At 41.2% G+C, this 72,089-nt stretch overlaps 1 protein-coding gene across 2 annotated transcripts; it reads right to left on the bottom strand.

Annotated features, from left to right (window-relative positions):
• Nucleotides 1-18,506: 18,506 nt before the first annotated feature.
• LOC130849609 (placenta-specific gene 8 protein-like) lies at nt 18,507-45,452 on the bottom strand. 2 transcript variants are annotated; one of them, XM_057728606.1, is made up of 5 exons: nt 45,398-45,452; nt 27,576-27,704; nt 25,718-25,842; nt 20,383-20,497; nt 18,507-18,704 (listed from the first exon to the last, which is right to left on the bottom strand). In XM_057728606.1, the coding sequence occupies exons 2-4, from the start codon at nt 27,673-27,675 to the stop codon at nt 20,393-20,395; spliced, it is 330 nt and encodes a 109-aa protein (XP_057584589.1). In that variant the 5' UTR covers nt 27,676-27,704; nt 45,398-45,452; the 3' UTR covers nt 18,507-18,704; nt 20,383-20,392. The 2 variants fall into 2 exon arrangements, with proteins under 2 accessions (XP_057584589.1, XP_057584588.1); XM_057728605.1 differs by lacking the exon at nt 45,398-45,452 and adding an exon at nt 31,766-31,822.
• Between the last annotated feature and the right edge of the window lie 26,637 nt (nt 45,453-72,089).

The following is a 72,089-nucleotide window of genomic DNA, read 5'->3' on the forward strand; positions in this document are numbered from 1 at the left end:
AATGTAAGATCTATTCAGAAAAGGGTTGCTCCCTCTTCATCTCTGCTGTCCTATTACCATCCCCTCACCCCCCTTTCCTACACCTCCCCTCTCTCTTTAGTTTCTGGCTTATCTTCCTTTATGTCTTTTGTGCTTATGTGGAGAGGAACCGAGACCCAACCCAAAGCCCCAACTTTGCACAACTTTGTGAATATACTAAAACCCACTGAACTGTACTTTAAAAGGGTGAATTTTATGGTATGTGAATCATATGTCAAATTTAAAAAAGCTGGGAGTTAGAAATCCTTTTCATTCTTAAAAAGAAAACAGCAGGAGCTAAGCTCAATATTCAATGCTATTTTCTAATCAGTATCTGGAATAACTGGAGTTATTCATATTGAACAGAAGGCCAATTTCTTGTGAAATTATAATTAATATTCTTCTAGCCAGAAAACTGGCCATGATATAACAATTTTCATAGAAAATTGAGCATTTCCAGATGCGAATGAGGGCAAAACATGCCTATTTGTCAGGCTTTTACCAGGTCATGTGTAAATGAATCTTGATTTCCTTTGCTTGTACGCTGGGCCCATTGCTGCAAACATTGTTAGAAATCATGGCAGCTCTCCAGAAGAAGTCATATCCTGTCCTCAAAGGCCAGATGCCAGAGGTCATTTCAGTTTACGAGCTCTTGTTTTTCAGTGAACATATACAAATCATGAGACTTCCTGTGGAGAAAGAGTCTGTGACCTCTAAATGGGGAGGAGCTGGCTTGCACAGTAAGTGCAGCACAGTGAAGGGGTCCAGCTCACGTAGTGATTTCTCTAACCAGACATTCTCTCCCAGGGAAGGAAAATGAATGAATAAAGACCAGATGATTTACAACACACTTGGTAACGGAGAAGATCCATATTACAAAACTAGTTTCTGTGGAAATCTATTTCTGTGCTTAGATGCTCATTCACCCCTAGCTCATGCCAGCAAGTCGTCAGTTTACATTTGGTGGAAATACATTTCCAGGTTGCAATTGAGAACTCGGTTTTATGATAACGAGGTGCTATGGAAGAGGCTGTGACTTTTGTTTCCCTACATCTTATTGCGGGGCTCCTAACTGCAGATTAAATTCCTGTCCTTCTGTAGCTAGATGGAAGATTCTCCATTTCCTGGGGGAGCCCTGTCTCCATACTCAACAGCTACAGATTTGTAGATAGGTCCAGCTTTCTTCATGAAATGTAGTAACTCTCATTAGAAAGAGGCCATGGATAGGCTGCAGGTAACAGAACCCACTTACTTGCCCCCTTTTCCCAAACAAAACATAAAAGTAAGAAACAAGAGCCTGAGGGCAGGGATATAAACAGCCCTTCAAAATGACTGGAACCAGGGACCTGGATACGGTTGTGATCTGTTTCTGTCTCATCTTTGTTCTTTTTTTTAAAAAATAAATTTATTTATTTATTTATTTACTTGATTTATTGGCTGCGTTGGGTCTTCGTTGTTGCACATGAGCTTTCTCTAGTTGCTGTGAGTGGGGGCTACTCTTCATTGTGGTGCACAGGCTCCTCATTTTAGTGGCTTCTCTTGTTGTGGAGCATGGGCTCTAGGCGCGTGGGCTTCAATAGTTGTGGCGTAGGGGCTCAGTTGCTCCGTGGCATGTGGGATCTTCCCAGAGCAGGGCTTGAACCCGTGTCCCCTGCATTGGTAGGCAGATTCTTAACCACTGCACCACCTAGGAAGTCCTCATCTTTGTTGTTTTTTATTGCAGACTGGACTTGTTTGAAATAGGGAGGGCGTGCGTGGCTCAGGGTAGACGAAATCATATAAAATGATGGGACTCCTCTTGACAGGCTGGAGCGGAAACTGTGAAGAGTCAACCTGTGGTAGCACAGTGTCAATGAAAATAATCAATAAACAGTCTCTAATAAGAAAAGAGTTTTATTTGAGCCAAACTAAGGATTCGCCTGGAAGCCAGCTTCCTAGATTACTCTGAGAAGCTGCTCCAGAGAAGCATGGTTTCCAGCACAGTTTTATATCTTGTCAGAACAAAGAGCATTAAACAAGTTAAGGGGACTTCCCTGGTGGTGCAGTGGTTAAGAGTCCGCCTGCCAATGTAGAGGACATGGGTTTGAGCCTTGGTCCGGGAAGATCCCACATGCCGGGAAGCAACTAAGTCCACGCGCCATAACTACTGAGCCTGCGTTCTAGAGCCCAAGATCCACAACTACTGAAGCCTGCATGCCTAAAGCCCATGATCTGCAACAAGAGAAGCCACCACGAGAAGCCTGCACACCACAATGAAGAGTAGCCCCTGCTTGCCACACCTAGAGAAAGCCCGCACAAAGCAACAAAAATTCAATGTAGCAAAAAAAAAAAAAATAATAATTAAATAATAAAAAAAAAGGATACATATCTTCAAGGTTTCAAAACAAAACAAAACTCATAGATCAGCACGTATAAAACACACACACATACACACACAGATCAACACAAGTCAGCGTGGCCTTGGCACCTGGGAAGGGAATTTTATCATCAAAGGAGTACCAGCATTGGTGTCCCAGAAAGAGAGGCATTTATTCTTTATTTTTCACATTGACATTCTTTACTACTGGTCAATGTGCCCTTTTCTAGAGTAATTAAAGCAAATGTACAATGCATGTTTGATAGGTACAAACAGGCTGTTTTACTTAGCATAAAATTCAAGTTAACTCATGCATAAGCCAGAATGACTTTTTACTATATTTCTCTATGTGAAAATTTCTTTTATCACAGGCTTGCCTGGCACTTGGGAGAAGCACACTGAAGAGGAGGGCACAATTGCCCCAATGTGTCTTTTGGTCCCTGTGTGACAGCTCGGTAGGAACCTGGGAACTGAGCTGTGCGTCTCTGGTTTCACTGGCATCCCACTGCACTCAGATGTTCTAAGACCTAGCTCTGTTATTGAGCCCAAGGACCCTCGAGAGATCTTGAACCTCCTTCCCAATATCAAGGAAGCCTCCTGATTCCTCTTAACTTCCTCCGCATCCCAACCAAGAAAGAAAACCAAAGTGTATGTGAGAAATTACAGCTATGATGGAAGCTTCTGGAGGCTTTAGAAAGCTTTAATTTTTGTGCAAACCTGCCAATTCTTGACCAAGGGATAGAAGGAATGTGTAATTAAAACAGAGAGACCAAAGCTTGAGGACTCCCTAGAAAAGCTAGTCATTTGTACCCCTTCAAACTTAGAAATATTTGTTCAACATCAGAACCTCCTCCCTGCATCAGAGAGAAATTTAATCTTTTTTTAAGGAGTTGAAAAACAAAAACAAAAAACAGGAAATCAGAACCATATTGAAAAAAAAAAAGAAAGGAAGCAAGGAAGGCTATCTCCTGGGTTATAATCCTCAGCTTGGCTTGAATAAAACTCTCTATTTCTTTCTTAAAAAAAAAAAGAGAGAGAAGTTGAAAACAATTTAAGATGCAGTGATGGCAAATTATAGTAACCACTTAAGAATGTGACAATTGGAAAATTGTCTTAAGAAAAACTGTAAATGTATATTTTCAAAAACATTTTCATTTTTCTTCAAAATGAACATGCAAATGATTGAATACTTTCAAATAATACAGGTTTTATAATCAGGTTTTATAACCAGAGAAGCAGCAGTTTGCTGCTTCACCCTTCAGTTAATGCAATCCTGTTTCGCAGAGGGAAGTCATGTTAACTCAGTTATGTGTTTCTGTTTTTAGTTTTCCTGGGATTTATCTTCATATCTTTCAAAAATGTACTGTTCTTTCTTGCTGAATAATTTTAGATATTATCTCTGGCTTGCTGCATGATAGAGGATTACTCATTTCCCATTTCCCTTTCCTCCTCACTCTCCATATAGGCACGGGGACTATTTTAAATTTCTGCTTTAATTCCTTCATAACTTTAAATGCTATACGGAGACCTTTGTTTTTGGTTCTCTCTACTTGAGACAGTGTCCCCCGATTTTCCCTTTTGTGAGATGAGAAGAGCCATGTCCTTACCATGCCCTCCTGCCTTCTTCCCTATTTCTGCCTCCCATCTTCTGACCTGTTTTTACTTTTCTGTTTTTGAAATTGATAAAACTCAATCCTGTTCTGTATCCATAATTAAGAAATGTGTACGTTGCCCAATCATTGAATCTAAATAGTTAAAAAAAAGAGCAATATTAATATTATTGTGACTGTGACTATTTTTAAGGGCAGAGCCAAGCTTCATTTTTTTTTTAATCCATTCAGTATACCCTTACTAATTGTTGGGCACTTTTCTAACAGCTCTGCGATTATTAACTTAGTCTCCGTGACAGCCCTATGAGGAAGAGCTGTTATTAACCTTATTTTATGAGTGATGAAACTGCCAGGCAGAAAAGTTAAGCAACTAGCAAAAGGTCAGAGAGTTAGTTAACTGAAGAGTCAGGATGTTTTTTCTCTGAATTTTCAATTCACTTATTTTTTTAAGTGCTTTAATCATCTTCTCAATGCCAGTTTCAAATCTTGGGAATCCTGTTCTCCCTGGATTGCTCCTTCCTAAAAATCTCTATCTACTTGCTCCAATTTGGGCCGATTGTTCGCTAGACATGCTGTCTTGTCTTGTCTTGTCTTTTTCTTTTCTTTTCTTTTTTCTCTTCTCTTCTATTTTCTCTTCTTTTCTTTCCTTTTAAAATTTTTATTAGAGTAAGATTGCTTGACAATGTTGTGTTAGCCCCCAGTGCACAACAAAATGGATCAGCCACACACATACAGATGTCCCCTCCCTTTTGGACTTCCCTCCCGTTCAGGTCACCACAGTGCATCAGGCAGAGTTCCCTGTGCTATAGAGTATGTTCCCATCAGTTGTCTACTTTATACATCGTATCAATAATGTATATGTGTCAATCCCAGTCTCCCAATTCCACCCACCCTTTTCCCCCTTGGAATCCATACATTTGTTCTCTACGTCTGTGTCTTTATTTCTGCTTTGCAAATAAGATCATCTATACCATTTTTCTAGATTCCACATATATGTGTTAATATGTATTTGCTTTTCTCTTTCTGACTCACTTCACTCTGTATGACAGTCTCTAGGTCCATCCATGTCTCCACAAATGACCCAGTTTCATTCCTTTTTTATGGCTGAGTAATATTCCATCGTATATATGTGCCACATCTTCTTTATCCATTCCTCTGTCAATGGACAATTAGGTTGCTTCCATGTCCTGGCTATTGTAAATAGTGCTGCTATGAACATTAGGGTACATGTGTTTTTTTGAATTACGGTTTTCTCTGGGTATGTGCCCAATAGTGGGATCGCTGGGTCATATGGTAGTTCTATTTTTAGTTTTTTAAGGAAACTCCATACTGTTTTCTATAGTGGTTGTATCAGTTTACATTTCCACCAACAGTGCAGGAGGGTTCCCTTTTCTCCACACCCTCTCCAGCCTTAATTGTTTCTAGATTTTTTGATGATGGTCATTCTGACCAGTGTGAGGTGATACCTCATTGACCTGCTATATTTCTATCCACCCGAATTTTATCTTTATTTCTCCCCAGGATTTTTCAGATTCTAAGTCATCCTTCTTCACGGTTCACGCTCTCATTTAGCTTGATTGCATTGAATGTGACTTCCTAAGACATGATGTATGAGAGGTGCATTTTTTGAGCCTTTCCTTGTCTGAAATTTTTTTTATTCTTCCCTCATGCTTCATAGTTCAATTAGACTTATAATTCTATGTTTAGGGACTTCCCTGGTGGTGCAGTGGTTGAGAATCTGCCTGCCAATGCAGGGGACTTGGGTTCCATCCCTGGTCTGGGAAGACCCCACATGCCACAGAACAACTAAGCCCACGCGCCACAACTATTGAGCCTGCGCTCCAGAGCCCATGAGGCACAACTACTGAGCCCATGTGCCTAGAGCCCATGAGGCACAACTACTGAGCCCGCGCGCCTAGAGCCCATGCTCTGCAGCAAGAGAAGCCACCACAGTGAGCAGCCGGTGCACCACAACAGAGTAGCCCCTGCTCACCGCAACTAGAGAAAGCTGTGCACAGCAATGAAGACTCAAAGCAGCCAATAAATAAATAAATAAATAATTTATTAAAAAAATAATAATTCTGTTTAAAATAAATTCCCCTATGGGAAGAAGGAATAAGATGGAAGGGGAGACTGAAGCCAAAAAGAAGGCAAGAAAGAAAAGGGAAAAGAGAGGGAGAGAAAAAGAGAAATAGCAGAAAATTAAGATGGCGCTTTCTGCACCAGCGCCTCCTCCCCCACCCTGTGTATTACTCACTTTAAATACCTCAGTTAAAACACAAAGTTCTCAGAACAGATTTTTAAAATAAACAAATCTGGCCACACATTCTAAGAGGGAGAGGATTTGCAGGAACATAATACACAGAAACTTTAAAAATCAAGGGATAGGTAAAAGTCTACCAGGCAATTCACCAAAAGCAAGCTAGTGTCACTGTTTTCCTATGAGACAAATAATATTATAATACAGTGAACATGCATGAAACTCAGCAGTCTATATTCACATGGGTGAGCTCAAAAACATGGAAAAATCAAGTCAGAATACATGTGGTAGGAAGATTTATAGAAATTTCACATAATGAATATATGTTTTATGATACATATTTCCAAACCAAAATTATATTGGTCAGCAAGACATGCATATGTGGTGAAACTATAATGGAAATCAAGGAAATAATGAGTGCAAAATTCAGATTACCTCTGGTGGGGAAAGAGGGTGCAGGATCAGGGACAGGTACTGGTGATATTAAGTATCTTAAGTGGAGTGAAAGGTTCATGGGTGTTCATTTATTGTTATTTTTAAGCCATTTTTGTATGTTATGTGCCCTCTTGTCTACCGATTTCCTTTGGAATTTTGAAGGCATTGCTCCATGGTCTTCTACTATCTGATGTGACTGAGGAGAAGTCAATCTAAATGTTATAGCTTTGGAAGCAGTATATTTTTAAATACATCTTTATTAGAGTATAACTGCTTTACAATGTTGTGTTAGTTTCTGCTGTACAACAAAGTGGATCAGCTATATGTATACATATATCCCCATGTCCCCTCCCTCTTGAGTTTCCCTCCCACCCTCCCTATCCCACCCCTCTAGGTTGTCACAAAACACTGAGCTGATCTCCCTGTGCTATGCAGTGGCTTCCCACTAGCTATCTATTTTACATTTGGTAGTATATATATATCAACGCTACTCTCTCACTACGTCCCAGCCTCCCCTTCCCCCACCATGTCCTCAAGTCTGTTCTCTATGCCTGTGTCTTTATTCTTGGCGTGCCACTAGGTTCATCAGTGCCATTTTTCTAGATTCCATATATATGTGTTAGCATATGGTGTTTGTTTTTCTCTTTCTGACTCACTTCACTCTGTATGACAGACTCTAGGGGTATTCACGTCACTACAAATGACCCAATTTCATTCATTTTCATGGCTGGGTAATATTCCATTGTAGATATGTGCCACATCTTCTTTATCCATTCATCTGCTGATGGACATTTGTGTTGCTTCCATATCCTGGTTATTGTAAATAGTGCTGCAATGAATATTGTGGTACATATATCTTTAAAAAAATACATTTATTTATTTATTTATTTATTGGCTGTGTTGGGTCTTTGTTGCTGTGTGCGGGCTTTCTCTAGTTGCGGAGAGCAGGGGCTACTCTTCGTTGTGTTGCTTGGGCTTCTCATTGCAGTGTCTTCTCTTGTTGTGGAGCATGGGCTCTAGGTGTGCAGGCTTCAGTAGTTGTGGCTTATGGGCTTAGTTGCTTCGCAGCATGTGGGATCTTCCCAGACCAGGGATTGGACCACTGTCCCCTACATAGGCAGGTGGATTCTTAACCACTGTGCCACCAGGGAAGTCCCCATATATCTTTTTGAATTATGGTGTTCTCAGGGTATATGCCCAAGAGTGGGATTGCTGGGTCATATGGTGATTCTATTTTTAGTTTTTTAAGGAAGCTCCATGCTGTTCTCCATGGTGGCTGTATCTATTGACATTCCCACCAACAGTGCAGGAGAGTCCCCTTTTCTCCACGCCCTCTCTCGCATTTATTGCTTCTAGATTTTTTGACAATGGCCATTCTGACTGGTGTGAGGTAATACCTTATTGTGGTTTTAATTTGCATTTCTCTAATGCTTAGTGATGTTGAGCAGCTTTTCATGTGTTTGTTGGCCATCTGTATGTCTTCTTTGGAGAAATGTCTATTTAGGTCTTTCACCCATTTTTTTGATTGGGTTGTTTGTTTTTTTGATATTGAGCTGCATGAGCTGCTTGTATATTTTAGAGATTAATCCTATGTCAGTTGTGGAAGCAATATATTTTTGGAAGCTTTTAGAATTTTGTTTTTTTGCTTGTGTTTCTGGAATTTTATGATAAGGTATCTAGTTGTAGATTTTCCCCCTTTCATTGTGCTGGATCCTTTGTGGGTCCTTTCACTCCAAAAACTCATATCCTTCAGCATTGGGAAAATCTCATGTTATTTCTCAGCTATTACTTCTGATGCCAATTCATGTCTTAATTCCATCTTCCATTGTTTTCAGTATTTCTGAAACAGTCTCCAGGATTTTATAGGAAAGAGCGTCTCCCACTACTTTTTAGCCTCCTCTATAAGTACTCTAGAATATAACTTGCTCTAGTTCTTCTTTAACTACCATTTCTCCACCTCGTTTATATCTAGAAATTCATTGAACTCTCTCTTTTCTGCTGATGACCCTCTTCCCAGTCTCTTGGTTTTAACTTCACGTCTCCAAGAATATTATTTAAGTGCTTGTTTGTTGGCTTTTCGGCAGAAAGCTTCTCCATCAGTTTTCCTGAGGTGCAGAGAGAAAACCAATGGGGGAGGACTGAGTAGAGCCAAGGGAATGGGAGCCAGAGCCTGGATGAAACCATACTTGAATCTGCACCCAAAAAAAATACCCTTTACTCACTTAACTTTGTAATCTTAGACAGACAAGGTAATTTTCTTATCTGTGCTTTAGTTTCAGATGGAGGTAATAATATTAGATATACCAGTGAACAAATAGAGAAAATCCCAGGCTTCATGCAATGTATATCAAATATCTTCCCCCTCATACACAGACTGGCACCACCTCCCCACCACAGTTTAGCTCTATGGAGGACAGTTTCTTTTGGACAGGGGGAAGGTGGAACATTCTGATTGCTAAATTGGGATAAACTGGTGGCAGTGGGTAGCCATGTGTGTGGGCACTGGGGGTGAACTGAGTCTGTGCCATCCCCCCACAGTGCCTTTGCACATGCTTTTTCTCTCACTGCCTGCACTGCCCTTCCTGTCCCTCTTGGCTAGTTGATTCCTAATCATCTTCTAGCTCATCTCAGCTCAGTTGTCAGTTTCCTTGAGAAGCTTTCCCAGACCTTGATGACACATCAGTCCTGCCACTGTCAGCTCTCCATACTGTGTATTTCTGTTAATAGAACATTCCCCCGCTAGACCACCTCCCTCATGTGGTTTCATTGTATGACCTTTGCACAGATTCCTCCTAAATCTGCCCCTCCCACTCCCAGGCCTTCCGTCTAGCTTCTCATCTCAAGAATGTCAATCTGTCCAGGATTTCCTCTTTGTCTTGTTGACCAGGGCACTATTTTATTGCTGACAAAGTCTTGTTTGTTTGGTTCTACTGATAAAGTGAATTCTATTTCTCTTCCACTATTATTTACTGACTCCTTTCATTAATTTTCTTTCTAAATATTGTGGCATTTACTTGGAAATGATAATATACAAAGGTGAGTCAAAAATTATCTGCGCTCCAGTTAGATGAAAACTTCTGTTGGCCTCACTGTCTCATCAGCGCTTTGTGTTCAAGGCTACTGTCTCCCCAGTCACTGCTGTGCAGGTGTGAACATGTTACATCAGTTCATTTGTAACTGCAATGCGAGCAAAAATGGATGCCCCACTTGTGATTTGCACAAAAGAGCAGCGTGCAGTAATTTGTTTTTTGTGGTCTGAGGGTGTACCTGTTGCTGTTATTTATCGAAGACTTTGTGTGCAGTATGGAGAAAGTGTTATGTTGCGAAAAAGTGTGTATGAATGAATAGAGAAGTTCAAGGAAGGTCGCACAAGTGTTAGTCATCAAGAAAGAGCAAGACACCCACCCATGTTCATTGCTGATGCCAACACTGAGTGTACATGTGAAATGAGTCTGTGGAATAGATGAGTGACAGTGGATTATGTGGCAAATCATTTGCAAATCAGCCATGGCTCTGCCTATGAAATAATCCATGACAGACTTAGGTTTCAGAAAGTTTGTACTGAAGCCTAAACTTTGGATTAAATGCAGAGGACTGCTATCCAAGGGCATTGTGATCTTGCATGACAATGCACATCTGCACACTTGTGCCCACACTGTCGACACTCTGCAAAAACTTCGTTTTGAGGTGTTAAAGCGTCCTCCCTATAGTCCTGATCTTGTTCCATCGGATTTTCACTTGTTTGGTCTCCCTGAAAGCAGCCCTACCAGGATGAAGATTCACATCTAATGACGTGCATTTGTGGCTCACGCAGCTCAGCCTTAAACATTTTTTAATGAAGGAATACGAAAGCTTGTTGACCAACGCAAAAAGTTTATTGAAAACTTTGAAAAGCAAAGAGATTAATTAAACTCTCATATTTATCTTTTCTAAAAGTTAATTAATAAAAGATAATTTTTGACTCACCCTCATAGGTAAATGGTACAAAATTCAAAAGCTATAAAAGAGCGCATCATGAAAAGCAAGTCTCCTTTCCTCTCTGGTCCACCAGTAACACTGTCCCCCTGTATGAAGATGTTCACTGATGCCAGTTTCTTTTGTATCCTTCAAAGGTAGTAGATGTGCTACAAGGATGTCCACCTAGATCTTGTTTTTTTCTTATACACAGTAACTTTACACTCCTCTTGGCCTTGTTTTTTCTTTCATTTTATCAATTTACCTTGAAGATTTTTGTTTCCAACAAAATCTAATGGACAAAGTAAACCCAAATATGCACAACCTCTACTTTTTCTTTCAAAGTATTTTATATTCTGTTTTATAGATTTTATATACACATTTTAATCATTTTTGTTTTCCTCCCTGTCCATTGTAATTCCTTGAGGTAGCTGCCAATGTTTTAGAAAAGCATAATAGGGACTTCCTGAGAATCTGCCTGCCAATGCAGGGAACAGGGGTTCAAGCCCTGCTCCAGGAAGATCCCACGTGCTGCAGAGCAGCTAAGCCTGTGAGCCACAACTATTGAGCCCATGTGCCCGAGCTATTGAAGCCCACACGCCTAGAGCCCGTGCTCTGCAACAAGAAAAGCCATCACAAGGAGGAACCTGCACACTACAATGAAGAGTAGCCCCCGCTTGCAACAACTAGAGAAAGCCCGTGTGCAGCAACAAAGACCCAACACAGCCAATAAATAAATTAAATAAATAAATTTATTTAAAAAAAGGAAAGAATAGCATAATACATCCATAACACTGTATCTGTGACGGTAGAAGGGATTAAAGGGATGGAGCAGTGCCAAGAACAGCATCCCCTCCACAGCATCTCACCTGTGGGGATGCACAGGTGTGGAGGTAACCGCACCATAGTGAAGAGTCCACAGCAGAAAAGGAGTTGCAGGCAGCATCTTGCAAGCTCTTGAGCCCTGGGAAGATCACGGTTTCCCTGTCCTATCATTTCTAGTTCAAAATAAATGTTCATTTTTTGCAATGACATAGCATTTATATGTGCTGAATTTCAAATGCATTTTTAATTTAAAAATTTTAATTTTAATTGACAAAAACAATTTAATCTTAGATAAGTGATTAGAAGCACCTTCTCTCTCTTCTCTCTCTTTCTGTGTCCGTGCTTCGCTGGGTCCCTGGGTGCGTGCTTGGTTAGCTTCTTGGGTCACCCAGCACTGGCAGGATGATCAGCACGTGGCACATAGGTGGGCATCACAGAGCACTGAGAACCCAGATGTGAACAAGACACAGTTCCTGACTGTAGGTCACTCTCTCAGGGGAGACAGACAGCAGGGCAATTTTCGTTCCATGTGGTAAGTGCAAATAGGATGCTCTGATATCACACTGGGAGGGTCTTAACCTAGGTGGGATCTAAGTTAGTCTCAGTCATATATTTCTAGATCACTAACCTCATTAGTTATGTGTCAACGCTCAAGGATAAGTTTATCAATGTGGGCTGGGAGTATCTTATCAGTTCCTATTACCAATTACATGCATAGAGCAGATTGCATTTTTCAAAGATGGCCATCCTCATGCTTATCTCCCCTCCCCGCTACTCTTCTTACACTGTGACTGCGTGACTGATATTCTCACATGTAAGGGTCTATGTTCCCTCTCTTTGAATCTGAGTGGAAGCTTGTGACTGTCCGACCAATGGAGCAGCAATGGAAGTGATGCCATGTGACTTCTGAGCTCAGGTATATAAGGGATCGCCCACCCTCCATGCTTGTCCTTGGAACCCACCACCATATTCTGATGAAGACCAAGCTATACGCAGAGGCCACATGTAGGTGCTCTGGCCAACAGTCGCAGCAAGGCCCTCAGCAAACAGGCCAGCATCAACCACCAGACATGTGGATGAATGAACTTCGGATGGTCCCAAATCCTGGCCTTTGAGGCTTTCAGCTGAGAATCAGACATGATGGAGCAAAGACAAACTATTCCCATTGATTCTGTCTGAATTCCTGACTCATAGAAGCCACAAATACAATACACGATTGTTGTTGTTTCAAGCCACAAAGTATAGGCAAGTTTGTTAGGCATGGGTAGGTAACTGATGTAATGCACAAAGCTATTTACGAGCAATTTTTTTTCTTTTTGTAGGAAGAGGTGAGAGATTGGAATGATGGTGAACATATTCATCTTCATCGCTTGCAGAAAGGAAAGCACAGCACTTTTATTCGGATGGTGATGAAGCCACATTTAAAAATTATCATCTAGTAAGATGCTTTGAAAAGCGAAAAGCAGAGTAGTTGGTATAAACATAACTAACACTCAAGTAATTCATACAAGGCTTGAGAGCTCAGAAACTGGAGTAAACTCAGGATGTTAAAGCGTGCGGGTAATACGAGACGGACCACAGAACAGAGGCCAGCTTCCGCAAACCCAATAAGCAGCAATATTCAAACTCTGGTGTGTCCTGGAGTCACTAGTAATTCATATTCCCACCCTCTCCCTCCTCCCTCCCCGCCTCTGCGGCCACCCCTCCCCACGCCCCCACCCCCCCCAACAAGAGTATCTTCACACAGGGTGGGGTTTGGGAATCAGTGTTTCTGTGATCTGCTTGCAAGTTGACAACAGGCAGGGCACCTTCATCCTGTATTAGAAAACATGTGTGAATTCTGGTAGTGCAGACAGCTTAGGCCGTGGCAGAGATGACGAGGCTGGGCTCCCCTCTGAGCTCTTGAGAGCAGATGCCACACCCTGGTGTCCATCCTCGTGTCCCAGGGCCAGGCTGCCCACAGAGTGCACTCCGGGTTGGCTGAGATGAGGCCATCCCTGTGGGTGCTCCTAGAGCCTGGCGCTCGTTTGAATTTCATAGAGTGGGCGGCCCCTTGACCCAGCTCCTCAAGCAAACGCTTCCACTCCAGGGAAATCACTCACGTGAGAGTCTCATAAGAAATTTCTGCCTCTTAGTTTTTTTTGTTTGTTTTTGTTTTTTTTAATTAGCGGAGATGAGGGAACTTGTAGGCAGTTAGTAGAGAAGACAGATCTAGAGAAGTTACAAAGGGAAACGTTCCTTTACAGAAATTGTTGGTAAAAGTTATTTATTCATTCTACAACAGCTTTTGAATTTAAGCTCCATGACAATAGAGTCTTGTTTGTTTTTTTTTTTTCCACTGCCGTGTTCCCAGAGCTTCAAATAATGCTTGGCAAAAGACAGGAATGATAACAAAGGTAATTAACTTTTGCTGAGCACTTACTATGTGTTAGGTACTCTTCTAAGCAGTCTATATATATTATTTCATTGTATCTTTACATCAGCCCTGGTGGAAGGTTCTAATAGTATCCCCTTTTTATAAGTTCATAGACTGCGGCACAGAGAGACACACAGTGGCACTCAGTAAATATTTATTGAATGAGCTATTTGTGGAGTGCTTCCTATGTGCAAAGCTATCCGCTAAACTCTGAAAAAGGTAAAGAAATGAGGAAGACATGACCTGTCTCAAGGAGTTTCCAGTCTTATGTGCACGCCTGTTTGTGGGATTCCTGATCACCCTGCCGGGAAGAGTGGACGGAGCCTGCTTCCTTCCTTCTCCAGTCTCCCACCCCGCCATGAACTGATATTCTTGGCTGAAACTGCGAGAAAGCAATGCACGTCAGCCTGTCTTAAACAAAATGACCCGAGGATGAGATGACTGCCTTTTTCTGTAGAATGCTGAAATGACCGTGATTATTCCGTAGAGGGAGCCTTTGCGACTTGACTGTCAGTGAGCCACACCAAGAAAGCGGAGGTCCCTTTGGGGCTCAGAGGGACACAAGGGACGTTTTCTTGTGCCTAGCCCTCTCCTTCTCCCCCCTCCTCCCCGTTCCCCTGCCCCGTGCGTTCTTCCGGCCTTTATCACCCTCCAAATGTGGAAAAGAATGATCCAACAGTTTCATTTCCCCAAGAGAGTTATGCTTTGGTAGGCATCTGCAGGAGAAATCATTTGCTGCCCTTCCCCACACCCCTGCAAATGAGAGACGTTCTCCAAAAAATCTCCTATTCCATTCGAGTGGCCCAATTTAAGTGTCTGCATATTACTTGGTCTCTCACTTTTGAAACACTCACCTCTTCTATCTTCCTTGGTTCCACGCTCGCTTCACACAAACTGCTCCTTCTGAGTTTTGCCAAACTTTCCTTTTCTAACAGATGTCCACATCTTAGAGTTCTTCAGTGCTGGCCTCTAGCCCTTCTTCTTCTCTCTCTGCTCTTTCTTGCGGGTCTCATTCCATGCCATGGAGTCAAGCACGGGTTTAGTGCCATCGAAATCCGAAATTTGTATTTCTACCCTGCGTCTCTCCTTTGACTGACAAACCCTTGACACGCTGTCTTGACTTGTTCCCTTGGATGCCTTATAGGCACCTCAAACGTCACACGTCCCCAAAGAGCTTTCAATGTTCTTGAAACCTCTTCTCCCATCCCAATCCTGTCTTCCCCGTTTTGCTTTAGTGGCTCTCTCCTCCACCGGGCTGCTCAAGCTGGAAACAAATTATCCTGAATTTCTTCCTTTTCTTCTTATTCCTCAGTTAAATTCACTGGTGTTTAGCTTTTCTTGATTGTGCCCCCCAGAGTTTAGACCTACATGCTTTTGAAAGCTGGAAACCTTAAAAAATGACTGTCTTTTAGCTGCCAGAAATTTGTATCTTTGCTCTCAGTGAAAATTGCAAATTCATGGGGAAGATTCTTCTTTTGTTTTGGGAGAAGTAATTTCGTTTTCAGTTTTAGGGGGGAAAAGTCGTTCCCTGGTTTGAACGAATCATCAGATGTTTTAAAAGTATATCTTCAGGGACTTCCCTGGTGGTCCGGTGGTTAAGACTCTGTGCTCCCAAGGCAGGGGGCTCGGGTTCAGTCCTTGGTTGGGGAACTAGATCCCACATTATATATATATATATATATATATAGATATATATATATATATAAAAGTATATCTTCATCAAGCAGGTCTAGTGGGATGAGAAGCAGATAACCGTAGCAACTCATCACTCTGCTGCAACTCTCCAAGAGGAGCTTTATGGAGAACAGATGGACTATAGCTCTGATCCCCATGAGACACAGCACAGAGCGCCTCACAGCATCTGTGGCAGATTCTATTTTCCAAAGATGACTGCAACCATATCCCCATGTCTCTTATGTTCTTCCAGCCCCTTGCCACACTCCATTAAGAGTTAAAGTCTGTGTCCCCTCCCTCTTGAAACTGGGTGGACCTTTGCCACTGCCTCAACCAAGAGAGTTCAGAAGAAAGGAAGCTATGTGACTTCTGAAGCTAGATCATAAAAATGACACACACATGTCCATATCCTTCTCTTGAGATGCTTGCCCTGGACTCCCAGCAACCAAACCGTGAGGCAGTCCAAGCAGCCTGGGGTGCGGCGCATGTGGAGAGGAGCCCAGGCCCTCAGGCTCAAGCCCTGGCTGAAACCACAGCCAAGAGGCAGCATCATCGATCTTCCAACCTGGGCTGAGCTACCCCAGTTCACATTGCCTCAGCAGAGACAGAGCATCCTGTCCAAATTATAGACTCTTGAGTAGAAGCAATGGTTGTTTCTGTTTAAGCCACTAAGCAGCAGCAGCTAACGCTGAGACAGCATCCGTGTGAGGTAGGACATATGAACCAGCATCACATACCCTGGAAAAGTGAGATGAATTCTCTTCTTTTTGCTTTGTCAATTTGTAAATCTTCTACGTGTCTCCTCCCCCAACCTTAACCTCCTCTGAGGAGCTGCTGCTTCTTGGCTCTAGCAATTTACTTCTAGCATGCAGTAGCGTTTAAGGAGGTTTTGATTGAATTAAGGGAAGTGGCCTGGTACGAGGGAGCCTTAGGCATTTGGAATGTACAGGATAAAGCATGATATCAAAGTGGGAGAATGAGACTAATAAGAGCTATTCTCATCGACATCAAAGGTTTTTAAAAACCCTTTTTATTTATCATAACTTTTAAGTAATTTTAAAGTAAGCTACATGGAAAACACATTATTTTGCTTAATAGCAGAATTCCACGCCCATCCTGCATCTTTGGGGCTATGGTTCCTAGGACTAGAAGGCTGAGATGGAGCTAAATTGCTCTACATATGAAAGGTATGTGGGCTGCACCCCCATGTTCATTGTAGCTTTATTTACAACTGCCAAGACATGGAAACAACCTAAGTGTCCACTGACAGGTGAATGGATAAAGAAAATGTGAATATTGGTGGAATATTGTTCATTCATAAAAAGTATAAAGTCCAGCCATTTGCCACAACGTGGATGGACCTTGAGGACATTATGCTTAGTGAAATAAGTCAGACAGAGAAAGACACATGCTATGTGATCGCATATGTGGAATCTAACAAAACCAAACCAAACCCAAAACCCCAAACACCCAAACTCATATAGATACAGAGAATAGATGGGTGGTTGCCAGTGGTGGGAGGTGGGCAAATGAGTGAATGTGGTCATAAGGTACATACTTCTAGTGAGTAAGTCCTGGGGATATAATGTACAGCATGGTGACTATAGTTAATAACACTGTACTGCATATGTTTTGATATTTATTAATATGGGAACCCATTCATAATTTGTGGCTAAGCCATAAAGCAAAACAAGCAATTTATAAAACAGTGTGCACAGCGTCATCATGTAGTTTCATAGGGAAAATGACCAGAAAAAAAATACCGCCAAATAGTTTCATTTTGCACATATGTCTTATCTGATGACTATTTTTACCACTTTTTATACCTTTGAACCTAACCTACTGACTCCTTGACCACAATATTTTCCATGTGCTGGGGGAGTAAAAAGGAAATTAGAACAAATATGATCTGTCCCTGCTTTCATGGTGCTTATCAAGTACTACCAATGCAGGTGTTAAACCAACCGAAAAACAGAAAAATGAAGACTGCTAAGAAGGGCAAAAGGCTAGATATTCTATAAGTTTATGATAGCAATCCTTGGAAGACTAAACCCTAGGGTTAATTTTTATAAGAAAATAACGAAATAAAAAACACTTCTGTGTACTGTCATGAATAATGAAATTGGACTTGCTTTCTAGATCCAGCACTAGCATTCTGTATACATTGGTGACCTTGTAATGCAGTTTAAGTTTTCTGTATTGCATATCTGAAAGCTGCTGAGAGAGTAAGTCTTAAAGGTTCTCATAAGAAGAAAAAGCAATCTTGTAACTGTGCGGTGATGGATGTGAACTAGAATTATTGTGGTGGTGATTTTGCAATATATACATATACCAAATCATTATGTTGTACACCTAAAACTAATGCAATATTATATGTCGATTATATATCAATTAAAAATGAAATAAAACGCCAAGTTAACCTGGAAAAAAAGGAAAAATAAATGCATGTGGAGTCCCTGTGACTGGCTTGCTGCTGGGGATGACTTTGGGAAGGACATAGATGTGCAATGGGAATGTTAATTAGGTGGTTTGCTGTGTGGCTTATGACAGAAATCCTCCCTTTGTGTATGAAACTTACAGTAAACCCTGCATTGCTAGGCAATTAATTCTTGGCATAGATTTACTTTATGGGGCTGTGAAGACATGCCAAAAGCCATTCAGTCTCCCTGAGGGAGGAAACCACACTTTCCTGGGGTGAGGAGCCATGCAGGGTAACACCTGGTCTCCCAGGGCAGGGAAAATCCAAAATAGCAAAAGCCTTTTACTTGACAACGTTTAAAAAACTTCTTGTTCTGGACATTTTCAAACTTCTGTAAGGGTAGAAAAGTAGAATGAAGAATGTCTACGTGCCCATCATTCAACTTTGACATTTTGACAAACTTGGGCTCATTTTTAAAAGAAGCATACTGTAATTTTCCACAAAGCAGTATTTAAAGACACAGAATCATTGAGGAAATTAATTTTTTAATGGCAGTCATCTGAGAGAGCGGCACTGGAAACATATTTCTTTCAAAATAAGCCAAAAATTAAAAATGTTTTGAAGTCATTTGAAACTGTATGATTAGCTGAGTTAGTTTCTAAGCTTGAGGTGAGACAGCGCTGAATAGATGCAGTATTTCATTCCAGCATTTTCTTTCACTACTCTGTGAATCTGACCTGTAAAAATCAGGCAAAGAAAAAGAAAGAAAAGAAAGACTAAATCAATGAATGGATTAGGACTTATCAATTCCATCTTTATGTTATTTTGTTCCAACTATCAAAAATTTCATTCCACTGCTATCCTACTGCCAAATTACTATATATTTAAAGTCTATATCAAATAATGGCCCCTGGTTCAGTACAATCTATTTGAAAGAGTCACAACCACCTGTTAAGATTCAGCTGAGTCTCCTAGGTTAGAGTCTCATTATGCTTCCTTGCTTCAAAGTTGCATTTATTTATTCATCCACAATAGTGATTAAGTGCCTACTGTGTGTTAGGCATCATTGCTAGGTGGTTGGGTAAACCAACAGAATGCTCTATAGATTGCCAGGGCTACCTCTCTTACCAAATGTCAACGAATCATCAAACATGCTAAGGTAAGAGACTCCAAAAGACAGAGACCCCAAAACAATTTTTTTTCATTAAATGAATGTCTAGGCCACATTCTAAGTAGGGGACCAAGGCTGCTTTGGCAAAATTCTGAGTCACACTGGCAAAAAAGGGCTTTAAAGAAACAACACTGCTAGGCAAGGGAAACAACAGCTGACTCTCAGGAGGTAGGGTACAAGGAGGAAAAAGAATACGAAAACTTACCATCTCGACTCTGTAAGTGGGTAAAGCATATCAATCATTTAGGAAAGCACTCAGAAGACAAATACTAGGATACTAAAATGGTACTAAAAGGCAGTATGAAGTGAGCTAAAATGTTCATGAAGAGGACATCATCTTGGGCTGCATGTGGCAAAATAACTAAGAGAGAGACAGACTGTGCCAGTGTCAACTGGTCATACAAATGAATGCACCGTCCTGATCAAACCTCTCAGAGACCTCTTGGGAGGTAGGACTTTTATAGAGCATAGCTATTTCCAGGTGAAAATAAAACTTTGATAGCAAATTCCATGGGATTGGCAGTAAGAGATGGAAAGACAAAACTGAGTAAGCCATTGCCCTCTGGCCTGAGAAAAATAGGAAGAACGGAAAAGATTAAAAACGTGGCCAGGAGAGCTTAGGAAACTAGGTAAATGAGTAGCTGTCCAAGTTTGACAATACTGCCACCACCAAGTCAGTACTCGTCTTCCTAAACGGGAACTTTGGACAGTTTGGATAACTGGGTGAATTGTCCACACTTAATTTATAGCGACTAAGATAGCTTTCTACCACTTTGAAGAATGACTTATTATTCGAATATTGTGGTGTTGACGAGAACATATAACTAGATACATTACACAGTCACACTTAGTGTAACATCTCAGTGGGAGTTTACTGCTGTGGACCAGAGAGCTAGGTTTAGGGAAATGAATGTTCTGTCGTACACGTGTCTCTACTACCTTAAATCATGATGTCGTTAAGATAGGCATGGATGATGTTTGGTATGGTCATTAGGTACATCACATGACCACTCCAACTGTGTCAGACATCTTAATAAATCACAGAATTTTTTCCCATCCAATCGGGGTTAGCGCTCTCTATCCAGGCTCTGGGAAGCTGACTCCCAACTGATTGGTGTAGGCTGGCCATTGAAAGCCAGTTGCCCTCCATTTGTTAAGGGATATCTCCTGTATCCGTGAGACAGAATACCAAAGAAATCAAAGATGTCTTTGAGCATAAATCAAAGAACTTCCCACCAACTTACCAAGCATCTTTTACAACGCATTCATTGCTTTTCTTTTTTCAATATCACGCTTGAGTTGACAAAGGGTGCAATGAGGGAAACACATAACCCACAGGAAGTCGTTGCAAATAGACCCCTGTTAAAAAACAAACGAACGGATCAACATGTTGTCTTTAAATACAGTCATACAATTCCTTGCATTTGTTTAGCTTTTCAAACCTCTTTAAAACATACATTTTATGTCACTTGTTTATTATGAGAATTCTGTGATGTTATCTCTATTTTTCTGATGAGCAAGTGAAGTTAACTGACGTGCTAAGATCACACAAATTGGTGGCAGTGATTGGTCTTTCTCTTCTCAAGCCAGTGCCCTTTTCAAATGATCTGCAGGTTACAATTATAGCCCGGGTTCTCTATCGTCTGTTGTGGAATGGTTCTCTCTTTTTTCCTTTTTAAAAAAACTTTTGATTTATTTATTACTTTTATTGACGTAGAATGGTTCACTTTAAAGCCGGTTGTGTAATGCACCAATTTTTCCAGTTGGTTGTGAGTATAGTGCCAGACTAGGCCTCACCTTGTATCTTTCTAGCCATTTTCATTGACTTCCCTCATGCTGTTCTGCAAGGGAGGAAGTCCATAGTGAGGGAGGGGTATATAAATTATGGGGGAAAGAAGAAAGAAGAGAATGAACAGTGTCTGGAAAAGCCACTATTCATTAGTAGAACAGGCTGCCTTGCAAAGTTTTGAGGGGCCTCTCCACGGAAGGTTCAGTTGGGTCTTCAATGACCCTTAGGTAGAGATGCCCTTGAAGGGACTCCTGCTCTGTGTAGTCGGCACTGGGTGATCCGGGGGGTGTAGTCTGACAATCAAGTTCCATGACTGTGTGTCTTGACTGATTGAAATAATTTTGAGCTCCATTTTTGGGTAGCACTTATTTTTAAAATGTTGAATTTAATGCAACTCCCAATTTGCAGTGTGAGCAGAAAGAGAGCGTGCACGCGCTCAGGAAAGAGAGAGATCTATAGTATTTTTAGTTTGTAAGTGTTGGGAGCTCCTAAATGGTGAGATTATAAGTGATTTATTTTTCATAAAATTTTTTTTCTTTGCTATAGTGATTTTTGATTTTCGTCTAACAGAGAAAGCATGTGGGACAAAGAGTGGACCCCTAGATAACAATGTTAGAAATCTTCTAATGTGACCCTCATCAGATGGAGGAATGGATACTCAGCTTGAAGACAATTCAGTCTCTTGGATTTCTCTTTTTCCCTGATAAATCATCCAAATCCTCTAACCCTTCCCCAAAGTACTTGTGTTTTTCATTCTTCAGTTCACTGTTTATTTTTACTCTTTTAGTCTTTTAAACCTTCATTAAACCAACATTTATTGACTACGTATAATAGGCTACAAAGAAGAAAATATTCAACAAGGATGTAATTACTTTTCTGTCCCAGCATGTCTACGCCTGTCTTTTACCTCAGAAAGTTTTTAGGGGAAAAAAGTCCCACTATTATTTGCAGAGAAACCTAGGGAAACCTTTAGAAAACACACCCTAATTCTAAATCTGTTTCATAATACAGAAACAGAGACGATAGAGAAGAAAAAACATTCCTTTGTCAAATGAGAGGAAATGAACTACAAGTTCATACCATGGTGAGGCTAATAAGGGACATAAATGCCTTGACCAGGGTAGCTTCTTGGGAAATGGGTGCCAGAAACAAAGATTTTGCATTCATAATCCTGTTTGGGAAAGGGGACTGGTGCTTCACTTGTTTGGAAGCTATTTTAAAAAGTCTTGTTATGAGCACGATTTACAGAATCGTTGAGCAAACAAATTAATGGATTGTGGTACATGGCTGAATACACTTCGACTTGGGAAGACAAGACGGTCAAGTGGGAAAAACGAGACCTGACTCCAAGTCAGAATAAACTTGAGCCCAAATTCCAGCATGTACATGTTCTGTGACCTTAAGCCTTTCTCATTCCTGGTTTTCATGTCTATAAAGTGGAGATAACAATCCCTGCATCACAGAGAGTTTGTAAGTAGTAAATGAGCAAATGTATGTCAAGATGGTATCCCAGCACATGGGAGTTCAATCAGTGGTTGTCTTTTCTTTCCCCTCTGCTGCGGAGGTTGTGACCCTAGCCAAAGGGGTGCTGTCTTGACTGTGTCCATGGAGGGAGGGGCAGGTCAGAGAGGCTGCATTGGAGCAGCCCTATAAAAGTTTGCATAGATGTAAAGGGGAAACAAAGCAGAGAACCTGAATTATATAAACCAGTCTTAGGATTTACTAGCCATTTTGGAGGTCTGTTCTAAGGAGGAAGAAGAGAGATACATTGTCTATAAATATACTTATTTAATGTACACCAAGGAAACTTATTACAGCATGGAATCCCAGACCCTAGACGCGACCTTAGACATCATCTCGCACAACTTTCTCACGATAGGTGAGAAAATCGATGCTGACAAATGACTTATCCGAGAGTCCAAAAGTTAGAGATTTGCTGAGCCGCTCCCAGAAACCTTATCTCCAGGATCCAGCTAAGCACCCCTTCCTCTCCGCCATTATGAACCACTTGAAGAATCTCGCCCTCACACCCATGTATGCAACCATATACACCTGACCCTGAGCACAGTTTCGGGACGTTCACGGGACAGTCACGACGTTAAGAACCCCTGTGTTAGGTTGTGCTGCCTTGCGAGTGGCACCCCGGAGAGCAGCAGCGAGGGCTGAGAGAGTCAGGCAGCTGAGCAAGCCCGCAGGAGGAAGGAAGGAAGCCTGCCCGAGGAAGGCAGCGGAGCTAAGAATGAAAATAGTCACGGTGACTTATTGAGCACGTATCACTTGCCAGGCCCTGGCTAAGAACGAAAATAGTCACGGTGACTTATCGAGCACGTATCACTTGCCAGGCCCTGGCTAAGTCGTTTCCATGCATTATGTCACGTGACTCTTACTGTGCCACCCTGGGGGAAAGCATCATTATTACCATTTTATCGGTGAGGGAGCCACAGCTTAGTAAGATGAATAACTTGTTCTTGGTCACAGCGAGTGGGCTCAGTTTTCAGGAACACAAATCCGTCGTGGCACTTCTTTGTTTAAAATATTTTAATGGCTTTCCGTCTCTCTTAGAATAAAAGCTAAAGTTCTTATAATGGTCTGCAAGGCCCTAGAAGGTCTAACTCTTGCTAATGCTCTGATGTCATCCTCTTCTACTATGCCTCCCCGCTCCACACTCTCCCGCCCTCTTCCTCCCCCGCTATTTTCGCCTCTTGGCTGCTTGCTGTGTCTGGAACATTCCAGGTAAGCTCTATTTCGGGACTTTGGCTCTAGGTCTTTCCTCTGCCTGGACCTTCCCCCAGATGAGTCATCCTCTCATCCTTTTAGGTCTTTACTTTCTTACTGAGGTCTTTCCTGATAACTCTATTTAAAACTAGAACATTTCAACACTCTATTCCTCTTCCTTGCTTTATTTTTCTCTGTTGCACTTATCACCATCCTAGAGATTATAGTCTTACTTAGTTCTGTTGTAGCTATCTTCTTCCATTAGTGTCTGAGCTCTACCATTGACAACCATCACAGCAATAATTGATGCCGGCAAGAATCTTCGATGGATGTTAGAAAAAGTGGGTGAAAGTTTGTTGAGGAATAGGGTATTTACATCTCCCTACAAGGTCCTTATCCATTATAAAGGGGAAAACAGCAACTTTGTGGTGGAGGATCTTGACAGACACTATCTTTTTAAAAATACATCTTTATTGGAGTATACTTGCTTCACAATATTGTGTTAGTGTCTGCTGTACAACAACATGAATTAGCTATATGTATACGTATATCCCCATATCCCCTCCCTCGTAAGCCTCCCTCCCACCCTCCCTATCCCACCCCTCTAGGTCGTCACAAAGCACTGAGCTGATCTCCCTGTGCTCTGCAGCAGCTTCCCACTAGCTATCTATTTTACATTTGGTGGTGTATATACGTCAACACTACTCTTTCACTATGTCCTAGCCTCCCCTTCCTCCCCTGCGTCTTCGAGTCCGTTCTCTATGTTTGTGTCTTTATTCCTGCCTGCCACTAGGTTCTTCAGTACTGTTTTTCTAGATTCCATGTATATGGACAGATGCTACCTCAACCAAGGAATCAAAGTTAACGTCATGCATAATGAGATAAATTGAAGTCATGTGCTTCCCGATGTGATACGAGGCAAACATAGCGTTGCTTCTGTGGAGTTTCTGCCAAAAGTGTATAATGTAAGTCTAATCATGAGGAAACATTTAAAGCCAAACTGGGGGATAGTCTACAAAATAACTGATCTGTATTCATTAAAAAAAAAAAAAAAGACAAGGACTGAGAAACTCTTCCATATTGTAGAAGACTAAAGGGGCACGACAACTGAATACGTTTGTTTCCAGATTGATTTTCTTCTTATCTAAAGAAAATTATTGGGATAATGGTAAAGCTTCAATAATATCCATAGATTAGCTAATAGTATTGTATCAATGTTAAATTCCTGGTTTTGATAACTGTATGTGATAATGTAAGAGAATGTCCTTGTTTTTAAGAAATACACACTGAAATAGAGATAACCGGGTGTCACATTTATAATTTACTCTTAGATGATTAAAAAAATAGAATATATACATAGATAGGTAGAGGAAAGGGAGAAAATAAAGCAAATGTGGCAAATTTTTAATATTTGGAAGATCTGGGTAAAGGATATTCAGGAAGTCTTTGAACCACTTTTACAACTTTTCTTTAAGTCTGAAATTATGTCAAAATAAAAATCTCAAAAAAAGAAAAAAAGAATGTACGCTCCATGAAGACAGGGATTTTGATTTCCTTTATTCACTGATGTGTCTTTAGCATCTGCAATAGTATTGTGCCTGCTCTATGTGCTCAATAAATCCCTGTTGCATGAGTGGACACCGGTATATGAGTTACCAATGAAGTAACTGTCTCACCAATGTGCCAGCTCTGAGGGGATCTATCACACACCCATTTTTTTTTTTTATCCAAGGTTTTCTTAAGCAACTGTCACCCACCCTGCAGAGTCCTCAGTCTGACTCTGAGTCAAGCCAGGGGACATTAAGGACTCTGCGCTGACCTCCATCCCTCACCTGCTCACCTCCAGCAACTTTTTCAGAGACATAGCTACTGGATCCAGGAAAGATTTTATTATGAAGAGATTCCAAAGGATAGACAGCCTTTGTCAATCACTTACAAAGTTTAGGATGGTAGTGGGGGAAAGACTAGGGGCAAGTCATGATGGGGAGGAGGGCAGTCACAGAGATGCAATCGGCCTGAGGGGAGGCGCTCGGGCTGTTGGAGTTACTGCTTCACAGTGGACACGGGTGACTCACCGGGATGCCGTATCGGGTGCGATACATGGTCCTCATGGCGACGCTGGCTCCACACATGCAGCATTCGTTCATGTCAGAGGCAATCTGACACGAAAGGCACAGCGGCAAGAAAGTCCCACACAGGCCTGAGTGCAGGGTGAAGTCACACAGGGGAATTAGTCAAGGTTGTCGTGGGTTTGACTTAATCACACCAATTTCAAAAAGATGCTCACTCAGGAAATGGCCTTAATGGACACTTGGAGAAAACAATGGAGTCACTGGCTCTTTATGTCTTGCTTCTGGATCCTACACTCCTGGAGGTGGGGAAACTGGCTCATTATATGCCTGGTCAGATTTAATTGCAAAAGATCCTGCCTTGAAATGGAGACACAGAGGTAGAGAACAAACATATGGACACCAAGTGGGGAAAGTGGGGAGGGTTGGGGGGGAATGAATTGGGAGATTGGGATACCAAACAGTACACTCTAAATATATGCAGTTTATTGTATGTTAACTGTATCTCAATAAAAGTTCTAAAAAAAAAAAAACAAAAAAAACCTCCTGCTTTGCCAATCTGAACATGTCCAAGTTATCTTTCTTCCCTATCCTTGTTTACATTTGGATCATCCTTCCATAGAAAATTTGTGGCGTCAGGATGTCTGAGTAACCCTCTGAAAACTGTGGGAGGTTATTTAGGGTCAGAAAAATTGGAAAAATGAGAAAAGCAGTAGGAAACAGATTCTAGATGGTCGCTCTGACAAAGAGTAGAGTTCTATTATTGTTATGAGGATTGAAGCAAGTAAAAATTAAGGGGTATTTGCAACAAAACCTTAAAAAGCATACTGAAATTTCACTTTAAAGAGTCTGTATAAAACAAAAAAGGGCCTAAGAAAACAGCAACAAACAGGAAATTATTCTTGAACATGCTGAGTACAAGTCTATTTTGAAAAGTTCTGGGGTGGAGTTTTGATATGGCTGTATACCCTAGATGAGATAAGAAAGCTCTTGTTTTTTGATTGATGGTTTTAAGCAAAAGGCTATCTCCACCAAAATTGGAACTTACATCATATACCAAAAAAAAGGGGCTGTTTCTCAAGACAGTGGGAAGACCAGCCACACAGAGAGGATGTCTGCAACTCTTTTGGCAATAGACTCTGAAACAAGGAAATTTTCTTACACAAGTGTGTTTGGTAGTGTGAAAGAATGAAAGATCAGGAAAGCTAAAAACCTGAAATGGAACAGCCACAAGAGTCACAAAAGTATTGAAATCGGAAACACAGACTCACCACTGTAGCGAAAGGAAGAGGTAAAGAGAAGACTGGAGAAACACATTAAAAACACGGGGATGCTAAAGAGGTGAAAGATATACAAGGAGGTGATTGATCTGGACAAGGATCACAAACACCAGGCCAGGCAGGTAAAATGAATGAGTTAAACAGGTTGGAAAAAACACAAAATAGCCCATCGTGGATGGTGGACATAAATATGGCAAACTGGAAAGTGACGGTCCCTGCGGATGGGGTTAGTTCATGCTTGCTAGCAGCTGACTTCTGCCAGTGGAGAATGAGGGCTCCTCTTTCCAGATTTTCCAGATAGTCAAGAGAAGCTGAAAACTGAGACTGGAAAGCTAGATTTTTTAATGTGGAGGCTGATTTTTACATGGTTTCTACTATTTTAAAATTAATACAGCAAGAGGGGTCATTATGTACAGAACAAACAAAACACGTTCAGTGGCAAAATCCACCCAGGGGTTCCAGCCTGTGCCCTCTGAGTTCTAGAATAAAACATGGATCCCAGTGAGAGGATAAGCAAATGATTTTTGTTACATCAGCAACTGCACGACTGTAGCCAGAAGAAAGCAACAACTATGTGCACTTACAAATCCCCATGTCATCAAAGCAGTCAAACACGCCGGTTTGCCAGTCACTAGCCACCGTGCCCCCTGCACCATATTTCGGCTGCGAAACAACTGGATTCATTTTTAAGACTAAGTTCAAAAGGGTACTGCCTGTGAAAACAAAACCAAAAAAGTATTCAACACCTAACCGTATTGATTGGATATAACATAGATACCAATTCAGAAGACATTTCATTGCACCTCTCCTGGTTAGGGTCGGTCACATTCAGCTAACTTAGCATAACATTTCCAGACTATTGCCGATATTTGAGAATTAAAAACATAAAGAAAAGAAAAACAACATAAAGGAGAGGGGATACAGATTCCATTCTCAGGTTGTCTGGTTGTGGGTTCTTTTCTCCCCACTTTCACCAATCTCTCTTTTCATCAGCAAGATGATTTTTTTTTTCTCTTTTCAGGACAACCATCCTAGAAATAGAACAATGTTTATTTTGCATTTGAAGTGTTTCTATTTAATAGTAATTATAATCAATTTTTACAAAGCTATTCCACAGACATTATCTAAGCTGCTCTATAAGAGAACTCTGTGAGGTAAAGTTCTTTACTTCTCCATACAATTGTTGTTATTAAAGCAGATGCTTCTAGCTAATGTCAGCATTAACTGCTTGATTATTAGTGGTATCCAGATCATGCCTTCCCTTTGTGAAGGCATCTCTGAAAAAAGAGGCTTCGAGTCCCACAGAAAAACCCAGTGGTTGCAAAACCACTAGGAAATCATGTCCCTCAAAGAAAGGGGTGCCTATACGTCCCTTATTTCATCCAGTGGTCAAGTTGAGTCTTACAAGCTGCTACCCGAACAGAACTCTCAGGAGAGAAAATGTCTTCATTAAAATGATTTCACTAATGACTAATGTTAAAGTTTTGTCTTTTCTTACTTCACATCTAAGCACAATGCTGTGCCCTGTAGTCTTGGCCCCTAGTTTTCACCACGTCCCTCGATGAGTTACAGGGCAGCTCCCACCCCTATTATCTCTCTGCTCTTGCCCCCTCAATATTCCTCTATTGTGTTGCCAGGAAAGGCCCCAATCAAAGGTTCTACCACAGTGCTTCCCAGTCCTGACTGTGCACTACCTTCATCCCTAGTGCTTGGTTAAAAATATGGATACGTTATAGATACTGGATTCTGATCCAGTAGCCTGGGGTGGACCCTGGGGGTGTAAAATTTTTAAGAGGTGATTCTGATATAGCCAGTTCTGGAGACCACTGTGTATATGCCATATCACCCTTCGTCAATCCTGCCTAATCAGTCTTCTAAGCCGGGGTCTCCAGCCCCCTGACCGCGGACCACTGCTGGTCCAAGGCCTGTAAGGAACCAGGCCGCACAGCAGGAGGTGAGCGGTGGGCGCGCGCGCGAAGCTTCACCGGCTGCTCCCCATCGCTCCCATTATGGCCTGAACCATCCCCTCCCCCACCCCCATCCATGGAAACATTGTCTTCCACGAAACTGCTCCCTGGTGCCAAAAATATTGGGGACCACTGTTCTAAGTTCTTCACTTCGCTCTGCTCTTCTTCCTGATTGATTTGTCTACTCTGAGATCCCTGACTGTTATCAGTTGATTCCCACCAACAGCCAAGTCTGCACAAAGTGGAAGTTGGTGGAATAATGCCAAAGCACTTTGAACTGCCTTAGAAAGGGGCCTCAAATATTTATTACAAAGAACTTGCTTCATGACACAAAAAGAAAACCACCCAGATTGGGAAAGCTATACAATTACGGTCAAATTACACCAAGAATCATGTTTGAAACTGCAAGGTGTCGATAAATATTTAACTAGAATTAGGAGGTCTTTCTCCTTTCTGACTAATTGGGAGGGTAACAATGTCCTTGCTGATAAGGCAGGAAAACATAAGGTTATGTGGTGGTGTGGACTATTAACTGACAGGCTCATGTGACATAGGGCTGACAAGGGAGTCTTACAGCACATGGCAGATATGCAATAGAATATTGTTGAAAGAATGAATTAGCAGCGAGGTGATGGTTAAAAGTAATCAGAATGGATAGTATTCCCTTGTCTAATTGAGTCAATGTAAATGTGTGCAGGGTAAGGCACAAACTTTTCAGTTTTTGTATATAAGTGTTTTATATTTCTCATTATAATAGAGTCTTTAGTAATTAAAATATTCTACATAGCAGTTATTGTCCACTGGCTTGTTTATAGATACTCTGTCTTAGAAAACCACTGTCATATTGTTAGCTAACATTTGTGATATAACATATAAATACAATAGAAAACTTGCTTATAATTGATACATTTTCCTTTTTTTTTTTAAACTTTAGCATGGGTAAGAATCACTAGAGGGGATTTTAAGAATGATACACCCCTAGAAATTTGGATTTAATTTAATAGGTCTGGAAAGAGATTGAGGAATCTGTGTGTTTAATAAGTACCCAAGTGCTTCTTAAGGGAGAGGGGTTAATAAAAAGTAAGAGTGGAAAAGGGGACCAGCTCTATTGTTGCTTAATCTGACTGCTTTTAAATCTAAATCGTATTTGTTTGACTCCTTTCCCAGACACTGATTCCTCTGAAAACCAAATCAAAAGCGGACAAAAAGAGAAAAGTATAATTCTTTCAAAATCCTTTTATTAGCAAGCCTGGCTTCATTTTGGAATTGGGCATAGTGACAGAACCAGAGGTGGGATATCAGAACTTTGAATAAGGAGGAGAAACTGAGACAAGAACTCATTGGGTGGGAATCTCCAGTAGTGAAATAAAAGACCTGAAACTGCAGAGACACTTGCATAGCACCGGAAGGACAGGTTTAATTCACAGAGGAAGTGGTGGTATTTAATTTCAATCAAAACAAGTCTGTTCTGTGAATCTCTTTGACCCCTTGGGAGGTGTAAGAGAAGCATCTGATCAGGACCCTGAGTTGGAGAAGTCCAAACATGTGATCTGGGAACAAGTTTTTTGTTTTTTTCCAAAGTAACAGAAATAGAATTATCATTTGTTCTGGAGAAGTTGGGGAAGGCCGATTGGAGGATATGGGATTCTTGCCTGGGCATAGATAGTAGACATTCTAGGCAGTGGAGATAATGTGAGGAAATGCCCAGGGGAAAGAAAGAGTGTGGAATGCATGAGGAACAGTAAAGACATTAGCTTTTTGGAGCAGGAAGCAGGGTCAGAGTGTAGGGAAAGAATGCCTGGCTGCACCTCAAGGTCTCCTTCCCACACCTGCAGCAGACATTGCTAAGTGATCCCAGAATGTTCCCACCGGACATATCTTAGAATCCTTCACAAGCCAGGGTGTAGGTTGCTACTGCTGTTTGATCAGAGTTGCACATGACACGAACTCAATCTACTGTCCGAGAGATAGTTACAAATAAAAATAAATTGTACAGGTGATATGTGGTTCAGCTCTGAATGTTATGGATATACCCCCAGCCTCAAGGAGGAATTATCCATTACTTTAAAAAGTATATACTGGGAAAATCAGTATAGTTAAAATATACAGAAAGCTGCTGCTGCTGGGTGTGTGTATACTATAAAGAAAGAAAAATGTACCAGTAAGACTATGTTCTTAACAGAAAATTGCTTCTTTAAGAAAAACAATGCTTTAGGAAAAAAATCAGTATAATTAACCAAAATCAGTCTAGTCAATATATCAAAAAGGAAAACTGTGCTTAAGTTCTTGCCAAGAGACCCCAAAGCTAAAAATTACTCCAGGGCTAAAACTGTATCTTAAATGTTCTCCTAGTGCTTCATAACTGTTTGCGTGGCACTGGACACACATATTTGTTGTGTTGAGGAGTTTAGAGTAAGGATAAAATTTGCTGTGTTTCATGTAAAAAAAAAAAAATACCAGTGAGTAAGTTTCAAAAATAAGAAGTTTTGATATAAAACCTGGAAAGGGCATATGCTGCCGTTCGTTGCTACCTACGCAAATCACCTCCCGCCTAGTACGTGCTGTGTATCTGTTAATTCCTCTCCCGGTCTAACACAGGGAGTCATGCCACTTGCTTTAACATCCCTGAATGCCCTTTATTAAAGTAAAAACTTTAGAGGTATATTTAAAAAACACCCTACGATATATGCGTGTATGGATGTGTACATGTGTGTATTTATAGATTTTGCACATCTGAATATCATAGATCTTCACTGCGTGGCAATAGATATGAGCGATTCTTAAATTATAATGTGCATGGGACTCACCTAGGTGTCCTTTTAGGAAGCAGATCCTGATTCAGTCGGTCCAGAGTGAGACCTGAGGTTTGCCTTTTTAATAAGCTTGTAGGTGGTGCCCATGCTGCTGGTATCTGGCCCATATCTTGACTAGCCAGGGCCTAGATTATGATTAAGAACTGTGGAGATAAGGTGGGGGTGGGGGGGGTGCAAAGGGGAAGCTGGGTCGAAATGCAAGAGTGGCATAGACATATATACACTACCAAGTGTAAACTAGATAGCTCGTGGGACGTTCCTGCATAACACAGGGAGATCAATTTGATGATAGGTGATGACTTAGAAGGCTGGGATAGGGAGGATGGGAAGGAGTCACGGGAGGGTGGGGATATGGGGATATATGTATACATAAAGCGGATTCACTTTGGTGTACCTCAAAAATTGGCACAACAGTGTAAAGCAATTATATTCCAATAAAGAGCTTAAAAAAAAAAACTTCTCTGAGCCTCAGTTTTAACATCTTTAAAATTAGTATAACGTGACACTGTTCTTTGAGTTGTCGTATTAATGTGATGAGACTGTGTTTATTAAACACAGGGTTCCCTGTATGTCAGTGACCTGACATATGCACCACTGTGTCTATTTTAAACTAAATTTTGCCAAGTAGCAGAGTCTATGCCTGATTTAATGGTGCAGAAAAGCACCTGGGAGCACAGCACCCAGAGGCTAATGACGCTGTGCTGATAGGATGACCAATAGGTTGTGAATCAGAAGGCTTCAATTTTAGTCATTGCTGGTATTTGGAAGGCTCAAATAAGACCACATATGTGAAGACGTTTTGAAAACTGCAAATCACCATTTACATGGGAGACAGTTTAAGTGCCAGTGAAAGCTGACGGAAAACATCTGAATGTGATATGCTTCCAATATGACAATGGCTTATACTTGTATAGAGTGCTATGCTTTTCATGTTTGATCTCTACTTAACATTAGCCTCCATTTAATATTCACAGCAGGCCAGAGCACTCAGCGAATTAAGGATGATAAGAGCCTTTTCACTGCAGACAAGCAAACTGAGGCAAAGAAGTCAAGTGCCAAGGCCAAGAAAAGAGCATGATCGCTAGTCCACCGTCTTTAATTTGTAAATGAGAAAATGAGGCTTGTCTCAAAGACTGAGTGATGGCCCCACATCCTCTTCTTAGTCTCTTCAGGGAAAAGATATGGTGAGTACCTCCCAGGAAATGTTATAGGAACCAAGAGATAAGAAAGTGGCCCGAGCAGCACAATCAAGTGGTTAAGGTCATGGACTCTGGCCCTAGGCTCCAGCTCTCCCAGTGACTAGCTACATGACTTTGGGTGAGCTACTTCATCTCTCTGTGCTTCAGTTTCCTCATCTGTGAAATGGGATATTAACAGTATCCAGCTTATAAAGTTGTCACAAGGATTAAACGAGTTAATATTTGAAAAGTCCTTCAAGTGATTCTTGGCAGAGGGTAAGTAATTCATGAATGTCAGTTACATGAAAGAGAGTAGTACTTGGCTCTGGAGGGAAACACAATACTCCCCCCATACCTCCTTTACACTCCTAGGAATTGTAAGATGCGGATAGTTCTCCTACAAGGCTATCGAAGAAAGGGAAAGAAACAGAAAATAAGCCGCATGTCCAAAGTGACAAAGTGGCAGGGCTGGGATTTGAATTCAGTTCTATGGGATTCCAAAGACTTTGTTCTTCTTTCTGCTGAACTCTACCAATCAAGGACTATAAATCTTGGCCAGCGGAAATGAGCAAGCCCTTTTCAGGAATAAAAGATATGCATTCTCCTTGAATGTCCCTTCTCAGGCGAATTTTGGGACTACTGGACCCTAGACAGTTTGTGACTAACTGCTTTTTTTTTAGGTACATACGTATGTACATATGTATGTATGTATTTTTAATATCTTGAAACCAGTCAGTGAAAACTTGCCCTAGAATTCGCAATACATGTGTAGAGAATGGATTCTCAACCAGAGATTATTTCAGCTCCCAGGGGACATTTGGCAATGTCTGGAGACATTTTGGGTTGTTACAACTAGGGGTGAGGACTACCTAGTGGGTAGAGGCCAAGGATATTTCTAAACATCCTGAAAAGCATAAGATTTTTTTTTTTAGACAAGAATTTTCCATCACCAAATGTGAACTGGACTAAGGTGAGAAACTGTGGTTTAGAGAACATCAACAACCTCATGAAGCACGAGCACTGGGAGGGAGTCTGAAGACTGTCTTGTGCGATTTCCTGGCAGATACAGATGTCGTGTCTGCAAGAGGCACGACGAGCTGTCCTTGGGAGGAATGAAACCTTACACGTTGCTTCTGAGTTCAAAAAATGTTCAAAGTGGAAGTGCTGGAACTCAGGGATCAGGACAGGGGGACCCTGGTCTCCCCACAGATTTGTTCACATCCTGCTCGAAAATGCCTCTTCGGTGTGGCAAGTCCTGCTGGGTACCTCACTGCCCCCACACGTGCCTCTTCTCTCTTCCTTCTGCTTTTTGCTCATATGGTGAAAGCTTAACCTCTCCAGCTCTACTGTTCTTTTCTTCTTTGAATAAGCTTTTAATTAAAATGCAATATATATATATACACACAGTATAGAAATTGCAAACATGATTGATGAATTTTCACCATGTGAATAATTCTTGTGGTTACAAGAATTATTCAAGAATTAGGACATTACAGAACCCCAGAAGCCCTCTTTACTCTCAAAGTGAGTCTAACCCTCCACCCAGAGGCAACCTCTACCCTGTCTTCTAACACCGAGGCTCATTTTGCCTGTGTTTGAGACTTTTATTTATTGAATTATATCCATTATTTATTCTTCTATTCCTGGCTTCTTTTCCTCAAAATTATGATTGTGAGATTCAACCACATTGTGTGCAGCAAGAATTCATTCATTTTCATTGCTGTATAATATTCCATTATATAGATATAACACAATTTATTTATCCATGCTACCACTGTATTATTTCCAGTCTGGACTATTATCAATAGTACAGTGCTGCTATAACATTCTTGTACATATCTTTAGATGAACTATGTATGTATTTCTGTTTTGTCCATATCTAGGAGTGGAATTGCTGGGCCCTGGGGTTTGTAGATAGTGCCAAACAGTAATCCACAGTGGTGGTACCAATTTACATTCCCATTAGTAATGTATGAGAGTTCCAGTTGCTCCACATCCTAGCCAATATCTGGTAATGCCGCTATCTTTTTCACTCATAGGTTGCTAAAGAATCTGGGAAGCAGGAACCTAGGTTTAAAATTGAGAAAAATGGAAATTATGGTTAAAAGATTAAATAGAGTTGTCACATTTAGGAAAAAAAACCCCAGGATATTCAAATTTGAATAATTATGTCCCAAGCAATAATTGAGATATACTAAAAAATTATCTGTTCTTTATTTCAAATTCTAATTTAACTGGGCATCCTATATTTCATCTGGAGGGTTGGGGGAATGATTTTGGTATGAGGTAACACCAATGTGGGACAGTTACTGCTCCCCACATTTACAAGAATGGGAAGTGAGGGGGAGGAGGGGAAAACAGTGGGCTTTCCTGGGTTCTGCGGGATACCCTTCTCTCCCCGCCCCCAATAGTGTCCCAAAGGATACTAATGGCAGCAATGATTTATTTGATTTCTATCTGAATTCTTTGCAGAGCATTTTCTTTGGGAACATACAATTGTTTATTCACAGGTAGAGGAAGGAAAACTGAAATTTCTTGAGCAGTTTCTATTGCCAGGTTCCATGTTTGGCAATGGTATGTTTGCTGTTGGAGTTCAGCCTTGTAACAATTTTGCTTTCTGTTTTGAAATCTGATAGTTGGAGAAGTTAAGCAACTCAGCCTGGTTCAAATCCAGGTCAGCTAAAGCTAAAGTCGGCGCTCTTCCACTCTACCAAGCCCTCTGTCCTTTGAAAGGAGTTTCATTGACTAGCCCGGGTCCTGCATGGGCTCTATTTCTCTCAGCCATTCTGAGCCATCCTGATGGGACCAGGCGAGACCTCTGCCTGTCACTTGCTTGGGCTTCCCAGGGCTCTTCATCCCCTCAATTTCCATCCCCTCCTTTCTCCTCTGTCCACCCGCTTCTGGCTTTCAGCTTCCTACCAAATAATTCCATGGGTTATTTGCAAGCCATTTCTGGAAGAAGAAAGTGAAATAAAGTCAGCTGAGAAGGGCTTGCTTTGTATCATTTTGAGCTTCTACAGCATCCAACACCCCACAGCATGCCCGTCTTCCAGTTCCAGGTCTGAGTCTGCATCTGGAGCAGGGAATGACCCACTCCGTTCCTCCAGCTCCTACGTGTCTCAAGCAGAATGCTGCAGCCTCTGCGTCACACCAGACCAGTTGTGTTGTAAACCAGAGAATGCCATCCCCAAATATGCTTCGTTAGGATAGTGGTTATTTTGAGCTGATTATTTCAATAAACAGCAGACACGGGAGAAGGTCAGAAAACAGAAGTCACCCTTTAAGGGAAATTTATACTTATAAAGGAAACCTCCATTTGTAAAGGTGTCTCCTTCTCCTACCAAGAAAAGAAGGATGACTCTAAATAGCAAGAAACTCTTCATTGGAAAAGGTGCTTTTCTGCATAACAAACCTTACCCTTGTTTACCCAACCACCTCCCTGTAACTGGCTTATCCCCATCTTCTCTCTTTTGCCTTTAGCTGAAGATGGTATTTAACCCTGAATTCTTATTCATTCATTCATTTATTCATTTATTATTTTTGCTGTGCTGGGTCTTAGATGCGGCATGTGGACTCTTAGTTGTGGCATGCGGGATCTAGTCCCCGACCAGGGATTGAACCCGGGCCCCCTGCATTGGGAGCGTGGAGTCCTATCCACTGGACCACCAGGGAAGTCCCTAAGCATGAATTCTAAGACACCTCTGAGAGTTACAGTTTTCCGTGGATATCTTTCATGTATATGAACTATACGTGTTAATAAACTTCTGCTTTTCTCTTCTGTATCTTTTGTTATAGAGGCTGAGGACATAGAACAATAGAGGGAAAATTATTTTTCTTCCCCTACAGCGTCATTTCTGAAATTTTAGCCAAAACAATTAAAACTGTCAGTTACCAGGAAATTTAAAAATTATTTCATAAAGTTGAAGGTATGGCATTTCTTAATTTAAACTAAATCATTTCTATAAACAAAAAGGTCACTAACGGGAGGGTGGGAGGAGGGCTTCCTGCCCAACCTAGGAAAGCCCCCACGTTAGGTCACAGCTGAGGAAGTGGTCCCTTCCTTTTTTATAGACTGGGAGTGAAGGGAGACGATCAGCCGTTCCCCAGTCCTGGCTTCCATCCCCCGGCAGCCTTGTCTCTCAGAAACATTCAGATCCATCCAGCACCTGTCGAGGACTCTCCTTCCTTGCTCTTCTCCAGCACCCAGACACTCCCAGCAGGCCTGCCTTTTAGTCCCTGGGTCTGAGTCTGCATCTGGAGCCCATTGTCCGTATCTTGTACAGAATTCGGTACTGTCTGTATCCCAATAAGATTCTGCCTAATGGACCACCAATCATGTCCTTTCTGAAATTTTAGTCAAAACAATGAAAATGCTCAGTTATAAGGAAATTTAAAAGTGATTATGGTAATTGAAGGTATGGCATTTTCTAATGGAAACAATTATTTTTATTTAAAAAATGCCACTCAAAAACATTTTCCCTCATGGTTAAAATGGTGCCCATGCCTGATAATGCTTCCATTAGGAGCCCTCTTGTATTTTTTTTTACAAGATTTATTTATTATTTTATTAATTTATTTATTTGTGGCTGCGTTGAGTCTTCATTGCTGAGGGTGGGCTTTCTCAGTTGTGGAGAGTGGGGGCTACTCCTTGTTGTGGCACACAGGCTTTTCGGTGTGGTGGCTTCCCTTGTTGGGGAGCACGGGCTCTAGGTGCACGGGCTTCAGTAGTTGTGGCACATGGGCTCCGTAGTTGTGGCTCAGGGGCTCTAGAGTGCAGGCTTAGGGGTTGTAGCACACAGGCCTCGTTGCTCTGTTGCAGGTGGGATCTTTCTGGACCAGGGATCAAACCTGTGTCCCCTGCATTAGCAGGCGGATTCTTAACCACTTCGCCACCAGGGAAGTCCCAGAAGCCCTCTTGTATTTTTGATAGTGCAAGACTGGGAACTTTTCAGACACCAGCTGAGTCCAGTTACCCTGCTTTCATCAAGAAAGTGAAGGGGACCTGGTTCACGAGAGCATTTAATTTGGGGAGAGGGTGGGGGATAAGGAGCACATGATACATGGGGTCCCCCCACGCCCCCACTGTCATTCTACCATCACTAAGCTCTCTGGTGACCTACTCCATTAAACTTCCTCGCTACTTTGATCTTATAATTTATTAAGGGGTGTCAGGCACACATGGTTCTAGGGATAGACTGCCTTTTCACACCCAAACCCTGTAAGCCTGCCCTCAGAAGCTCTTCACATGACCCACCCTTTTTTCCAAGTCCTTCCCTGACCATTTCCTTCTCACATGCAGTCAGCTTCCTCACCACTCTGCAAGCTTTCCATCTGTCCTGTTCCTGCTGTGAGTTCTTGGCTCCACTTTCCGCATTGACCTGTCAACATCTGATCTCAAATGCCACCTCCTCCATGAAGCCACTCTGAATCCTCCAGGTTGGGTTTGCCTCTCTCCCTCCTTTGAACTTGCTCAACACTTTGGTAGTGTGGTGAAGAGCCCGTGGGACTTGGGTCAGGATACTGGGCTCTAACCATAGCATCCATATTTGGCTGTTAACGTGCTTTTTCTCTAAATGACAATGATAGTATCTTCACTTCCTCTTTCCCAGGGTCATTAAGAGAGCTACAGGAAGTTATAGTAAGTTCAGATAGGAGAGATCACTAACTATGTGCATTCTGAGAACTTATTTTCTTTCCTTTATCTTTTTTCTTTTGGCTTGTTTTTAGCTTTTCTGAGGACGGTCACATAGCATAGAAATTACTAAGTGCTTGATGGGGTTCAGGGCCCACTACCCTAAAATACGGCACCTTGGCATACTGAATAGCTTAAGCTGACGTGTTTGAGAAAATGGCAAAAGCAGGAAGGTCTCTCCCTTCACCTAGCTTCTCTGAAAGCAGGAGGTAAGTCTCTCTTGTGAAAGTTACCCTCCCTGTACAGGGAAGGAAGGCAGACATCCTTATCACCAGAGATGGAATTTAGGGCCAAGAATAAACAAACCTTGTTGCATTTTCACCATTTAGTACCCCTAGAGCAAAACCCCTTGTCTTGTCAATTCTTCACAAGTTTATTATTTCTTTGTCTAAAAGTATGAAACTCTCCTGATCTGGTCACTTCTTTGGGTCTTTAATTCTCTTATGAAAGTTCCCATGTATATGTAAAAATTTAATAAAATTTGTATGCATTTCTCTTGTCAAACTTAGTTTACTTTTCAGACCCAGCCAGGGATCCTAAGGGGGTCAAGGAAAACGTTTCCTCCTCTCCATGTTCAATATCAGATTATTTATTCATTTATACCAGTGAGTTTCAATCAGGTGTGATTTTGCCCACAGAGGACATTTGGTAATGTCTGGTGACATTTTGGTTGTCACAACTCGGGTTGGGGGGACAATTGCTATTGGCACCTAGTAGGTAGAGGCCAGGGATGCCTTCCTTCCCTCCTTCTTCCCCCTCCCCCCCATTCCCACCAACAAGGAATTATTTGGCCCACTAGTGTCAAGACTGAGAAATTCTGATTCATACTCTTGTCCTGTTTTGAAAAAGATTTGAGCGGTTTACAAACACACATACATAACAAGATACAAAAATGAAGATATCAGGGAAAATAAAGCCTGGAGTAAATTTGGCTCTTGCTCTAATATTCCTGTACTGTGCTTGACATGGGCTGCAAATTAGACTCTGAGCTTCCTACTGAGGTAGGAGATAGATGGGCCCCTGGGCTGGACAGGTGGTGTTTGTCAAGTGGAGTAAAACTGAGGCTTTGTTCTCACCCAGACACTCCAAGGACGAAGCTAGTGGCAGAAGCTGAGCTCTGCTGAAGTAAAGAGATAAGATGACCACTCCAAGATAAGATGATAAGATGACAGGTCAGGAAGATGTCCCTGTCTGCACATGTACAGGAAGGCCCCTTGGGGGTCAAAAAGGGAGGCGGTGCCACCCCATAATAAGTGTGGACACACACCCACTGGCCTCTGCGATGGGATCCGTCTTAAAAATCTGGGCGCACATGTTGGGGAGGGTCCTGGGACCAGTCAGGTGTGAAAAAGAAACAAGGTGATTGGCCAAATGTAAACAAAGACCTGGAAGGACTGTCCCGTATAAGGGATTTAAATCACCTCTTCACTGTGCTCCTCATTCCAGACGCCCGCACTCTTCTCCAGGTGTGTATTTCCGCCTAGTTTCTCACTTACTGAGCTCCTCCTCATTTGAGAGGATGCCCATACCCTTTCTCCCTAGGTGTGTATTTCTGCCTAGATTCTAACTTATAAATAAACTGTTTCTCTGCATGCTCTCCCATGTATTGTGCTGTGTCTCTAATAATAAACTTTGTACCTGTTTTTACAGTTTTTACCTCCTTGAAGCAGTCTTGCTTTCAAATGGGGGAAAGAACTAGGGCCACTTTGCTTCTAGCCTCGAGCCCCCGGTGGTCTAGTGGTTAGGATTCCTAGTTTTCATCCAGGCTACCCAGCTTCAATTCCTGGGCAGGGAACTAAGATCTCTTTTCAGGACTGCTCACTGCTGTCTCTCCAAGATCACCACCAGGAAAAGCAAAGAGGGAACACAAACTTTTAGGAGATGGATCATGTCCAGAAAATAAAAACAGATTGAGACCTAGAGCAATTTCTCATCAATCTCCTCAAAAAGGAGATGATATGTGACATGCAGTGACCAAAGCCTTTATCAATATCTCTACAATAAAATAGAACAATGACTTTCCCAAACCTATACTCTAATATTGGGTTATAGCACAATGCTGGGGTAGAATCACTGCATGCAGTCACCAAGAAGCTAAAACGATCCCATCTAGGTAGTTTCCCCTCTGATAATCTGGGACGGTTAAGATTAAATATCAGATTTTCTAGATTGTTCAGTGAAACACATGGATGCATATTCTTTTATAATTCTCCATGAATGGTATTTTCACCAGCTGGGGCTTGATAAGATTTGGGTAGAAGAGAGGCTTAATTAGAAGCCTTTGGCAAGAACCTAAGTTCAGATTCCCATAATAAGGGCTGCTTATTATACACAGCAACAGGTATGCAGAAGGAAAGGTGTATAAGGCAAATGCATTGTTATAAAAATTAAAAGATGCAACCAGGACATGTACCTGAATAGAAGGCCACCCTAGGGTAGCATGGACATGAGCCAACGGCTGTCCTAATTCAACATGGAGATAAGCCAAAGGCATAGCTGCAGGAAAGTTTGTGTTTTTCTCAGAAACCCATTCTAAAACTGCTTTAGCAAGTGACCAGTGGGGAAGCTTAGAAAGGAGGCTTGGCCAACACAGGCTACCACCGGTATTTAAATATCCATTTAAAACAAGCTCATGGTGTGTTGTTAAGTGGTACATCTTGTGTGTGCACCAGTGAATGGCATCTGACTGTATGACTGATCAAAAGTCCCAAGTTCTATACCATAGAGCTGGAGAACTTTTATATCAGGTGTTACCAAAACCCACCCATTGTGACAATAGAAGAAAGCAGTAAAAATGCTCGTGGCGTCTAATTTTAAGTAATGTAACTTCCTGGTCAATGCTACGAAGATGGAAAAATTACAATATGGAACCTTAGATTATATAATAAGTTGACCTTTTAAAAATACCAACCACTTGCCTCCCTTCTGATTTTGGTCCATTGGTCTGGGCGAAGGAGGTTAGTGGCATTGGAACTGATATTTTTAATGCCTCCCAAGTGACTCCAAGGTGCAGGGAAGGTTGAGAATTAAATTATTATAATTATTAAAGGAAGTCTATCCAAAATGATGATTTGAGTATTGAAGTAGTGGAGCTTAAGTATTTCACACAAAAATAAAACACACATTTCCCTTCTAATTTCACATTTCCCCTCCCACTTAATCTTCACCCCAAACATATATAATTTAAAAAACTTAACTCAACTAATATGATCAATGAAGACAAATCTAAAAATCACAAAGAGGGCTTCCCTGGTGGCCCAGTGGTTAAGAATCTGCCTGCCAGTGAAGGGGACATGGGTTCAAGCCCTGGTCTGGGAAGATCCCACATGCTGCAGAGTAACTAAGCCTGTGTGCCACAACTACTGAGCCTGCACTCTAGAGCCTGTGAGGCACAACTACTGAGCCTGCGTGCCACAACTACTGAAGCCCATGAGCCTACAGCCCGTGCTCCGCAACAAGAGAAGCCACTGCAATGAGAAGCCCAAGCACCACAACGAAGAGTAGCCCCCTCTCTTTGCAACTAGAGAAAGCCCTCGAGCAGCAATGAAGACCCAGCAGCAGCAAATAAATAAATAAATAAATAATTTTAAAAAATCACAAAGATGTCAAAAAAAAGAATTTCTATTAAATCCAGCACACAAAGCTACTGACATTTGTTGATGTATGTCCTTCCATTTAATCCAACAATTTTGTGTGTGTGTGCAGGAACACATTTAAATAAAGATACTCAAATGTGGCAATAAAACCATTTATCCTACAGTGAAGAGAAGGCTGCTTCCCTTTCTGTTATAACTGGGGAGCAGGTTAGAAGTGGGATCCAATCATTGTGCTCTAGTTCAGAATTATTATCTAATTACTTAAGACCTCTACCGTGACTCTTGAGTTGGTATAAAGGAGCAGAAAGAGTCTCTCCAAGAAAAAGTTTGAGTTCTTCCAGCTCATCCCACTATTTATTTCTCTCTGCAGAATTAAAGGTTGAAATACTATTGGTTGGTGAATTAATCTTTGTGTTACCTTTGAAGTCTCAGTTCATATGCAGCTATGAAAATTCTCAACTAAAATCATCTTCCTCACTTAGGCAATTATTTATTTTCCCAAACTCGTGTCTTGCCTTCATGCTGTTTCCCTCTTCACAACCTTTTTGGAACCCTTTGTCTCCAATAGGAGCTCAGTAGGGGGGAATCCCCCCAAAAGAAGAGGGTCTCACCAGCTCCTGGACTGGCAGGGGGTTTGCCTCTTACCCATGCTTGGCATATCTAGTATCTGGTCACAGCAGGATAGCAATCTTGCACCTGTTTCAGATTTAATATCTTGGCTAAAAGAACCAGAAGACCTGTGATGTATGGGACTGTATTTTAAATCTTGCTGCAACTCAATTTTGAATTGGAATCATCCGTCCTTTGAATCATGTGGGTTGAAGATCACTTAGCTGGTAAAAGAAAGCGAATCGCTGCATCCACCTCAGCACAAACATCTTGAAGGGACTTTACTGATTTTTTTAAGAAACCTTTTTCGGTACACAATCACCTGTGTTAAATAATTTTGGATTTTGTGGTATGAGTGAGGGGTGGGGGAGGGGGGATGCCAACGACTTGTACTGGTGATGGAAGCAAAGCGCCTCGATCGTGCTGGTCCTTAGCCATCACACCAAAGGTTAGAAGTTACAGAATGGTCAGTTTGGGTGGTGTCTGTAAGCCATAACTTGAGCAAGTCCCATCCAATACTTTCTAAGACGATAACAAAACCATTTGTGAGTGGTCTAGTCAGTATAAATGGATCTCCGCACTTCAGTGAAAATACAGTTACGTGGTGGCCATGAAACACTTAAATGCTGACACATTTAATCTGGGGAAAAAAAGCAGCCGCCTATACGAACACTTAATTATAAAATATTTTTCTTCCCCAAAGGCATCCGGACGTATTCTTCCAGAACATCATCGAGGCACTAAGAGGGGCAGCCATTAAAAGCACACACATTTATCTCCATGTTCACCCCTGGCCCTCGCCCATACCCACAAAACCCAAATGAGTTTGAAAGGAGTATTAAATGCTAATTTCTCAGTAAAACTGACGGCTAACCAATGATGCCCGCTCAGTCCTCCTGGTTTCTCTGCATTTTGCTAATGCATTCAAGTGCATTGGGGTTCTTCTTAGGGTTGATTGCTTTACAAGGGGTAAACTAAGCACATACTCAAGGCACCAATAAAATTGGGGCAATGAAATAAAATAAAAGAGAAAATTTTAGAAAAATACGTAGTCCCCTTCCTCGAATAAATGTAATCTTTGAGGGAAGTAGTCACAATTACATGGGACTTCTTTACATCTGGTGGGTTGTGGATGGGTAGCACGCCACACCTTTTCAGTGTGTTTAAGGCCTCTCAAGATGCCTGTCTGATCCTGGTTATACTTTAAGCTCAGTTGTTTTCAGGTCCCCTGCCTCTACTTAAGTCTGAGCTCCGCAGGTGCTGGCCACTCATCTTTTTAATCCTAACAGTGCCTGGAGCAGAGTAAAGATGCAGTAATGAGTGTTTAGAAAAAAATGAATGAGGGCTTCCTAGGTGGCGCAGTCGTTAAGAATCCGCCTGCCAATGCAGGGGACACGGGTTTGATCCCTGCTCCGGGAAGATCCCACATGCTGCAGAGCAACTAAGCCCGTGCGCCACAACTATTGAACCCACGTGCTGCACCTACTGAAGCCCACGCACCTAGAGCCAGTGCTCCGCAACAAGAGAAGCCACGGCAATGAGGAGCCCGTGCACCACAACAAAGAGTAGCCCCCAGCCACCGCAACTAAAAAAAGAAAGCCTGCGCACAGCAAAAAAAGACCCAACACAGCCAATAAAATAAATAAATAAATAAATTTATAAATAAATAAACAAATGAACAAATGTATGAATACAGAAACTGTAAGTCTCATACACACAATCTAAAATCTCTAGACTCTACATCTATCTAGACGTCAGAAATACCACCTCCCAAACTGCACGTGCCCTAAGAAATGCGTTTGCCTTCGGAACCTGGAAGTAAGAGGGAGAAAAAAAGCTTCTTTCCGCCCCCTTTCTTTAAATCACACAAGTGAAAAAAGCTAATCATTCCCTCAACAGTAAAAATACCGAGGTCTGCCTTGGTGATACAGCCCATGATACCAACCATACAGATCAGGAAAGGCGACAAGTGGCCACACGGTGATGATCTCAAAAAGCTGTTTTTGTTATATAAAAACAGAGACATTTAGAATTAACTTCGGACAACAAAATGATAATACACCTCAAAATGACTGAAGCAGACACGGTGTCCCTCTGCCCCACCCTAGCAAAAGTAATTCCAAATTCCAATATTTGAAACCAATTACAAAATAGAAGTTTCTAGAAGGAATTTATAATATTCTGCTTAAACACACCAGTCTTAATGATGGTACGATCATTTCTTCTCTCATGCCTAAGAACATTTTTTTTCTCTTAATAAATGTATCTTCATTTTTAAGAAACAGTCATGATATACATGGGCTCTTATGAATCACCACTGTCAAATTTAATTTAAAAAACAATTAAATGTTGCAGATGTGGGTTTTAACAAAAATTCACTGAAGCAAATGATTAATATCTATTATTCAATTCTGCCTTGTATTAGTTACACGGTAAGATTTCACTGGCTTCATAATTTATTATTTTTAAAATAATTTTTTTCCTTTTGAAAGAGTTTGAAAAAGAAAGACAAGAGGTTTGCAACACTGAAATTATTGCAAAAAAGACTTACCACACTCAAGTTAACTACAGAGGACCGCAGTTGAAATCAACCAGGAGAAGCCTCAGGGAACACAACTGCTTTGTTGCCACAGCCCAGGACTCTAAATAGTAAGGGTGGGGTAGGTGGGTGTGGAAAAGGAGGTGGGAATACAGGAAGGAGACGGTGACAGAGCTGTCTCTACTGCCTAGTGCAGGTCAATGTTTCTCTCTTTAAGAAAGCGAACACTATTTTATCTTATTCCATTTTTTTTATAAATGACTTTTTAAGTGACATTTGCCTGACAACACTGCCCTCTTAGACAGCAAAATTTATTTATGATTGGGCAACAACAGTTTATGAAGGTCCGAGTCTTATTCATTTATTTAGGATTTCTATAATTCATCTACTTCCTAAGGCATTCAAGGGTCTTGAAACATGCTTAAAAGTAAGCATTGAGCAGCTGGTCTTACTACTCAAAAAATGCTAAAGACATAATCGACATCCTTCTTATCAGGTTGTTGACACTTGTGTGCTAAGCTAAAGCGCTGTATGGCAGGGAGGAGACACAGGAAGATATTGAAGGTTAGGGGGCAGAGTGGGACATGGTCAGTGGCATTTTGGAGCCACCTGTCTGGGGCCAGTGTGGAGCCTGGATTCTAGAAGGCAAGACTGTCGTCAGGGAGACCACTGCAGGGACAATGTCATAGAGAGAGAAGGATGCAGAGGGCCTGAGCAGGGGTGGAGAGCCAAAGGGTGGCTTTAGCAGAAAATCTTAACAGGAATGGGCAGTCCTTAGAGGCTGGGCCAGAGATGAGCGAGGGAATGAATCACTTCATGAATCAGAAGATAGGTACCTAGATACACAATACTGTACACGAAAACCTCAGTTGCTTCCAGGTTGCTGACTGAAAATTTGTTAGTTTAGCAGAGGTTAAAATGTCCTTCATCCTTCTTGGTGTGACTCTGATAAGCTGTATTTCCTTTCATGGTGTTTGAACATAAAACTTGGGTGAGTCACATCACTAAAACTATTTTCTGTTCTCCTCAGTTAGATGTGTGTACAGAGGGAGTTGTTCCTGGAGGTGAAAGTTAAGGGGCAAAGGGGTACCTGGGTGCTCACTTATTTCAGAGGGCCATTTGCCGAGTCTATTAATATTCACACCTACCATTGAGTAGAAAACCCAATTATCAGCATAATCAATGCTATCTTATTGCAGGAGACTGGAGTGTGAGTTACCACCGGTGCATATACAGGCCACTAAACCAAAAAAGAGGTGATATCATCCCTGTCCTGGAAGAGCTCACGACCTGGGAAATGCGACAAACCATAGGGCCCGAACAGAAAATATTCTTAGGATCTTACAAAGCAAGAGGTCATCAACCTCTAGGCCACTTATTATGTGGCTCTCGGGCAAATCTTTTAATAAAAAAGGTTGTGATGTATTGAGTATCTAGTATGTGTTGAGCACAAAATCAGTTCCATGAACGTGTCATATACCTTCATCATTTGATATTCATAGCAACTGTAGTTGTTATTAGCCTCATAATAAAAATAAGGAGACTGAGCCCAGAGGAGCTGAGTAGCCTGTCCAAGGACCTTACAGCAGCTAATTTGGGAAGGACGAAATGTGAACCCAGGCTTATCTGACATAAAAGCCCGTATTTTTCCACTACGACTCTCAACTATAAAACGGTGGTGAAAACATCCACATGGCAGGCCCACGGTGAGGATTAAATGAGGTGATGGGGAGAACCCAGATACGTGGCGGGTATGCAAGAGTTGTGTTTCCCCTCCCCTGTCACCCCTGCTCTTCCTCAGGTAGCTCAATGTTTTTTAGGTTCTTCCAGAGCCCCCTGGGTACCCCTCTCCTCTACAGTAGGGTATCTCACCTGCCGCATTCCCCAGCTGGACGCTGAGCCCTTTGAAGGACAGGTGGAGGCCTCTGTCATTAGCATGACTTTAAAGCTGGGGCCAAGCCAGACACAGGCATGAGAGAAATTCAGGGACCGATGGTATCACATTAAAATGTCTTTAGAGTTACGGTCTAAGCCAGCTACATAGGAATAGGAAAAAAGTCATGCAGGGATCAACTGAATTCTATCAAATGGAGAAGGATCCAGGGTTTTGGGGACTTTATCCATTCTGCTCATTTATACCAATCACGCATTTTAAAAGGGGCCCACCAGGTCATCTGTGATGACCCCCAGGTCCTGTGTCCTAGTTGCTGGTTCTTTTATTCATTCACTCAACACACACACACACACACACACACACACACGTACGCACACACAGTACTTGCTATATATCAGGCCTGTGTGAGATACTAGGGATAAAATGGCAACAAACAGGTTTCCTGCTCTCAAGATGCCTGTTTGGTTTCATTCTAATCAAGGAGAAAGATGAGAAACACATGCAAACACAAACAAGCCCCTCGTCAACATGCACGTGAGTCAAATAGTTGCATGTTGTTCTAAGGGCTGTGAAGAGAGTCGTCAAGGGGCTGAGGGTCTGAATAAGGGGGTGGCAGGAAGGCAGGACCTACCTGAGGCAGGGTGGGCAGGAGAGGCCTCCGGGCAGCGGCCACCTGAGGGAGAGCACGTGCGGGCTGTGTGCAGACGGTTGGAAGGAGCGTCCCAGTCCCAGCACAAGCTCTGCAGTTTAAGGAACTGAAAGGGGGCAGCAATAAGCGTTCTACGGACTGTATACGGAGCCCAGGAATGGCGGCAGAGTTTTATAGGACTTTTCTGGAAAGACTCCATGAAGAACTATATTTTTAAGGAGACAGACTGGTGAACTGGGGTGGGGGTGGGGTGACTTCCAGCTGAGAAAATCACTAGGCCATTTGTTTGTCTTTTTTTTTCTTTTAAAGTCTTTATTGAATTTGTTACAATATTGCTTATGTTTTTGTCTGTTTGTTTGTTTGTTTTTTGGCCGGGGAGATCTTAGTTTCCCTACCAGGGATCAAACCTGCACCCCCTGCACTGGAAAGCAAAGTCTTAACCACTGGACTGCCAGCGAAGTCCCTTGTTTGCCTTTTTTTATGATTGAAAGATGTGGTATGGACACAACCTAACTAGTGTTTGCAGACAGGTTCCACAAGCTTTGAGGCTGAGAATGGGTAGAGTTAATGGTTGGTGACAATTCCTTGAGAAAAGTGATCAGGTTGGGGGTGTGTGACTCCTGATACTGACTAGACTGCTTTAGAGGGTCACTGCCATTTTCAAAAAGGACTAGCCACTGACCTGAGTCATGTGGGCGCTGCCTGGGGTGGAGTTCTGTAGATACTGCTCCCGGGGTTAGCCACGGAGTATGTTTATCAAGACGGTATGGCATAGTGGTGCTAAGTGCGGCCTCTGGAGTTGGAATCACCACTGGCTCACTGTGTGACCTTGGACTAGTTAGTCACCATCTCTGTGCCTCGAATGCCTCATAGAGTTACTGTCAGGATTAAAAAGTGAACATGTCCTAGCTGTCTATAAGTACCTGATAGGTTCTCAGCAAATACTGCCTTTTTTTTTTTTTTTCCTTTCTCTCTTGAGTTAAGGAAGTGAGAAAAAGGAATCATAATGAAAAGAAGTTGAGGAAGTATTTAATAGAATCTGCAGACTTGCTGTATGGAATGTGGACAGTGAGAGGGAAAAATTGAAATGGATCTCAAGTTTCTAGGCTCAGGTACTGCTTGATAGTTGTATCATTGTAGACACTTTCTGACTCCAATCACAGAATATTAAGCAAAAAAAGGGATTTATTGCCTCAGGTCTGAAAAATCCTGGGTACAACTGGCTTTGGGACCAGCTTGCTCCAGGCCCAACCCTGTGATCAGGGCCCAGTGATCTCGGCTCTGCTCTGATTCATGCTGACTTCATTCCTACGCAGACGACATGTGCCGTGCAGTGGTACAGGGGCTGCCAACAGCTCCAGGCTTGTCCTCCCGGGTCCTGTGTCATAGATAGGTAAAGAATAACAATAGTTAACACCCACATTTGCTTACATCATAGGCAAATGCTCTAACTTTTTACATATATTGACACTTGTAATTTTCACAAAAATGAGGTAGGTAGGAAAACTGAGACAGAGTAAGTACTGCTCAAAGTTACAAATAAGAGGCAGAGCCAGAATCTGAGCACAGGTGGTCTGATTTCCCAGTCCATGCTCTGAAGTGCCTTTTCTGAAAGACAGTCGCGCATCTTTTTGGTTCCGGTTGCAGTGCATCCGTTCTCTTTGGGGACCTAAAGCTAGAAGAAGGTGAAGTCTAATTGTCTAGGCTGCAGTCACATGCCCATCCTGAAGTAGGCATTAGGAAATGCCATCCAGAGCTCCTGGGCAGGAAGGGAGAGAGGGATGGCCCAGCAAAAGGATATCTGGACACTCTCTTCAGAATAAACAGCAAAACAAGAGCTTTCTATCACAGTTGAGATAGAAAATAAAGAAGAGGAAAGAGTTTTAGGGGGGAAATGATGAATCAGCATTAGAACACTAAAGTCTGAAGTGCTAGAAAAACATCAATGTGAAAATGTAGCTTATTGGACGTATTGATTCATACTTGAAACAAGGTGATAATAAATACGTGAAAATAAAATGATAGGCTGAGAAATATTAGGCAAGTAAAAACCAAATGAAAGCAGGAGTGGTAACATTGATATTAGATGTGGTGGAACTGCAGAGGCTAAAAGCACTTAGAGTATGAAGAACATTCTTAGATAGTGATAAAAGACAAATGATAAGGAATGCGTAGCAGTCATACAGTAGACATCAAAGAACTTGGTAGCTAAATACATGTAGGCAAGGAAAACTTTATAAATATACAATTACAATGAGAGATTTCAAAATATCTTTCACAATTAGCCAGAATTAATAGTCATAAAAACCCATTCATTATGCTGTATACCTTAAACTTATACAGTACTGTATGTCAGTTTTATCTCAATAAAACTGGGAAGGGCTTCCCTGGTGGTCCAGTGGTTGAGTCCACGCTTCCACTGCAGGGGGCACGGGTTTGACCTTGGTCAGGGAAGTTCCACATGCTGCATGGTGCAGCCAAAAACAAACAAACAAAAAAACTGGCAAAAAATCGTTCAGACCAACAAAATAATACAACGTTACTAGTCAAAAACATTATTCAGATGAGCCGAATAACATAATCAAATAACTTGATATAGTACATATAAGGACTTCTCCATCCTACAAATAAAGAAAATATTTTTTCATAAAAATGAAAAGTTATAGATACATGATAAAAGGTGACCTAAAAACTGTAAGTAGTTAGAAACTAAGGGAAAAACTCCATGCTAAGTCTTGGATCAAAGTGGAAATAAAAGGGAACTCATAACTCTCCAGAAACCAATGAAAAAGAATCCACTTCTGAGATTTATAGGACCCTGAAAACAGTACTAAAAGGAACATTTAGAGCTCTAAAATACCTTCACAATTTAAAAGTAAAACCAATAAATATTCATCTTAAAATTTTAGGAAAAGAAACCAGGAAATTGAAATCAATAAAGGTAAAAGTTTAAGTTAATGAGATATAAAAATAATGATATATAAAAAAATAGAAAGAATAAAATAGGATAAATTAGTCAAAATCTACTGGAAATAACTCCAAAAGTTTATTGAATAGACTAATAAACTATATATTCATATAAAACAGACAAATGATGTGTGAGGTTGAAGAGGGGGAAAAAAGAAAAAAGTAGAAAAGGTTAGGAATGAGAGAAGAGTCACAACCGCAGGTACGTGAGAAACTTAAAAATCTGAGAGACTCACTGTAAGCAACTCTACAGCAATGACTACAAAAGCCTGCAGGAAATGTATGATTTCCTGGCAAATACAAACTATCAAAATGTAACCAAGAAGAGAGGGAAAACATGAATGGACCAACAATAAGGTACTTGGAGGTCAATATTGAGAAGACTCTAGGGCCAGACGGCCTCACAGCTGAATTTTGTTTGTTTGTTTGTTTCTGAGTTTTAATTTACCTCTAAAGTCTGATAATTCCAGTGCTAAGTAATTTAGATCCTTGCTACTCAAAGTGTGTGCAACCAACTGGTAGTATTAGCATCACCTGGGAGCCGGTTAGAAATGGAGGTTTCGCTACTCCAAGCCATAGAAAAATCTTTTAAATTCATGTTTTGAAGCCAATATAATTTTAATACCTAAACATAAGAAGGAAAATAAGTATAGATTACTTACAATTATTAATTAGAATTATAGATTAATCTCACGGATGATTTAGAGAGGACAACTATAAGTAAAACCTTAGATTACGGAGGGCTTCATTATATCAAAAAGTAAAAATAAAAAAAACTAATAAAGAAGAAAGTTTTAGTCCACAACTGTATGTGTGGTTCAATATCCAAATCCATCACCATAATCTATTACACCGATAAACTGAGAAAGAGAAAACACCAGCAGATATTCCAACAACAGCTGCTAAAATTCAGCAACCATTCAATCTGAATAAAAATTTTAAGTAGGTAAGTATAGGGGGAAATTATCTAAATAGGCAAAGACTACCCCAAACCAATGGTAAATATTGTCTTAAGAGAATGTGATAAAGTGGATGGATGCTAGATAAATAGACAGGAATCAAAAGGTTTTTTTCTGCTCTAATAAAAGCCAGCAAAAAATAAAAGTGGAAACATATTTTTCCATATGTAATAGTGACAAAAACTGTAAATTACTTAGGAATAATTCTAAGGAAAGCAACAGAAAATATAGAGAAAAAACTTACTGTCTTCTTAAAACACAAAAAATCTGAATAGCTGGAAAAGTCTTCCATGTTTTTGGATGAGATATCTTATATTATGAAAAAGTCAATTCTTTTAAAATTGATTTCATGCAGTTTCCCTTAGAACGAAAATAAGGTTTTGTTTTGTTTTTTCTTGGAATTGGATAAAATGATCATATGTTCATTGGGGAAAATAAATGTCCAATATTAGGTTAAGAAAACTGTGAAAAAGGAAAAGAGTACCAGATAATTAGAACCTAAAGCTACAGTAATCAAATCAATATAGTGTGGACATAGACTCAGATTCCAGTGAGACATTCATATAGGTGGTAGTCTAATTTGGGGGAAAGAGTCAGCTTAATTCCAGGCAAAGAGATTTATCAAATGGGGCTTTTAATACACAACTGACTTCTTTCTGGAAGAAAATAAAAATGGACTCCACCTTATGCCATGTAAGAAAATAAGCCGCAGATGAATTAAAGGCTTAGATGTAATCTTAAAAATCTAGGCAACTACATGGACAACAGAAGTCCAGAAGCTATAAAGTTAACCATATTTGATTATGTGAAATTTTTTTAAAAATTTAAAGCAAAGCTTATCATAAGCGAAGTCCACAAGGCCAACAATGTATCTGAAAATATTAATAATGTATACAATAGAAAAAGAATTGCTTTGTTTTACTATACAAAGAGTTCTTACAAATTGATAAGAAAAATGATCAAGAACCCAACAGAAAACTTGCAACCGATATTGAACTGGCAAAAATGCGGAAGAGCAACTCCAAAGACCCACAAAGATGCCTAAATCCACTAGTTCCAGAGAAATGCAAACTAAAGTAACAATAAGATATTATGTGACCCTAATGAGATTGGCAAAAGTTAAAAGGAGTCATACTGTTACTTGCTAGTAGAATACGGGAAGTGTTTCCTACTGGTGGAAATGGGAAGTGTTAGAGCCTTTTTGGAACACAACATAGCATTATAAATGAGTTAACATTCATGATATGCTTAAAACAGTGTCTTTCACATAATAAATGCTATATTTTTTGTTACATAAATGAAACTTCTCTGAAAAATAAAATACATATATCTGTTGACTCAACAATTCCCCTCTCAGGACTCTATCCTATTGGTATAAACAGACATGCAAAGATGTTTTTATAGCATTGCCCATAGTGGTTAAGAGCTAGAAACAAAATTAACGTCCACCAAAGGAGAATGAATGAGTAAACTGTGAGGAATCTGCACTACGGAATGTAATTCTTTCAGAAGAATGAAGTAGAAGTTTAACAGCTGACTTGCTGAGATTTTCACCGTGTACTCTTGAGTGGGAAAAGCCAGTTGCAGAAAGTAGATATGATTTCATTTTTGTAAAGTTGTGACAAAATGCTATATACGTGTGTGAATATGTGAATCTGTAGCAAATTGTGTAAGAGGAGGATATGCAGAGGCATGTGAAGTTGTTAATATGACTTACTTGGGGTGGAGATGGGGGCAAGATACTGCTATGAAGGGAGAAGAGGAGAGAAGAGAAAGAAAAAATACCCATGATAAAAATAATGTGTGATATGATCCCTTTCACGTAAAATTATACTAGATGTATGAATATATAATGAGATGCATCAGAATTTGAGTACGATTTATCTGGAGGTGGTGAGTTCAGGTGACCTGAAGGTGATGGGGGTCTGGATGAGGAGTGGTATTTTGGGATTGGAGCCAGCTGGGTTCAGTGGACATTTACTCAGGTGGGTTGATGGGGTGAACCCACAGAGAATCTATTATCCTGAGGATTTAAGGCACTCCCTGGGCAATAATTCATCCCAAAGGAAGAAAGAATTAAGGGTCACATGTTAGGCTTAAGAACAGTTGGTCACTGTGGGAGGGGGTGGGAAAATTTTGAGTGTATGTATTGGTCTTGTAAACTAATAGCCAGTCTGGCCTCAATTCACGCTTGTATTCTAGGTGGGGACCTTTGAAAAAAGAGCAAAGTAAAGCCAGAGGGCTGTTACAGATGTGCTCACCCATTCATCCCTTCAACAAATATTTACTCAGTCTCTGCTATGTGCCAGCAACATTCTAAAGGCTAGGGTTACGGCAGTGAACCAAAGCAGACAAAAATTCCAACCCTCATAGAGCTTACACTCTGGTCCTTCTCTCCCTCCTCAGTTGTAAGTACCCTCGAGCGCAGAAAGCATGTCTGTTTTGTTTTTGTTTTTTCCTTCAGATCTTTATTGGAGTACAATTGCTTTACAATGTTGTGCTGGTTTCTGCTGTACTACAAAGTGAATCAGCTGTATGTATACATATATCCCCATATCCCCTCCCTCTTGAGCCTTCCTCCCACCCTCCCTATCCCACACCTCTAGGTCATCACCAAGCAAAGAGTTGATCTCCCTGGAGCACAGAAATCATGTCTTATTCTTTCTATCCTTGTGGATAGAAAAGTTCTTGACACATGTATTTTTTTTTTTTTTTTTTTACTTTTTGGCCATGTGGGATCTTAGTTCCCTGACCAGGGATGGAACCTGCGCCCGCTGCAGTGGAAGCTCCAAGTTTTAACCCCTGGACTGCCAAGGATGTCCTGTGAAGTACTTTTTAAGTATTTATGTAATGATATAGCACTTTGGATGTTTTTGATATCCTGATTTCTGCATGTTTGTGGATATGTCTGATCTTCTCTTTGGGTTGGAAACTCCTTGAGGGCAAGAAAGTATCTTATACACAGTAGTAACAACAGACATTTGCTGCCTGATAGGTCTGAAGAAACAGTGACACAAATAAAGGGAATGGAAATGGAGATGACATTGGAGAAAGGGATGTACAAGTCTTTGTGAAGGGACCCTCAGTGAATGGGGTGACTTACCAAAAGCCAAGGCAAAGAAGAAGAGAATGAATCCAAGATTCTAGCACAACAATATTATTAGAACAAATGTAAGAAAGTTTAAATGCAAAACTGGTTTTTTTGAAGGCTAATAGTTTTTGATATTTCATTTAAGTGACATTTTTGGGATGCCCACATAAAAACATCCAGCTGCTAATGTGAAACATGCATCTGAAGAGACGGTAGGACCATAGAAACGGGTCTAAGAATTTTCTGTCACGGTCATGCGAGTGAGTGAGTGAGTCACCAAGGAAGAGAAAATGGTATTCCCAGGACTTAGGGTTGGAGACCTGGGGTCAGTTCACTGGTGCTACTTACTGACCATGTGATTCTGGATACACTATTTAATGGCTCTGAACCTTGTCTCCTCAATTACATCAGTAGCTACTAGTGCCTGCCTTCTCCTCCACAAAGCATTAGCGTGATGTGTGTGTGGTGTGCGGTAGTGGTTGTAAACCAGCAAGCATCATGCACATCAAGGCTGTTGGTGAAGACGGAGATGCCTGAGACTGAACACTGGGGTTGTGGCCTCACTTTTTTTTTTTTTGGCCTCACTTCTTCACCTGGTCCACAGGCGCCTATCCATCCCGCAGATCTCAGCCCCAGTGGCCTTCCCTGATCTCCCCTCGCCCAGTGCCCTGGCCATGGGCTGTCATTGCAAGCCCACATTTGTTACTGTGATGACTGGATCCACATCTGTCTCCTGGCTCTCAAGGGCACCCGAGGGAGTGGACTCTACAACCATTTTGCTCCCTGATGGGAGCACAGTGCCTGGCACATTGCAGTCCCTCCAGAGTACAGTGAACGGAGAAAACCAAGTGAGCAAAGGCAGCAGGAAGGACAGAGTCAGAGAAGGAGGAGCAAAAGCAGAAAACCACAGCTGCAGACAAAGCAGTAGAGAACTTTTTTGTAAAGAGGCAGGGCAACTATGCTGAATGTTTTAAGAAGCAAAACTGAGTGAGGCAGGCAGGAAAGCCCTGGATTAACTGTACTTTGCTGTGATTAGAATGTTGCTGCCATTGGAACAATTGTTTATATATGACAAGCGGCAAAGCTGTTGGATGAAAATAGTCTCTGGGTTTCTGAAGAAGGGAAATGTAAATATTGAAACCTAACCTATTTCTGTTAGGCATTTAGCTCTAGGTAGCCCTTGCCCTGTGAAGCAAGAAGACAAAAGCCATGGGAATTCAGCAGGGTAATTTGAATGGAGCTGTAAAACCTTATCAGCTGAAAACCAGGTGTGTATAGTCTACCCCACAGGTCTGTCATTGTTGCTAGAAAAGTTTCTAGTTACTAAACTTTTGTTCAAAACCCAAGTGCTGTTAATAATACTGTATTATATACTTGAAAGTTGCTAAGAGACTAGATCTTAAATGTCTTCACCACAAAAAAGAAACAGTAGCTGTGACGATGGAAATGTTAGCTACAGGCAGTAATCTTTTCCAATATGTCAGTGTATCAAATCAACAAATAGGTTGTACACCTCAAATTCACACAATGTTATGTGTCAATTATATCTCAGTAAAGCTGGGAAAACCCCCCCCGAAATGTCAGAGTTAATTTGGGTGCTTTTATTTTGTGCATTTAATAACTTTCATGCACTATTTTATAGTGTGGACACATTTTTCTAAGCTCAGTTTTCAGTCTGAGAATATGAACTATTTGGATGATATTCAATATTTCGTTCCCACTTAACCCTACAGGTCAGTGCTTCTATGTACCTGTAAGAATTCCAGAGGTGATAAGAACCCTTAAGCTTTATGTACAATCTGTCATTAAAAACGTGCAGTATCTTTGGTTCCCTGAGGGTCTTACCCTCTTTCTTGAGTGTATGGTGGCGACTTCCAATGATTACAGTTTTAAATATTGTGGTAAAAATACACGTAACATAAAACTTACTGACTCACCTATTTCTAAGGGCACAATTCAGTAGCCTTAAATATATTCACATTTTGTGCCACTCATCTCCAGAATTTTTCATCTGGCAAAGCTAAAATTATACCCATTAAACAACAGCTCCCCATTTCCGCCTCCTCCCAAGCCCCTGGCAACCACTCTGATGGTAACTTTTCTTATTGCCAGTTTCCTAGAAGTTTTGCCTGGATGGGTGTCCTTATGATATCCCTGAGAAATCAGAATCTGTAGGTACCCATAGAAATTAGTGTGTCGTTTGGCTAATCCAGAGGAGTTGTGATTAGATACAATTCTATGCTAAGAGGAAACAAAATTCAGGGGTGGATTCATAAACACGAAAAGCTGGACAGAGTCTGGATGTAGGTAAAGCAATTTAATTCTCTGGCATTAGTCACAGGCCTTGGGCGTGAAAGAACGGGCTGTGCAACAGCTGAAGGAAGTATAGAGATCCTTTAGGTCAGGTAGTCATTCATTCAGTAAACATGTATTGAATACAGTTAGGCCTGACTCTGACCTAGGACTTGGCACTCAGTGAGCGCCCTGGCTTCAAGGAGCTTGCAGTCAAGTAGTCAGGACAAGAAAAGGCAGATAATATGTGTTTATTTGCTGCCACTTCCACAAGTTCCCATATGCTATGAATATCCTTTTTATCTCAAATAAACTGACTTTGGATGGCAAAGACATAGATGGCCATATCTGCAATTTTTAAGTAAGTTACTCATTTTCTATCACCTTTTACAGCAGCAACACTGAAGTGTTCACCACTTAACTGAATTTGGCTGACGTGTTTTGAATGTCTACCAAGCCCTTACAAGTCCATAATCACATCTACTTCTTAGAAATGCCCCAGAGGAGGATATGATTCTTACCATTCTCATTTTGCAGATGAAGAAATGGAAGCTCAGAAAGCCTGGGTGACTTTCCCAGAGTCACAAAGCTAGAAAAGGTAGGGTCAAGGTGGGACTCGGGGACTCTGACTCAATGCGATGTCTTTGAATTTCCCCATATGTTAGTCACAGCTAGAAGGCTGTCAGTCAGGTGGGCCTCAGTACACGTATCTGTGGAGCACTCACTGTGCCAGGCGTCCAGGATACTGTAGTGAGTGTGATCCCAGCGAGCCCGCCCCTTCCCCAGTTGATGTTGTGTGGTGAGAAGAGAGAGAATGACAGACAATCACAAATGCAAAGCACTGCAAAGGGGTGCTTTGGGAGAGTAACACACAGGCACCCCACCTAGGCTGGGGCGGGGCGGGGGGGGGGGGGGCTCACGCTGGGGAGAGTCACAGACAAGCACTTTCCCTGCGAAGACAGAGCTTCGGGATCCTGCCCTTAACTGCCATTGGCTGTAGCCAGACACTGTCAAGTCTTGTTTTGTGGGAGGATTCAGTCACTGCACAGGTGGGTGAATTGTGGGTAGAAAGTTCAACCCCACCCAGACCAGTGAGACTGGTATTAGTGCTTTCACATCCTGTGAAATACACACTCTGTGAAATGTTTGTTTAAATGCACTCATTTGGGAGTAAAGATTAAAATTAGCCCCTGGGTGGGGAAGTAGCCCCTGGGTGGGGAAGTAGCACCTATTCTGGAAGAACATCTCATCTTAGTGGGGGAAAAAAGTGTTGTTTGACTTGATGCACATCTTGAAAAACTGACTTCTGTATTTCTCTCTTCCTCTAAATTGACACAATCACAGAAAAAGTTGACAGGAAGGTGCTTTCAAGACACAATTGCAAAAGTTAACAGTAATATTGGAAGGAATTCACGACTGTTAAAAAAAAGGGGGGGATACGTTTCTTTAGTTATTCGCCTTCTGGTTGAAATTAATGTTCATTTTAACACACTTTGTGAACATTAACCATTGTCATTGTATGTTGCCAGGCTCAGAATATGCTAGAATCAACGTGCTGAGTGGATCAGCATCGGCACTGGCCCCTGCATTATAAAGATGCCGCAAAGATTTTATTCTCACCTCTCTTCTAGTGTAAGACTACAAGAATCCTGCTTCCTGGAATTTCTGGGACTGTCCCAATTTCAGATAATTCAGTTCCTGGTCAAACCACAGCGCCTTGGAGACAAGGGACTCCCTTGTCTCATATGTTGCTATATATCTGCCTCCAATGGAGTGTTTGCATATTGCACATAATTAGTGGGTTATTTGTGTAGGGGAGGAAATATTTTCCCCTACCCTTCTACATTCTTTTGGCTGATCTGTTAATTAAATTGACATAAGATAGATTAACAGGAGAAAAACAAGTCTAATTATGTTTGTACAGGAGCCTCACAAAGACAACGAGACCACTTATGAGCCACAGGTAACGGTGGCTTATTTGTCATCCTGAGCTGAGGAATGGGATGGGGCCTGGGGCTTCAAAGGGGAGGCAGCGATTTATAGAATGATAAGAAAAGCCGATGTTTGGTCATTAGAAGTTTGTTCTGCCATTCAGTTAGGTCATTCAGATAAAAGTTATCTCTGGTAATAGCTCTCTTTTTGAGCAGGCTCCCTAACTAAATTCTTATAAGCAGTTAAGAGAGAGGTAAAAGTTCTTTTTTTTTTTTTTCAAATCTAATTTTTTTTAAATTAATTTATTTATTTTTATTTATTTATTGGCTGCGTTGGGTCTTTGTTGCTGCACACGGGCTTTCTCTAGTTGCTGAGAGCGGGGGCTACTCTTCATTGTGGTGCGCAGGCTCCTCATTGTAGTGGTTTCTCTTGTTGTGGAGCACGGGCTCTAGGCGCATGGGCTTCAATAGTTGTGGCACATGGGCTCAGTAGTTGTGGTTCATGGGCTCTAGAGCACAGGCTCAATAGTTGTGGCACACGGGCTTAGTTGCTCCATGGCATGTGGAATCTTCCCAGGGCAGGGCTCGAACCCGTGTCCCCTGCATTGGCAGGCGGATTCTTTACCACTGGGCCACCTAGGAAGTCCTGAAAGTTCTTCTTGAGTCTGCTGGGTCTTGATTATCTTCAGCTCAAAATAATCCACACGCCAAAGTGGCATGTTTTGGGGAGTCTTGTTCTGAACCCCTTTTGTGGTATATCTGACAATACAGAAATCACAGTTATCACAATTGTGAGAAACACTTAATATGACCAGAGATGTTAGAGGGTCAGTGGAGAATCACCATTCATTCATTTGCTAACTTATTGATGTGTTGAATAAATGGTTATTGAATACCCACTTGGTGCCACCCACGATTGTAGGTATTGGGGATACAGAAGTGGAAAAAATAGGAAAAAATCCTGCCCTTGTAGAGCTTAAGTCCTGGCAGGGAAAAAAGATACATATGAAAACTAAGTTAAATACATGAGATATTAGATGGCAGTAGAAGATATGGAAAAAAAAACGTAGGAAAGGGGATATGAAGTATTGGAGTAGGGCTGTTTGTGGTTTTTCAGGGCAGGTACGTTTGAGCAGATGTCTGAAGGAGTTTTGGAGTAAGCCATGCAGACACCTGGGGAAGAGTCTTCTGGGCAGAGACACTGGAAGCTAAAGGCCCTGAGGTGTGGTTGTATCTGGCACTTTCAAAGAAGAGCAAGAGGTCAGGGTGGTTTGAGCAGTGAGAGAAGCAGCAGCTAATTGGGAACAGACTGTGTAAGGATTTCGCAAGTCATTGTAAAGAGTTCAGCTTTTACTCTGGGTCAGAGGAGAAGGTGTAGAGAGTTTTGATTAGAGGATATTAATGCTGATAAGAGCTAACTTTTATATAGCATTTACTAGATGCTGAGCACTGTTCTATGTACTTTACATACATTAACTCATTTATTCCCTATATCAACCTGAGATAAGTATTATTCTCCTTTATACAGATGAGGAAACTATGGCTGTAAAAAAATTAGCAGCTTGTCCATGGTCACACAACTAGTAAGTGATAGAACCATAATTCAAACCCAGGCAGTTTGGCCATGGCCCGTTTCCTTTTCTAGGCCACACAGTGAGACTACATTTCCGCCTCCTTTGCAGTTAGGTTGTGGCCACGTGACGGGGTTGTAGCCAGTGGAATGCGAGCAGAAGGGAAGAGTGCTACTTCTAGCTTCCGCACGCAAACCTTCATACTGTCAACTATAAACTGGCACTTGCCGTGGGCACTTGCCATCTACCTCGACAAGGATTAAATCACACTGTGCTGCTGTAGCTGCTGGCCTTCAACATCCCCTGAAGGGAATTCAGGGTGGGGACCAGGAATGAGGCACTGAGGCAGTTCAATAACAAAAACGCCAGAGGACAAGGCAAACATGGGAAAATGCAAGCCCCAGGGAATAAATAACTTATGGCCTCTTTCACAAGATCTTGCCAGGGGCGGAGCAAACATCTGGGTCAGCGAGATACGGAAAAACTAACGTCTGCACTCTGGCTTCTGTACATTGCTTCTGCATAGATAAACACAGCTACAGGCTCCCAAAAGCGCAGGAACTGGTCTGTAAAAGAAGGAGCTCTCCTTTGGTTCGGGGCTCAGTCTTTGGATGTGAATCCACTGGGCCTCTTACCGGTACAGTTGTTGGAGGAATCGGTAGAGGTAGGCAGGACACAGAGGCTTATAATGCAGGAAGCAATGTTTATTGTACCGGTTATTGTACTCACAGCTTCCACGTTGTGCAATTTTTTTTTTTTTTTTTAGTTGACAATACCCTTCCCTCATCTTCCAGCTGAATGCAGAGAACTTCAAGGTCCTAGAGGAAGATGGGGCCACAAGATGAAACGAGGCTGGGTTTTTACATGATCGCGTGGAAGCCTTCCTGCAGATCAGGAACTATCTTTTGGAATTCACAGTGAGCTTCTATTACGTAAACCACTGAAAGTCAGGCATTGTTTCAAAAGTCTTGAATTTAGGGATAGGGGTGGCATGGCCTTCACACAGAAGTGTGTTCATTCTATTAGGGAAGACAGACTTATAAATGAAATAGCTGGAATAATCCTCCCACGCACTGTTACCGTGTAGAGCTACATCCGACTCCATGTTGGATCTGTTTCTTTGACTTTCACCTTTGCTTTTCATTGCTTTAATCATACACAATATCCTGCCTCAGGGAACCCTACCCACCTGTCAAATTAACACATCCCTTCCCCCGAGGCTAGTCATTCCAGGAGATGTTTTGCAAGCCTAATAACCCTTTTACTTTACTTCCCCGCCTCTCCCTCTCTGATTCTATAAAAGAAAGTGGCATCCAAACCCTGGGAAGATGGTTTTTTGAAGACACTGGTCTGCCATCTTCACGGTTTGCCGTCTTTCCGAATAAAGTCGTATTCCTTGTCTCAACACCTTGTCTTCGAGTCATTGGCCTGTTGGGCGGCGAGCAGAGTGAACTTGGACTTGGTAACAGCACTAGCCACCAAATTACCCAGCCCATAAAAACTAACCACACCAGATTTCGGGGCTCTCTCGCCTTCTGAGATGACTCACACTCTGTCTGTGGAGTGTGTTTCTCTCTAAATAAATCCACTTCCTACCTATCACTTTGTCTCTCACTGAATTCTTTCTGCAATGAGACATCAAGAACTTCAAATTCACTGGTAACAGGGAGATGAGGAATTTGATCAGACAGCAAGGGGGATCAGATATCAAGGGTGGGGAATTCTCTCTAAACTGACAACAAGATTCTTGTTACAACTGGACTCAGCAAGGACGGGATGGGGACAAGGTTGAGGCGTGGTAGAGAAGAGAGCTCAGAGGAGCCTGACTCAAGTTTGCTTAAGGAGAACTGGGTCTTTATCAGTTACTTGGGCTCTTGAACTGGAATAACTAGATCTGAATTCTCATCCTGTATCATCCTGAACTAGTTGCTCAATCTCTCTGTGCCAGGTATATAGCGGTAATAGTAATGCCTACCTCATGGGGATACTGGGAGAAGTAAGTGATTAAATATACAAAGCACTTAGGGCCTGGCACAGGGTGCTCAAGAAATGTTAGCTGCTGATGCTGGTGTTGCTTCTTCTTACTACTATTATTAACTTCTTTGACTGTAAACATTCAGAACACAGAGGAAGTGAAGTGTTGTCAAAGGCCTTATCTGAGTCTCAGCAGTGCCATTGGGTTATCCAGGGGAACTTACCTGACCTCTATTGAGTCTTCTGTTTCCTCATTTTAAACTGATAATCAATGACTCATGCCCCCTCCCTGAAAGTTCCTGTAAGGGTCAATGGAGACAACTTTTGTAAAGTTTTAAAGCTCTATTCAAATGGAAGGGATTATAAAAGCCACCACTCCTACTCTTGCTTCACTTCCTAGCCCAGCCTACATTTCACAGGCCTCTCAACAACCTCTCGCCAGCATCCCCCTTCCTTCAGCCTCTGGATTTTGCTGGAATCTACCTTGTTACTTACTTTACTAGGCCTCACTCTACTGTCCCACCCCCACCTACCTGCTGCCTACATGCTCATCAGCCACAACCCAATCTAGAGATCAGGTTACCTGGAATATTGTCCTCTTATACTTCCTTAAAATTTTTAGGAACTCAGACTAAAGGGGTACCAGTAGCATTGCCAGATAAAATACAGGTTCCCTAGCTAAGTTTGAACTTCAAATAAATGATGAATATATTTTTTAGTACAACTATGTCCCAAATATAACACGAAACATACTAAAAAAATTATTTATTGTTTATCTGAAATTCAAATTTAACTGGGTGTGTTGCTAAATCCGGCAACTCTACACCCCTTCAATAGGGAAACAGGTAAAAATATATAGGAGGAAATGGAACTGGGAGGGCAAGTTAGAAGGGAATGAGAGAGTAGTATGAAAATACCCAGACCCACTACTTTCCTCATCTCACAAAATCCAAGGCCCATAGGTCTACCACGGTGAAAATTTCCCTGAGCTACTCCCAGGAAAATAATAGTGAGAACATAAACTTTCTTTTACATTGCCCAGAGTGTTCTTTCAAAACAAAGACTTGATCACTTACCTGCTTTGATTTTGCAGGGCTCTGCAAACTCTGGTACCCAGGCAAAACCTAGCTGCCTTCTTGTTTTTGTAAATTAAGTTCTGTTGGAACTCAGCCATGCTCATTCATTTTCATTTTGACTGTGTCTGCTTTTGTGCTACAGTGGCAGAGTTGAGTAGCTGCAACAGAGACAGTCTGGCCTGCAGAGCCTAAAATATTTACTATCTGGCATTTTATTAAATAAAAAATTCCCCAAACATCTTCCTCCTCATTTTTTTTTTCCCGGTGAAATCTGGCCCTAAATGTGAGCTGTCTCTCTACTTATACCCTAGAATCCCTTCTTCTCTGTGCTCCCATAGTACTTACACATCTGTAGCAGTTTGTCTTTTTCTTTTAAAAACCTGTTGTAATTACAGGTTTGGTATCTCCTATACTAGCAGTGGTTTCCTTGGTTGCCAGGAACAATATCTTGTTTTTCTTTGTAGCTTTCTGAGATCCTAGCACAGGGAAGCACATACTAGGTATCTGTTGAATAAATAAGAGAGGTAGCTACAATGGGAAAAGTCTGGGTGTTAGATCCAGAAAGACCTATTTTGAGGTCCAGTCTCTTCCTCTTATTAACTGTCTACTTATTCAACACTGATTGAGCAAATTACTTAACCTTTGTGAGCTTCAGTTCTCTCAGCTTTAAAATGGTGATAGTAATACTTAGTGAGATTTCAACAAGATAATGCATATAAAGCATATGGTATATTACTCACTCTCTTTCTCATCCCTTTGAATGAGAGAAGAGAGAGGAGCGAAGAAGGGAGAGCAGTGGTTTCCAAGGAAGAGGTAGGTAGGGGAAGTAATGAGGAGACCAGACAGTCAATTTAACAGTCAGCATTAGAAACCTCTGAAAAAATGTGAGTCGTTTGATGGGCCTCTTTCCAGACCACCTCTCTGCCTGTGGTTGGTTCTCTCTGAGCATGGGAACAAGATTAGGTACAGACACAGCTGTGTTGGGCTCTGGAGGTAGTTACTGCACCAGAAACGAAAGATCTGTCTGGACAGAACCAAAAATACAAAGTCTCAGGTAGACATAATGATTAAGATGCTTAACAAGCCCCATGGTCTCCACAGCTGGTTCTGATGACCCTTCTACAGACTATAGGCATCTTACCGCCTGAGCCTTCCAAGTCCATGCCATGCATGAGGAGAGCCCTGCCCTGCTTTACTCCTGATCTACATCCTCATTTAGACAGAAACTTTTTTCACATAAAACTAGGAGGTTAGCCCTTGAACCAATGGTAAGAGTAAATCACAAGGGAAATTAGGAAAGATCTTGAGACAAATGGAAACAAAAGCACAACATACCAAAACTTAGGGATGCACCAAAACACAACTAAGAGGGAAATGCCGATATTTTAAAAATGAAGAAAGAGCTCAGATCAACAACGTAAATTTACACCTCAAGGAACCAGAAAAAGAAGAAAAAAAAAAAAAACCCAAAATTATCAGAAGGAAGGATTAATAAAGATTACAGCAAAAATAAAAGAAATAGAGGATAGAAAAAAACAATTTTAAAAAATCAACGAAATTGAGGTTTTTTTTAAAGATCCATAAAATTGTCAAACCATTAGACTACGAGAAGAAAGAGAAGACAAAAAACAAAAATCAGAAATGAAAGAGGAGGCATTACAACTGGTGTCACACAAATAAAAGGGATCATAAAAGACTATTTTCAACAATTATATGCTAACTAATTGGATAACCTAAAAAAACAGATAAATTTCTAGAAACATACAACCTGGCAAGACTGAATCATAAAGAAATAAAAAACCGAAACAGACCTATAATTAGTAAGAAGATTGAATTAGTAATCAAAAAACCTCCCAACAAAGAAAAGACCAGGACTAAATGGCTTCACTGGAGAATTCTACCAAAGATTTAAAGAAGAATTAACACCAACTCTTTTCAATTCTTCCCAAAAAGAAAGAGAAAGGAATACTTGCAAACTGATTTTATGAGTTCAGCATTATCCTGATACCAAAATCAGACAAAATCAGACAAAGACAAAGAAAAAAAATTACAGACCAATATCCCTGATGAATATTGAGGTAAAAATCCTCAACAAAATACTAGCAAACAACACATTAAAAGGATTATACACCATGTCTAAGTGAGATTTATCTCTGGAATGCAAGGATAGTTCAACATAAAAAATCAGTCAGTGCAATACACTATATTAACAGAATGAAGGAAAAACTCACAAGATCACCTCAACTGATATAGAAAAAGCATTTGAGGAAACTCAATATCCTTTCATTCACTCTAGAAATCAGAATTAGGAGGAAATTACCTGAACATAATAAAGGCCATGTGTGGCAAACCCATAGTTAACATCATACTCAATGGTGAAAACCTGAAAGCTTTCCCTCTGAAATCAGGAACAAGGCAAAAATGCCTACTCTAACCACTTCTGTTTAACATAGGACTGGATGTCCTACTCAGATGATTAAGCAAGATAAAGAAATAAAAGGCATTCAAATTGGAAAGGAAGAAATAAAATATTTCTATTCACAGATGACATTATCTTATATATAGAAAACTCTAAAGACTTCACCAAAAAACTTTTAAATCTAATTAACAAATTCAGCAAAGTTGCAGGAGACAAAATTAATACACAATATCAGCTGCATTTCTATACACTAATAATGAACAATCTGAAATGAAATTTAAAAAAGAATCTCACTTAGCATCAAAGATAATAAAATACTTGGAAATAAGCTTAACCAAGGAGTTAAAAGACTTACGCACAGTAAACTACAAAACTGCTGAAAGATACTTAAAAGGAAATAAGTAAATAAAAAGATAACCCATGTTCTAAGATTGGAAGACTTATGTTAAAATTTAATACTACCCAAAGCAGCCCACAGATTTAATGCAATCCTCATCAAAATCCCAATGGCAGGACTTCCTGGGTGGCACAGTGGTTAAGAATCTGCCCACCAATGCAGGGTACATGGGTTTGAGCCCTGCTCCAGGAAGATACCACATGCTGTGGAGCCATTAAGCCTGTATGCCACAACTGTTGAGCCTGTGCTCTAGAGCCCGTGAACCACAACTATTGAGCCCATGTGCTGCAACTACTGAAGCCCACACACCTAGAGCCCATACCCAGCAACAAAAGAAGCCACCAGAATGAGGAGCCCATGCACCACAATGAAGAGTAGCCCCCACTTGCAGCAACTAGAGAAAGCCCATGTGTAGCAACAAAGACCCAATGCAGCCAATAAATAAATAAAAATTAATTAATTAATTAAAAAAATCCCAATGGCAGTTTTGCAGAAATAGAAAAATCCATTCTAAAATTCATGTGGAATCTCAAAGCACTCTGAATAGTCAAAACAAACTTGAGAAAGAAAAACAAAGCTGTAGGCCTTATACTTTCTGATTTCAAAACATATTACAAAGTTTCAGTAATCAAAATTATATAGTACTGGCATAATAATACACATATAGACCAATGTAACAGAATAGAGAGCCCAGAAATAAACCCTCATATATATGATCAAATTATCTTCAACACCACAATGGGAAGAGTCTCTTCAATAAATTGTGCTGAGAAAACTGGATATCCATGTGCAAAAGAATGAAGCTGGACCCTTACCTTACACTATACACAAAAATTAACTCAAAATGCATTAAAGACCTAAATGTAAGACCTGAAACTGTAAATATACTAGAAGAAAACATGTCATACATGTATTTGGGAATGATTTCTTGATATGGTGCCAAAAGCACAGGCAACAAAAGTAAAAACAGACAAATGTGAATACTTCAAACTTTAAATTTTGGTTCAGCAAAGGAAACAACAGAATAAAAAGGCAACACAGAATTGGGAGAAAATATTTGCAAATCATATATCTAATAAGGGATCAATATTCAAAATATATAAAGAAATCCTACAACTCAGCAACAAAAAACAAAAAACTCAATTTGAAAATGGGCAAAGAACTTGAATAGACATTTCTCCAAAGAAGATTTACAGATAACCAACAAGCATTTGAAGAGATACTCAAATCACCAATCATCATGCAAATGCAAATATAAACCACAATGAAATATCACGTAACACCCATTAGGATGGCCACTATTTAAAAAAAAAAAGTAAAAGAAAAAGAAAAGAAACAAAGAAAATAACACATTCTGACAAGGATGTGGAGAGATTGAAACCCTTGCACGTTGTTGATGGGGAATGTAAAATGGTACAGCGACTATGGAAAACAGTATGGAGGTTCCTCAAAAAATTAAAAATAGAATTACTATATGACTGAGCAATTCTACTTCTGGGTATATAACAAACAAAATGAAAACAGGATCTCAAAGAGATATTTACACATCCATGTTGATTGTAGACTATTCACAATAGCTGAGAAGTAGAAGCAGACTCAATGTCCTCTGGTGGGCAAATGCATAAAGAAAATATGTCATGTATGTAAAATGAAATATCACTCAGTCTTAAAAAAGAAAGAAATCCTGCCATATGGTACAATGGGGATGAACCTTGAAGATATTATGCTAAGTGAAATAAGCCAGCCACAAAAAGACGAATACTGAGTATTTCTACTTTTATGAGGTATATAATGTAGTCAAATCCATAAAGACAAAAGGTATAGTGAAGGTTGCCAGGGGCTGGGGGAGAGGGGAATGGGGAGTTGTTGTTTAATGGGTACAGAATTTCAGTTTAGGAAAATGAAAAACTTCTAGAGATGGATGATGATGATGGCTGCACAACAATGTGAATATACTTAGTGCCACTGAACCACACACTTAAAAATGGTTATGATAGGGAATTTTATATCATACGCATTTCAACACATACACAGAAATACATATTTGAAAACAATAGATATCCCTTAATGTCATCCCCAGAAATCCTGGTTCAGTAAATCTGGGGCCCAGGAATATGCGTTTTGAACACACAACTGTGGTGATTTGATAAGTATAAACAAGCAGTAAGAGATATAGGAAGATCAACTCTTACTCATAATCTGGGAAACCTCGTAGGTGAGCATGCCTGTGGAGTTCTGGATGACTAAGAGACACTTCCTGCTGCTCTGCTAGACTGCTCATTTTCCCTATACTGATAAATTGTTGTTGAACTCCACCTGTGCTAGGATTTTGGTGGTAAATATGAAATCCTGATTTAATCTAGGGAAGACCGTCAAACACAAGGAAGAAGACGTATAGAGCCCCAAAGCTCAAATGGACCCTTGGTAACTTCTAGCACTTTGACTCTTTCTTTCCTCTTCTGGGCAGTGGGGCAGTGATGCCCAGCTCACAGGGTTATTCTGGAGACAAAATGAAATAAAAGGTGTGCAAGTGCTTTTAATTTTTGTAACCAATTATTCAGTGTTTACTTTCAGGATGAGTGCTTGAATTTTGGCTTCATAAAGTGTCAGAGCAGAAGTTCTTAATCTTGGGCACACATTACCATTACCTGGGGAATTTTCTTTAAACATCCTTATTGACTTCCTCTCTACTGAGGTTCTCATTTAGTTGGTCTGAGGAGTGGTCTGAGCATGGGCATTTGTTTAAAAGTTTTCAGGTTTTTCAGTGGGCAGCCAGGCTTGAGAGCCATTGTGCTATGAAACACACAGGAGGGAATGGTGAGTTCCAACTGGTAGGATGGGAGAGGCTCACAGAGCTGGTCATGTTTGGGCTGGACCTTCAAAGGCTGTGTGAGATTAGGGAATAATATCTTTGGAATAGGTAATATGTACGCACGATATAAAATTCAGAAGTCTGAAAGGCTCTATCTTGACAGGTTTATCTTCCTTTCTCTCCTGGGCCCCTCCCCTGTCTTCCTCTCTGGGGCAAATACTCAGCAGTTCTTGTTTATACCACCAGGGATATTCTTTCCAGTTGCACTCAGGAACTTAGTTTGGTAAAGGGAAAGGAGAAGAGAGGCGCAGGTGTTATTTTCTGTTGCGTGAACTTCCACTTGGCACGGAATGGCATCCACAGGGGTGTAGCCTGACTGAGGAAGTTCATCTAACAAATAATGAAAAGGTGATTTTCAGGATGGGATTTTTTTTTTTTTATATGGGCGGGGGTTGTTCATTCTTTCTTCCTGTCACGGTACATTCTGAGTAGCTTGATTTCTTTTGTTGTTTTGTTTCGTTTTTACATCTTTATTGGAGTATAATTGCTTTACAATGTCGTGTTAGTTTCTGCTGTACAACAAAGTGAATCAGCTATATGTATACATATATCCCCACATCCCCTTCCTCCTGAGCCTCCTTTCCTCTCACCCTCCCCATCCCACCCCTCTAGGTCATCACAAAGCACCAAGCTGATCTATGCCATGCAGCAGCTTCCCACTAGCTATCTATTTTACGTGGTAGTATATATACGTCAATGAGTAGCTTGATTTTTTAAATTACACTTTCTATTTTGAGATAATTTTTGATGCACATCAGTTGTCGGAAATAATACAGAGAGATTCCGTGTACTCTTTGCCTGAGTGGCTTAATTTTAACTCCAATGCTAATCAAGATACTTCAAATCCAATTCTCTGGTATGGTTTGAAAAACTGTACCCAGGAAATGAGAGTGAGTTGCAGGGGAGGGGTGGGGAGTAGAGAGGAACAAGGTATTTTTGGTTTCCCCTCGTGGTGGCTGGGAAATCAAAACTAACACCTAATGTGCTTACTTCTCTGAGGTGACAGATGCCCTATCTTTGTAACCTGATCTGCGTACGTGCTGGTGCCTCAGGGCCACACCAGGTGAGGAAAACTGGTTGGGGCAGAGGCTTCTTTAGAGCGGTCCAGCAGTTTCTACTTGCATCCAGTTTCCAGGTCAGAATGTGTAAGAGCACTGCGCCTGCCTCTTTCAAATCCCATCTTCCTGGTTTTCAGATTTCCAAGAATGAACAAAGGTAGGCGGAAAGTCATTCCTGCCTCTCTCGGGTTTCTAATTCCCTCTGTTAAAAGAATTTCACAAACAGATTACACGATAACAGGGTAATTGGGATCCCTCCCCTGACTCTTTCTTTCCGAACCACAATGGCAGGGAGGAACAGCTAGTTGGAAAGACTGATCTTCCCTCAATTCTCCTTCCACTATTTACCCATGTCTCGCGTAGCAGGTGTTCTACTGATTGAAAATGCAAATCATCAGGCTGGAGACTCTGTCGGTGAGAAGCTTCTGAGCTGCACATCCCCTCCCAAAGGACAGTTTTGGCTCAGCATCTGGTTCTTATGCTCAAGTCATTTGTGTTCATATGGGTACAATAATACTTAGAATTTTACATGGGCCTTTTTGATGCAGGAGGAGGTGCAGACATTGGGCTTCATCACATATGTTCCTTAAGATATTTAAGGTGTACCACAGGGGAAAGAAGCTTGGAACACAAGCATCAATAAACATGACCCTGGGCTTTGTGATTATGTGAATAGAAAACTATCCATATGTGTGCGATTCAGACATGTTCTTGTCTCTACTGATAACAGCTATCATTTATCGGGCACTTATACTCAAGCAGAATATTGATGTTTTATATGTACGATCTCATTTAATCCCTACGACACAACGGTGATACATACTATTATTATCTTCATCTTATTTTTGGAGCAACCAATGCTTGCAAAGATGAAGCAATTGCTGAAGGTCCGAATGGCTGAGGCAGGGTTTGAACCCTGATCTGTCTGGCACTAGAGCAGGGTCTCTTAACTTATATATGCTATGTATAGCTGGAGAAGCCTTTGGACCCTTTCTTAGAATAATGATTTAAATACAGAAAAAAAAGTGCATTGAATTACAAAGAAAAGCAATTATGTTGAAATATAGCTATCAGTTATGGTAGGTAGCCTTGAGGTGACTCCCCAGTGATCCTGCCCTTGGTATTCATGCCCCCTCACCTTGGGTTTGGGGTGGACCTAGTGACTCACTTCTAATGAATAGAATATGGCAGAAATTATGGATGTCACTTCTGAGATTAGGCTATAAAAAACTGTGGCTTCTTGGGGGCTTCTCCTCCTTCTCTCTTGAGTGACTTACACTGCAGGCAGCCAGCTGCCCTGTCCTGTGGTAATTCTGTGAAGAGGCCCATGTGGCAAGAAACGGAGGCCTGCCCACAACCACATGGAAGCTCAGAAGCAGATCCTTCCCCACCCAGCCTCGGCAGCACTGAAGCCCAGGCGGATCTCTGACCCAGAACCTCCTGGTTAAGCCGCACCAGAATTCCTGACCACAGACACTGTGAAATAAGAAGTGTTTGTTGTTTTCAATCACTAGTTTGGGGCTATGAACAATAAATAACACATCAACACATTAA

The sequence above is a fragment of the Hippopotamus amphibius genome, chromosome 3, assembly GCF_030028045.1.
Source record: "Hippopotamus amphibius kiboko isolate mHipAmp2 chromosome 3, mHipAmp2.hap2, whole genome shotgun sequence".
Taxonomy (NCBI): domain Eukaryota; kingdom Metazoa; phylum Chordata; class Mammalia; order Artiodactyla; family Hippopotamidae; genus Hippopotamus; species Hippopotamus amphibius.

Coding starts and splice junctions, on each gene's coding strand:
- LOC130849609 (XM_057728606.1), bottom strand. CDS start 27,675: ATGAATCCAGTTGTTTCGCAGCCGAAATATGGTGCAGGGGGCACGGTG. Junction 25,843..27,575: donor CTTTGATGACATGGGGATTT/GTAAGTGCACAT, acceptor CCCTGCACTCAG/GCCTGTGTGGGACTTTCTTG. Junction 20,498..25,717: donor GCACCCGATACGGCATCCCG/GTGAGTCACCCG, acceptor GTTTTTTAACAG/GGGTCTATTTGCAACGACTT.